General features: G+C 38.9%; 1 protein-coding gene, 1 long non-coding RNA gene and 1 pseudogene across 4 annotated transcripts; 2 read left to right on the top strand and 1 right to left on the bottom strand.

Annotated features, from left to right (window-relative positions):
- Positions 1-11,486: 11,486 nt before the first annotated feature.
- On the bottom strand, positions 11,487-52,742 carry LOC145789361 (vacuolar sorting protein 18-like; annotated as a pseudogene). Its single transcript, XR_014333857.1, has 23 exons — positions 52,559-52,742; positions 50,603-50,815; positions 50,354-50,493; positions 49,815-49,910; positions 48,394-48,461; positions 47,066-47,167; positions 46,711-46,829; positions 46,308-46,451; positions 45,886-46,005; positions 45,731-45,787; positions 45,477-45,536; positions 43,475-43,582; positions 42,553-42,706; positions 41,277-41,344; positions 40,223-40,285; positions 39,839-39,969; positions 38,838-38,942; positions 20,864-21,052; positions 19,423-19,650; positions 18,150-18,305; positions 17,525-17,686; positions 12,534-12,650; positions 11,487-11,660 (listed from the first exon to the last, which is right to left on the bottom strand). The product of XR_014333857.1 is annotated as a vacuolar sorting protein 18-like (transcript).
- LOC145792770 (uncharacterized) lies at positions 21,183-25,333 on the top strand. Its single transcript, XR_014332632.1, has 2 exons — positions 21,183-23,464; positions 23,575-25,333. It is a non-coding gene; the product is annotated as an uncharacterized LOC145792770 (long non-coding RNA).
- On the top strand, positions 25,357-37,058 carry LOC145789353 (uncharacterized). 2 transcript variants are annotated; one of them, XM_082874189.1, is made up of 8 exons: positions 25,357-28,020; positions 28,676-28,958; positions 29,936-30,099; positions 32,340-32,421; positions 33,500-33,582; positions 33,690-33,756; positions 33,975-34,103; positions 36,755-37,058. In XM_082874189.1, exons 2-4 carry the CDS (start codon positions 28,788-28,790, stop codon positions 32,386-32,388), a joined length of 384 nt encoding a protein of 127 aa, XP_082730315.1. In that variant the 5' UTR covers positions 25,357-28,020; positions 28,676-28,787; the 3' UTR covers positions 32,389-32,421; positions 33,500-33,582; positions 33,690-33,756; positions 33,975-34,103; positions 36,755-37,058. The 2 variants fall into 2 exon arrangements, with proteins under 2 accessions (XP_082730315.1, XP_082730316.1); XM_082874190.1 differs by having other exon boundaries at positions 26,972-28,962.
- Positions 52,743-72,089: the final 19,347 nt, after the last annotated feature.

Here is a 72,089-nt window from a genome sequence, read left to right as displayed (position 1 = left end):
ACACCCCTCAATTCACCCATGGAACAAGTCCTCAATCAGATCCAGCGTGACTACCCCCTAAAGTGACCCTAACCATCACGGACTCCTTCCAATCGGAGAGACCAGTCCAAATACTGCCGTTTTTACCAAGACCATGGCCATAACACCGAGGAGTGTGTTAACCTCAAGGACCAGGTCGAGGGCTTAATTCGTCAAGGACGTCTCAGTCGATTCACAGATACTCACCCTTAGCAGAGGCAACGGACTGAACCTACAAAAAACAACCGCCGGCGCACCCCTCCCCGACAACCAGCACAACCTAACCAAGGTCATGATCGCCCTCCACAGCAACCTCGGGCACAGGGCAACCCCGCCCCACCTGTTAGAGAAATCAGAGTTATTTCCGGTGGGCTTGCTTGTGGAGGACCATCTCGCTCGACCCAGTGGGCAGAACTCAAAAAAATAAGGCAAGGCTCAGACAAAGAAGTTGCCACATTGGACCGACCCTCCAAACAACCTAAGCAGTGGACCGAGCCTATCACCTTTACAGACGCCGATTACACAGGCATCCGTTACCCCCATGATGACCCTCTCGTCATCTCCGCCCTCCTCTCTAATTACAAGGTCAGACGGGTTCTCGTCGACAATGGCAGTTCTTCAGACATCATCTTCCTTAATTGCTTCTGCCAGCTCAAGATCGGGAAGAAAGTCTGTCCCCTCTCCAAACCCCTTTGGTCGGTTTCACTTGCAACCGGGTGACCTCCATTGGCTTCATCGATCTTCCCATCACAATCGGCGAATACCCTCGACAGACCACAAAGTTGCTCACCTTCCTTGTGGTCGACTGCCCTTCTGCCTACAACATTATCCTTGGCCGCACCGCTCTAAATACTTTCCAAGCTATCACATCCACTTTCCACCTTGCCATCAAGTTCCCCACCGATCTTAGGGTCGGCACAGTGAGGGGAGAACAGACCGTAACAAGAGAATGTTATGTCGCCTCACTTAAAGAAGTCAAGCTCAGGGAGGCTATGATCATTGAAGGACTTGACGTCAGAGACGAGGACGAGATTGTCAGAGGGGAACCAGTGGAAGAGCTTGTCGAGGTCCTCATCGATCCCACCAACCCGGCCAAAACTGCCAAAATCGGCAGCCAACTATCTCCCCAGGCCAAGGCCGACCTTACCGCCCTCCTGATTGAGCACAACGATGTATTCGCATAGACCCACTCCGATATGCCGGGTATTGACCCCTTTTTCACCACACACTATCTCAGCATTGAGCCCCATTTCCGACCTATCCGCCAGAAACAATGCATCTTTCACCCGGAGCACAATAACCTTATTGCTTCTGAAGTAGATAAGCTCCTTGAAGCACAGTTCATCACAAATGTGGACTACCCCAGATGGCTGTCGAATGTGGTCCTGGTTTGTAAAAATAATGGTAAGTGGCGGCTCTGTGTCGACTACTCCGACCTCAACCGAGCTTGCCCCAAAGACAGCTATCCTCTCCCTCGCATAGATCTGCTGGTTGACGCCACGGCCGGTCATCAAATGCTCAGCTTCATGGGTGCCTTCTCTGCGTACAATCAAATTCTGATGCACCCGTCTGATGGGGAACATACCTCCTTCATCACCGATCGAGGTTCCTACCATTACCGTGTGATGCCGTTTGGGTTGAAAAATGCTGGGGCCACCTACCAACGATTAGTCAATGCTGTCTTTCATCACCAGATAGGCCGAAACATGGAAGTATATGTCGACGACATGCTAGTAAAGAGCAAGCTCTCCACTGATCATCTGGCCGACCTGCGAGAGACCTTCGTCACCCTACAAAAGTACCAAATGAAGCTCAATTCGGAGAAATGTGCCTTCGGCGTAGGATCTGGGAAGTTTTTGGGTTTCATGGTTAGTCAGCGAGGCATTGAAGCTAACCTTGAAAAGATCAAGGCCTTGATTGAAATGCAGTCTCCCAGAACGGTTAAGGAGGTTCAGAGGCTTACAGGCCGAGTGGCCGCCCTCAACCGCTTCAATTTCCGTGCAACGGATAAGTGCCTCCCTTTCTTCAAAGTTCTTCGGCAAACTTTTGAGTGAACGGCCGAATCCGAAGAGGCCTTTCAGCAGTTGAAGCAGTACATGGCCAACCTCCCCTCATTTCTTAGGCAATCACGGGCGAACCACTTTTCCTCTATTTAGCCGTATCAAACACTGCAGTCAGTGCAACTCTTATCAGGGAAGACAGCTCTGTCCAACGGCCAGTCTACTACATCAGTCGGGCTCTTAGAGGAGCGGAATAGAATTACCCACTGTTAGAAAAAATGTCCTTGGCTTTGGTCACCGCCTCTAGACGGCTACGTCCTTACTTCCAAGCCCATTCCATAGTGGTCGTCACCAACCAACCATTGAAGAAGATAATGCAACAACCAGAGCTTTCTGGTAGACTTATGCAGTGGTCGGTCGAACTCAGCCAGTTTGACATCTCCTACCGGCCTTGGACAGCGATTAAGGAGCAGGCTGTCGCCAATTTCATTCTGGAATTCACTAATCCCACTCCAATCACAGCTCCTCCGCCTCCACCAACCCCTACCGAGCCAGAAAACCCCCATTCTTGGACCCTCAGTGTCGACGGATCATCCCGCAAGGAAGACAGTGGGGCTGGCCTCATCCTCACCGCCCCCGATGGTGGATATTTCAAGTGTGCTCTCCGTTTCTTATTTGATGCAAGCAATAATGAGGCTGAATATGAGGCATTTATTGCAGGTCTTCGCTTCGCTAGAGATATTGGTGTCAGCTATATCCAAGTGTTCAGCGATTCCTAGTTAATTGTCAGGCAAATCACAGGGGAATTCGATGCCAAGAAAGATTCCATGCGGGCTTATAGGGATATTGCACTCCCCTTCGCTCGCTTCTTCAATAATTTCCACATCAAGCACATACCTCGAGCGAAAAACTCCAAGGCAGATGAAATGGCTCAGTTGGCTTCGGCAGACCAGTCAGACCTCAGCCACGGTGTCTGCCTCGAGTACCTGGCCCATCCTGCCATTTCCCCAAACCAGCAGCAAGTCTACTTCCTCCAAATGAACCTATCCCCTGGGCGTCCGACATCTTTCTATTTTTGACAACGGGGGAATTGCCAGATGACAAAAAGCAGGCCGACAAAGTCAGGGCCCGGTCGTCTAATTACATTCTTGTCGATGGTCTTTTGTACAAAAGGGGCTTTTCATGCCCATACCTGAGATGCCTTAATCCTGCTCAGGCGACCTATGTGATGAAAGAAGTCCATGAGGGTATATGTGGCAATCATTTGGGTGGCAGGTCCCTAGCCTCCAAAATACTTCGCACTGGTTATTTCTGGCCTACTCTTAATCAAGATGCGACAGACTTCGTGCTCAAATGTGATAAATGCCAACGTTTTGCCAACATCCCCCATGCTCCTCCCACAGAATTGATCACACTCTGCAGCCCTTACCCATTCGCCAAATGGGGGATCGACTCGATTGGCCCATTGCCCACTGGCCGGGGACAAACCAAATTCGCCATTGTCGCCATCGATTACTTCACTAAATGGGTGGAAGTAGAACCCCTTGCAACAATTACCGAGCGGAACACAACCAGATTCATCTGGCAGTCGATCGTCTGCAGATTTGGCATCCCTCAAGCCATCGTCTCCAACAACGGTAAACAATTTGACAATGCCAAATTCAGGACATTTTGTACCGAGCTTCAAATCCAACCATGTTTCTCCTCCCCAAGCCATCACCAAGCCAATGGCCAAGTTGAGATCACCAACCGTTCTCTTCTAAAGATCATCAAAACTAAGCTGGAAGCTGCTAAAAGACTCTAGGCTGAGGAATTACCAAATGTACTTTGGGCCTACCGCACTACCACCCGAACTCCCACTGGGGAGACCCCCTTTCGCTTAACATACGGCGGTGAGGCAGTCATCCTAGTGGAAATCGGTCTGCCTGCCCCAAGGGTTCTACATCCCAATCCAGAACTAAATGAAGAGCTGCGTCGGACAGACCTTGACCTAATTGAAAAGCTCCGAGAAACCACTGCAGTCAGACGCGCCTCATACCAATAGAAAATGAGAGCTCACTACAACCGCAGAGTCTGACCGAGGGAGTTCACCGTGGGGGACCTTGTTTTGCGCGAAGTAACCCTTGCCACCAAGAATCCGACTGTGGGCAAGTTGGCACCCAAATGGGAACGACCTTACATTGTTAAAGCCAGACCTTGTCCAGGCACTTACCAACTTCAGGACATGGAGGGCCAAGATCTCCCCCACCCATGGAACGCCGAGCACTTGAAGCATTATTTTCAATAATTTTTCATTCTTGTATTGATCAGTTATTGTATTTTCTTCTTGGCCATTTACACACTTGAATGTTCTGGTTCTTCTCTCACATGATGTAAATTTCTGATCACATGGGCTACACTTTAATGACAACAAACTTATATCTCGGTTATCTGTGTGGTATTCCAATAACGCTTTGATCGCAGCCTCAACCAGACTGAACATGAAGAGCTCGGCCAGACCGAGTTACTTAAAGCCTTAGCCAGACTGAGCATGAAGAGCTCGGCTAGACCGAGTTACTTAAAGCCTTAGCCAGACTGAGCATGCAAAGCCTCAGCCAGACTGAGCATGAAGAGCTCGGCCAGACCGAGTTACTTAAAGCCTCAGCCGGAATGAGCATGAAGAGCTCGGCCAGACCGAGTTACTTAAAGCCTCAGCCAGATTGAGCATGAAGAGCTCGGCCAGACCGAGTTACTTAAAGCCTCAAGCAGACTGAGCATGAAGAGCTCGGCCAGACTGAATGACTTAAAGCCTCAGCCTGACCGAGTTACTTAAAGCCTCAACCAGACTGAGCACGAAGAGCTCAGCTAGACTGAGTTACTTAAAGCTACTAAATTGCTTGAAGAATCCGTTACTCATAGCTTAACCCAAACTGAGCGCAACCGAGGAGCTTGGTCAAGGCCATCCATGTAAACTTCATGGTTATGGCATAGTGGCCATACTTAGTCAAATTCCATTTTGTGTAAGTCACCATTCTCATTCATTGCAGAATTACACACACACAAAAAATAGTATGCCAAACATAATTCATGATTTTATTCATTCACAAACTTGTACATAAGTTTATTACAGCCATTCAAAAAAAAAAAAAAAAAACTCTGCGTACACATTTTCTCCACACCACTCACTCCTCTTCACTTGAGGAGAGATCTTCTTTTTCAACGCCCTCGTCTAGGCGGGTCTGGGCCATGCCGTCTTCATCAATCTTTACACCACTGAGGTCCAAGTCTGCGAACAGCTCTTCTGCTTTGCGCTTAAACATCTTCCAGCCATTATCCCAGTACTCAGCCATCTCGTGCTTATAGAAGTCCGACCGCTAGAAGCTCTGGATTACTTTTTTTTCACTCCTGCTCCCAGCGGCCGCCCTGGACCAGCCCCCACAGACGTCTCCCTCGCCAAGTTACTGGCGATCGCAGCATCGATAGCCATCTGAAAGTCAGCAGACCCCTTGAACTGCTCTACTGCTACGGTGCACAGATCGGGGTATGCTGCCCTCTCTGAGGCTGACTTGGTTTTCTCCTCTTCCAACTCCTTCTCCAGCGCTGCCTTTTCTGCCACAGCCTTGGCCCGTTCATCCGCAAGATCTCGCTCCAACCTAGCAATCTTCAGGTCTGCTTCATCCTTCTCTTTGATCCACTGGGCACGCAGATCTTCATTGTTGGTCATGGCCTCTTCAAAACGCTCGTTGGCGACCATGCAGGCATTTTAAGCATCTTCCAACTTCTTCTGCTCGCCAGCCAGCTGGAACTCGAGCGACACCACCTTGCGACGTTCGTCCTCCAGCTCCACCTTGGCCGCGCACAGCTCAGCATGGGCACGATCGGCAACATTGCCCTGCACGATCGCCAAAACCTCCATCTTCTTCGTCTTTTGAGCCTCCTCCAACCCCCTAGCGCACACACTTCGCGCGGTCTCCCTCCATCCAGCAGCTTTTCTCCTCAAACTTGCAAGTTGGGCCTTCGCCTTCTCCAACTTTGCCTTCACAGGTTTCACCTCACCTTTTGCAGCCGCCGCCTTTCTCAGCAGAGCCCCTTCTAAGGTGGTCACTTCCATTTGGGCAGAACACAGCCCCCTGAATAGCTCAGCCTCATTGAACCTGGCCACAGAGCGCACGGCTACTTCGTCCACCGCCCTCACAAGAGGATCTCCTGCCGCCCTGGCTGGGCCTTCTTCTCCCTCTAGCCGCCCAGTCTCTGCGCGAGCATGATAGATGGCAGCCGTCAGCCTAACCCCTTCTCCTTGGGGTGCAGGACCCCCCTTAGGCTGCTGCTCCATCCTCTCTTCAGGACCAGCTGACCCACCCTCCACTTGCGTCTTGGGGCCCATGGTCCTCATGGGTTCTCTTTCACTTTGAACTTTGTCCTTTTGCGCCTCTAGGACAACCACCTCTTCTGGAGTAGCCTCCACCATCAACTCCTTCCTCCTCTTCAGGGCTGGCCCCTCCTCCCTCTCCCTTACCCTCCTCTTCTTCTTCGTCACAGCCTCCACCTCCTTGCTGGCTCTTTCCTTCAAAGGATCAATTTGGGGTGGTCGTGGCTCAAATCCACCCAAGTCCTTTTCCCCCAGCGGTTTGGGGCGCGGTCGGATCCTCTCCCTCGCGATCGATTTCGGCGGCCGGTCTGCCTGTGCCTCTTTGAATTTACTGGCCTTCGCAAGAATGGTCTTATCCTCCACCTCTTGCGCCTTCCTTCTCACCTCTAATTCCGCCGGTTCCAGGTCTCCACCGGTCGGCTGGGGGCCCAACCCTGCGGCAAACATGGCAGACGGCTGAACGAGCTCGTCCCATTTGACACCCTCATTCTCCCTCCATGCCTTCACTTCTTCACCCTCTCCTCAGCCGCCACTCCCAGCTTTGGCTCTACAGACTTGGTGGGCACTCTCCACACCGTGCGCACTCCAACTCCTCCGTTTGCAGACACATAGAACCACCGCGGCCTCCACCCCTTTATTGATTATGGCAACCCCACCACCAGGCCCCTCCCCGCCGTCGCTTGCAAAGTGACCCACGTTTCTTGCTGCCCCGAGGCCTTGTAGCATGTAAAAAACACGTCCACCATCATAGCCGCTCCCTCGTTCGCTCTCGGTCACGCGCTTGCACAGGCCAGTACAATCTTCCACACGTTAGGCATTAGTTGACCCGACGCCACTTCCAACAGGTTTAAGACATCCACTACCACCTGCGGGAGTGGCAACCTCAACCCTCCCTTCAACACCTCCTTATAAAGGGCAAATTCCCCCAGTCGGGTGTCAGATGGCCTCTCCTTCGTTGTTGGCAGCTTTAACTCTATTTCTGCGGGAATCTGGTATTTCTCGCGTATACCCACCAACTCCTCCGCGGTCACGATCTACTTATCGGCCTTTGTATGCCAATGATCTGGCTCAACTTGGCTAATTGGCTGCGCAACCACTATCATCGTCGACAAACGAGGTCCCCCCACTGGCTGCCCTTCGCTTTCCACTCGCCTCTCCGTTCGGTATTGTTCTGCCAACTCTACCGCATCATCGTCACCCAACGGATCAACTCTTGCTTCCACTTGGGCCATCTCTCTCGTATGTCTGCGAATCGCTTCGGATGCGGGCGCAAAAAAATTCAAAAAGTGTTGCATGGGTGTTTCGTTAGCAACGAAGGAGTTTACACTTGGAATGTTTTGATTTTTTACAAAAAGGAAGGTAAAACGAATAATACCAAAAGCCCAAGGCTTGCTTGTATTCCAAGGGTCACAATTAATTTTCGCCAGTTTGAAAATTTTCAATAATCCGCCAAAACTGTTTTTTCAAACACCCTATGATGACCTATCGTTTCACTTATTGCCCAACGCCTAATCTCCCCCACTACGAGATTCTGCCACGTGTACGATCACGATCCACTGCCCCTTTCCCCTTCCCTGTCTATTCCACTTCACCTCACCATGTGCCCTGCCGCCTCTGGAGCCTCACGCCGCCCCACCAACACTTCGCGGTCGGCTCTCCTTATGGTCGGTCCCTCTGCTCGGCCACCCTTCGCGGTTGGCCCTCCCCGTAGTCGGTCCCTTCGCTCGGCCACCCTTCGCGGTCGGCCCTCCTCATGGTCGGTCTCTCTATTCGGCCACCCTTCTCAGTCGGCTCTCCTCATGGTCGGTCCCTCTGCTCGACCACCCTTCGCGGTCGACCCTCCCCGTAGTCGGTCCCTCCGCTCGACCACCCTTCACGGTCGGCCCTCCTCATTGTCTGTCTCTCCATTCGGCCACCCTTCGCGGTCGGCCCTTCTCATGGTCGGTCACCTCTCTCGGTCGGCCTTCACCCTACCGGTTTCTCATATCCCTCATTCTCTTCATTATTCCCTTCGTTGGACTAAAGCCGCACTTGGGAATGGGGGACTACTGACATGGGTAGGCCCATAAAGGTTATAGTCCACCATTCAGGGTCCAATACATAACTAAAATATTAAGGCCCAACACTTCCGAAGCCCCATGTAGCAATAAAAACCAATGACATCAAGACACATGGCAAGAGCAGGGCAAGCCACATCAGCAGACAAAGATCTGCAAAGTTATTGCCACGGCACATCACCATTAATGAGGCCCCCTTACAGCATTTATTGCGATAACTCCTCTCTGTCGGGACGGCACGCCCTCACCCTGAACAAGGGAAGCTGCAGCATAGACTTTCGGCCAAGGTGACAGGTCGGAAGGGACAACGAAATGATTACCAGAGGATATAAGCAGACGTTGAAGACAAGAAGAAAGTTAAGCTTTCTATCTCTAATCCATCACTACTCTCCACTTCTCTTTCTAACTTGCTCGTCGGAGGGTTCGCTGGGGGACTCCCCGTTCCCTGTTGAACTCGTGTGTAGGTTTCCCGGTGGGCTTGGTCATTCGGGCATAGGATTGAGGAGCGTGGATCAGTCCAACCCGTTCCGCCTGGAACGAACAGTATCATCAATGTGAAAACACAGAGAAATAAGAATAATACACATTGCAATCAAAGAGGAACCCAATGTAATTATGCTTAAGTGTGAGATATGTTGTATTTTTTTCAAATTTCATTAAAAGTTGATGTGATTTATCTTTATTGTAATCATAATTTACAGATGGTATGCAACTAAAAAGATAACATGTATTTATAGGATGCCTTTTTAATAGTAAAATGTATAATCATTTTAAACATATTAAATAGTATTTTGAAAAATAACCATTGACAATATCCATTAAACTAATCAAGAACTTTCTAATGATGGAATTATTTCAAGAAGTCAAAACATGAGGAGTGCGGAAAAAAAAATAGAAAATAAAACAAAAATAGAAGTTAAATTATTATTTGGAAAAATTTAGATTTAGTTATAGTCATTTGAAAAACTAATGAGTATTGAAGAGAGACCCAATTTGGTTAGAAAAATCAGCACATGCAAGTTTGAAAGAAAGCAGAGCGAGCGGTGAATTTTCTCCACAGATAAGGTTGTGGGAGTCGGCACTTTAATTTGTAATGTTTATAAATTTATATATTTTTGTAAAAGTTTTTTAGGAATTAAATAAATTTAAATTAAATATTTTAAAAACTTAATAAATTCAATTGATAGTTCAAGAACAAAGAATATAACTGGGAGGTGAAGCATTTTATTACAGAAAAAAGTAACAATCTTTGTGGTGTGTAATTTTGAGTATTTTTCTACATAAAAATGGCTTGCTTCCCATGCATTGTAATTAGTTTTGGTCAATTACTTGTAGTTTTTCTTATATAAAATCAGAGTAATTTTAATAACAATAATACAAAAATAATTATATTCATATTTTATTTTTTATCTTATGAGTTATAATTATATTAATAATATATATGAATAGTGAGATTCATTAAATCCATACAATTATATTTTATAAAATAAATAAAATGTAATATACAAGATGATTGTTTAAATAATACAATCAATGACACATTACTTATTGATTTTATTATTATAAAATGAATAATGTTATATGCATTAATTAGTACATTAATTAATGTATTAATTGATGATGTGACATAATTTAAGAAGTTTTGGTATTTGTAATTTGTATAATGAGTAAGGTCAATAATCATATCATAACTAGTGTTGATACACTAATTAGTATATTAATTGATGCATGTAACACCCCCGTCATAAAATGTATAAGACAAGTGTGTGTTGAATAAAGAGAGTGGAGAGAGAAAATGAGAATTATGGTAGAGTGAAGGTGGTGTGATGAGAGAGAGTCAAGTCCATCGACTGCAGCTAGATGCACTTAGTTCCAATTCCGCGCTTTACATGGCTGTTAACACTCCTTTCTATCTTTGCCGCCCCTTTTGTCCCCCCAATTACCATTCCTATCTCTATCTCAATTATTAACCAATATTAATTATTAATAAATATTACTTTAATTTTTTATTTATAAATTTATACATTTTAATAACCTTAACTATAGAAATATATATTTATCATGTTACTCAATATTCATTTGTATTTAGATAAATTACACTCATCTCTCATGGAATTTAATAAAAATAAAATTAACTTCATAAACTTAACACAATTATGCTAATTTATTTTATAGTAGATTTGAGCGATCAAATCTATATGGCGAGTAGAGATATAAACAAGCAAAGATAAATATACAATTTAATAAAAAATACACAATAATATTATTTTTCTCAACTCACAAATTATTAATAAAAAAAATAAATTTTATATGAATTAAAATATCAAAAAAGGTTAGTGAAATTATATCAAAAATATGATACTGTATTTTTTCAAATCACAAGAAAAATAAATGTAATTGATTAATTTTTATTTCACATAATGATTGAGAATATATTGAAATAAGTACAAAAAATGGCTACATCAAAGGAACACAACATTTATGAAAAATATGGAAGAACAACTTTAGGTCTCCTTGACCAAGACGACAACATGGGCGTGGAAAGGCTCAAAAGGGACTCCATTCACAACAATACATGTAGAGGTGTTACACATTGAAGAAATGAGACTGATTTTGGAAGAACTTCAAAAAAAAAAAAAAAAAAACACACAAGACAAGACAAGACAATACAATATAGGCTTTGTAGAAGGAAATCACAATCATATGAACTTCGAATGGAAATCACATTCACTGGGTTCGTAGAAAAGTTTTCTATTGTGAATTCTCGTGATTCAATTCATCAATGCATCCCTGTCAGAATTCCGCAGATGAGCCTACAACAAACTATTAGGAACATACACTCGAGTACAACTGAGATGTAATGGATACCACTCTGATAGCTAAAGGTTAGTAGATATAACCTCTCAAATGTACACAATCAATTACCGAAAGAAAGAATGCATTCTGCGTAACACAAATCATAATTTGTTGAAACCATATACCACCAAGAATAAAGATGATAAAGCAAAACACAAATTAAAAGACCCCCGATAACCTGTACTGCAAATCCATTAAGGCATTCAATCATACAGCCAAAGAAAGGCTCTTATGGGCTCCAATGTTATGTGGCCTTATTTCCCAGGAAGCATCCTCATATGCTTCTCCAGGGAGTATAAAAGGCAAAGAGATCTCTCGAATCATCAAGTCACCGCAAAATGGGCATTCGCAAGCTATGGCATCATCCAATTGTGAGCGTATCTGTACAAGCAAATTAACATTTTTTAGTCCATCCAATTCACTATGTAAGAAGCTACAATTTATGAATCAGTCAGCAGCTGGGTATGAAATTTATTCTAGAGTAAATTGGCACAAGAAAATCAAATGAAATAATGCTATCTCATTTACAAAAGCATTTGAAGCAAAAATCAATCATTTTTATTGAAATAAGAAGAAGAAGAACACCATTATCATCATTTACTTCACCACCAACTGCAACCTGTGAAGCAGAGACACCTCTTCGGAGGTCATGTACCAGTAAACGACACGTGTTGGCCAGGAACACACTAGGGGCATGCTCTATTTTTATCCTTTTTTTTCAACTGAAATAGCATACTCAAGGTTGATAAATTTGATGAGAATAAATATTTGACACAGAATAAATATATAATATTAAAAAATATGACATAACAAATATATAAATTACATGTTTTGCATGTGTCCTCAATGTGTTGTCTCCTATATTTTATGAAAATTTGTGTGTCCGTGTCGTGTCACGTGTCTGTATCCGTGCTTCTTAAACTACAACCATCAACACATAGGTACCACAACTAAAGTCTTTTTATTTTACTTCCAAAGTTTTTGAATGCCAACAAACAACAACAATTAAAAAAGAAAAAAAGAGCAACTGGAGAAAAACCAAGGGCTTGAGAAGGAAGCAACAAAAATGAGTACACGATTTTATGGCAATGTTCCCGACTTTTTACACTGCAATTAAATTGACTCATCTCAAAAGTAGTGAAAAACTAAATAGAGTAGAATAATGCATGTTGAACATGAGAAGATTCGACAGCAGAGACGCATTCAACACCAATTTTGAGTTTCTTAAACACATATGAAAAACATCGTAAGGACCTTATCTGTTGGGGTCATGCTAGTTATGGATCCCTCCTCGGTTAAGGTACCATCAGACTCCTTGGATTCACCTCCCAATAAAGTAAGTTGCTTTTGAAGATCCAGTATATATTCTGCCTGCAACATTCATTTGAAAGAAAAAGTACAGAAGACAAAAATTACGCAAAAGGGACTTTGTTTACGAAATTACACTTCTAACAAAACATAACTCGAAATAGATTCACACAAAATTAATCAAGAGCCACTATAAAAATCTATTATTTATTGGAGGACATACACATGGTGTAGGAGAGGGTTCGAGAAAGGAGTTGGAAAATTCGAAGATCTTCATGATCCTTGAAGAACAACTTCGAATTCTCTAGAATATGATGAGAAGCTTAGATTCTTTAATAATCTCAACTTAGGAACACAAAAACAAAGGAGATGATGGAGATAAGAGATTGGGTGAAGAAGAAGGCAAAATGGCTAGAGAGAGAATAATGGCAAGGCTCTCCCAGGGATCTCCCACTTTCACTCTCAAGGTTGATAATGGAGAGGGAAATTAGTTCTTTCCCAAGAGTTCAAAAATCTCCAAAATCCATCCCTTGTAAAGCTATGGGTGGGTGCTATTTATAGGCACCTCATGATGTAGGATGGAGCCCATGTGCAAGGCACATGGGGGATATTCTCTCTAACCACCTTGTTCGAGGAGGTGACCTCTCCGAGGAGGTGACTTCTCCGAGGATGAGAAAACCCCGAAGAGGAGATCACTCCCTCGGCGAACCCTTCTTCTTAGCCACACCTAACCAATGATCCCCAATCATCCCAAAGGGTCAGGGGTAGTCCCAGAGGACGTCCTGCCGCAAAATATTGCCGAGTCTCATGGACCCCCCGGGGTCGTGCCACCTCGACCCGGGTATAGGCTAGTTTAACCGAAGAGTGAATTTATCTCCACTCACCGTCCTCGGGATCGGGTCCTTTGTTCGAACTCCATTACGCCCATGGTTCTGGTGCGTAGATCCCGGAAAGCTCCGAGCCCGCAAGTGTTCTGGGACTCATTAACGGAGCGACTTCTAGATTGCGTCTGAATCCGTTCGAAGCCAAGTACTTCGGATCTCTAGATTCGTGGATCCGAATCCTTTCGAGTCCGAGTGCCTCGGATCTCTAGGCTTGCTTAATACCCTTTCGAGTCCGGGCCTGAGTAAGTCTCTAGGTTCGTGGATCCGAACCCTTTCGAGGCTTAGAGCGATTCAATCCGTTTGATGGCGATAAATCTGGGCCCACCGATTCTTGGACTTGCGATAAATTCGGGCTCACTAATCTTGGGCTATTGGGCCTAAATAATTTAGTGGGCTCAAATTAGCTCCTCTTACACATGGTTAGAACATTAAAATTTGGTCTGGTCAGCTCAGCTCAGAAATGGAAACAAGCCTACGCAGAATGATTTTGGGATTATTATTATTTTTTTTTTGAACGGCGAAGAAAAAGATCTTTATTGATGAAACATACACAGTATGACAAAAACATCAATAAAGAGGAGCTAAAAGCTAAACACAAGCTTCAAGCTCCAGTTGGCAAGAAACCAACAAGAAAAGAGAACAGATATGAACAAGATGCAAATCCAAAAATACAACAGCAGCTCGGGACTGATATGAACAAAATAGAGCTGATCCAAGAATACAGAACTGATCCAAACCAGCTACTAAAAGCAAAACTGATACGGACAGTAGCAGAATTTGCAGAATTACACTATGGACAGCAGCAGAATTTGCAGAATTACACTATGGAACAGCAGCAGCTCGGAACTGATATGAACAAAATGAACTGAACCAACAATGCAACAGAACTTGCAGAATTACACTATGGACAGGGTAGAACCACCTGAATGAAATGGAACCTGCAGAATAACACTACAGCAGCAAAGCACCAAGCCAACCAAAGCAAGCCAACCAAAGCAACTCAAGCCAACCAAAGCAAAGCACCAAGCCAACCTGCAGAATTACACTACGCAGACACCAAGCCAACCAAAGCAACTCAAGTGCGAATGCAGTGCCTGACACCTGAAGCATTGAATTGGAAATCATTGATGGAGAATGGAAAGTGGTTGGAGGAGGACTTTAACCAGATCGCTAGCCTGAAGATGATGAGTTCCTGCAGCAGCTGGGTGTTAAGATGGGAGGCTTGAAAGAGGCACTCGTTTCTGATCTTCCAAATGGACCAGAGGGTGACCAAAGGAATGGCACGCCAGATTCTCCTCTCCTTTTTCTTGCAGATGAACCCTGCCCACCACTGCAGTAGATCTTCAACAGAAGCAGGAACCACCCAGAGAATACCCCACCATTGTAATAACCCAGTCCAAACTTTCCACACCAAAGGGCAGTGAATCAGAACATGCTGGACAGTTTCCTGCTGCGAGTTACAAAAGAGGCATGAGGTGGCAGCCGATCCATCCAATACGCCAATCCGTTGCAAGAAGACAGAAGTTTTAACCTTGTGTTTCCAAGCGAGCCAACCGAAAAATTGTATTTTAGGTGGTAGATAATTGAGCCAAATCAAATCACTAGAAGGAACAGTGTTACCCAAGGCAAGATTAGAATGATTATAAAGAGTGGAAACAAAAGACTTGCTAGGATGAAGTCCTGCCCACATAGCTTTGTCATCAATTCCTAGATTCAAGGGAGGAGGAGTAGCTAAGGTGGTAATGAGTCTGTGAAGTTCATCATTTTCCCATTCGAAGAGGGCTCTTCTGAAGTTAAACACCCAAATGGAAGATGTGGTTGACACAAAGTCCTTGAGAAGTCCTTCCTTACTATTGGACAATTGAAAGAGCCTAGGGAATGCATCTTTAAGGCAATGAACCCCACACCATTGATCATACCAAAACTTAATACGACAACCATTCCCCACTTTTAGATAAAGATTACTAATATAGAATAACAGAAGGGACTCATGCTTATCTGCTGCTGCCAATATGCCACCCCAGATATTAGAATGATGAATTGTAGAGCAAAGGTTAGGAATCCAAGACCCTCCTAGAAACTTATATTTACTACATAAGACTCGCTTCCATAATGAATCATGCTCTGAGGCAAATCTCCACCACCATTTGAGTAGCAAACACACGTTCACATCCCTGATTTTGGGATTATGATATACTAAAAACTTCTAAATAAGTTCATATATGGGAGTTGTATCTTCGGGTTTCTGAATATGTAACCTGGTCTGTGCAAATAACCGAACCAACCGATCAACCCGTTCAAACCGACCAAACCGATGGAACATTGGATGATTTCGACTGCTGCTACGGTCGGCTATGAGTTGCAAACCTTGTATTTTTCGAATTGGCGGTCGGCCAACGGATTGAAAATCAGAAAATTCGTAAAAACCAAACCAACCATACATCTTATACATTAAATATAAATTTTACAGGTGTCAAACTATATTTGGTTTACAAGATTACACCTTATCAAATTTGTTGGTCTTTAAGACACGTGTTAGCTAACCACAAAATAACTTTATCATTTTAACATTACCCTAACCCTCATTTCTCTCTCTTCAAGTCACCTCACAAATTAATACTCACCAACCCTCATCAATTTGCATAACTCTCTCCCTCTCATCCCTAATGTTCTTCTCTCTCTAAACCTATTCTTTCTCACCCCCATCAGAGATCTCTCTCACTTGGATCTCTCTCAATTCTATAAGCAATGGTTCGCATAGCATATTGTTGAACTGACGGTGGTGAGGAATCGTGGTGGTCGACCGATGATGATGATGAATCATAGTGGTCAGCTGGTAGTGGTGATGAATCATGTTATCAATTCTGATCTCCCTCATACCATCTATCTTTCTTTGGTCTCAAATCTCGCTACCCTATGATCTTCTCCCTCGAAACCCCATCACAAATCTCCCCTAAAACCACTACCGTCGTTGGAATCTTTGTCTACATCTTAACTCCATTTTTTGGGTTGTATGCATGTTGTCGAAACCGACCTTAACCGACCGCTGATTTCGGTTGAGGAAAGATACGATTTCGAATCAGAATGGGTCGAAATCGGTTGAGATAAACATGAACCCGATGCATTCGGTTCGGTTGATGGGTTTAGGGTGAACCCGAGCCAACCCAACCCATGCATACCCCTAATGTAACCACATTTTTCTTTTGATCTAGTTAAGGGCATAGTCATATCAGCTTAATCGGCATATGTAGAACTAAGATTTAAAATTATATCACTGGTGCCAATTTCATACTTATGTTCTGGGTTGTAAGTGGGACGCTATGAGCCCTTCTGGATAAGCTTCTGTTTGGCATTTGTAAGACAACCAAAACTAGCTTATAGGCCATATGATGACCAAATCGGGCATTACCAGAAAAAGCTAGGATCACCTCAATGGATACATGACCTTTGCACTGGTATAATGAGTATTAGTGATACAAAATGCAAGATTTACAGATGCAATACAAATTTATTGTCATTATTTTAAAAGGTAGAATGCATTTCAGACTTTTTGTTCAAGGATTCGCCTACACCTAGGGCAAGGAGGCCACCAGCAAAGAGCTGCACTCCCCCCCCGGGGGAGCAAGGGTTGAACAATGGGTTATATATGCAATTCTATTTCCCATCTGATGGCAAAGTGTTAAATTAGTCACATTTTTTTTAATCAATTTTAATAAAACTGTTTGTTGCCAAGATGATGAAAACATATTAAAACTTTCTAATTTTATTTTTAACAACCACTGCAAACCAAATTTGTTGTAGGCCGCCAATGTTGCTTTAGTATACCCCATCTTTGAGGATATTAACTAAGTTCTAAGTGGTACATCCATGCTGGCAACAGCAAGAGCAAGTACCAAGTGTAGTTAAGCATAAGATTTAATGGATCTTAATACCTCCTATTGTCATGCATTGCCACTTTAAACGTGAAATTACTTAAAGCAACGATATATGGATCAATGCCCAATCAGCTTTACAAATATACATAAATGTATATGAAATCATTCTAGAACTTACTTTATCTCGGTGGGTACACCTTGTGACATGGGCAATCAGGCATTGAGCATGGAAGGCATGTCCACATGGAAAGACATAGAAAGGGGCCATTGCATCTACTGATGTACAATCCCTAGCCATCCGATGGTCCCAACCTGCAGTTAGAATTTTCCTCTGACAAACCTGAAACTCGCAAGTGATAAACAGATGCAACAAGTCAGCTAATGATGAAAGTCAACTAGATATGATGACAAAGGAATTGAAACAATAATCGGGCACGGGGCGCCAGGCCGGGGGGGGGGGATTCCTAAAATACCAATTGTGCGTTAGAAGTTCCTATTGCTCCGTCCGGTATAGTACTATAAAATTACTCAAGCCAAAAATCAACCTACTTGAAAGAGAAAATAAAAAAGAAAAAATATCTCTTTGAACACAAATAAAATAGACAAGTTTTTCTACTGGGAGATTCCTAACAAACTAGTACTTATTGAAATAAAAAATCCCAAGGAACTACTTGGAGCATTTCAAAGGCTAGCCAAATTAAAGTAAAAGATTACATTTCCAATCTCTTGCAAATAATAGTTTATTAGAAGAGAAAAAAAAAGAAAGAAAGATCTATAGCAAATAACATCAGGAATATCGTTACCCCACAGTCCTCGTCACAATCAATGACAGCATATCGTTGAGCAAGTGCACTGATATCATTTCTAATGTTATCAGCACCGTGTGTTGCATCGTTCATCTCCTGTTTCAGTTGTTCAATTTGCTTGTTGTAATCCTCTAATGATGAGCAAATTGCCTCCTGCAAACATATCAAAGAATTTAATTGAATGACAGATGATGAAGACAATTTAGCATATGCCCACAGGAAGCATTGGAAAAACAGTTTGCAGCAGATACATGTGGTTTAGCACATAGCTATTCAAATAAAAAGAGAAATTTTTTTCACAATGCACATACATCATAGCATGTCAAGAAATGCCAAGTGAGAAAAACCAGGGAATCTAGAGTTGACCCTTAAGTTCCCATGGGCAACCTATAGTTGACCCTTACCCATGGGTAATCCATTAGAGAGAGAGAGACAGAGAGAGAGAAGGGAAAATTACAAATAAGTTGGAATTAGGAAATATAATCTCAAATCAGTGGAGAATTTTTAAATTGTAATACTGATGCGAAGAAGGAAAATAATTAACAAGGGGTGGAAACTACTTCTTGAATTGACCAAGCTACTTTCATCTTCCTTCTTCCTCTTCTCTCCTGCTCTTCCCTCTCCAACAATTAACACTGACCATCCCTTGCTGGCCACCACTGTGCGACTCTGCCCTACCACCCCCAAGCCCTCCCGCCAACCCCAGCCCCTCCCTACCCTTCATGCAATTGCCACCACTAGCGCCTCCCCACAACCCCCGGTTGCCACCACTATATGCTATACGAATCAGAACAGAAATATTTGTGATTGTTCTTTTCACAAATTATTCCTACGTTCTCTCGTGATGATTCCAATTGCAGTCCCCCACAAGTGACCTAGAGAAAATGGTAGCCTAATATTGCAGAACACAAACTTGCCTTTTTAATTTATTGAACATAGAAAGGGAATATGAAAGCAACTATTGATGCAGTTACGAAATTGATATTTTTTCATATAATGTATTTCAAAAAATATACAGTTATAAAACTGTTTTTAGACATTGCAACCTCTGAAGTTTATATGAGAAACGAGCACTTGGCACTATTATAAAGAAAGGAAGCCTATGGCATGACTAGAACATCCAGTACTACATTGATTGCGGCACAACAATTTGATGCTGTGATAGCAACAAATATAAAAATAAGAATAAAATCTAACACTCAGTATTTCCTTCCATTAAAACAAATGTTAGCCTAGTTATAAGTGAAAAACTAAGGTAAAAAAGTGCTACCTTGAAGTCGTTAATCAGGGCAAAGTCCGGAAAGAACGACAAAATATCCTCAATTTTTAGCAGCCCGTCAGTTTCCTTGAGAAATGCTACTGCTTTTTGAATGTTTTCCCTTTTAGTTCCCTTTTCTTGTTCAACCACATGTTTGGCAACCATGAGCCAGAGCTTCTCCCTTAAGTCTTCATCATCTTCAACCTTGTCAGCTTCCGCCTTAGCAAGTTCTGGGTCAACCTAGAACACCGAAAGAACTCCATGAAACAACAGCATACAAGATTTCTGAAAAGATTACAGTATTTGAGCACAAATAACCATTAACGTTTTCAAGAACAAGCAAGTGAATAAGAAACTATACCAAAATATTTTAAGCGAAAAAAACAATTAGCCACAAGATACATCTTTAGTACATTGACAGCAAACTAAATTCCAAGCCTTTAGACACAAAGTAAGTTTGTCCATTTCTCATTTTAAAAGTATGTCTCAAGTCTCAACCACCCAATTCCTTCTAACTGTTACATGATCAAATCTTGCAACACTCATAGACAAAAGAATTAAAGAAATATAAGTTTAATAGGCCCATAGCAAAGACACAAGGCAACTGACAACTCATCTCAATTTAACGCTTTTCAGCCAACCAATTTCAATCTAGTTTAAGGACTCCAGAAAGTATATTGGAAACAAGGGGAAATTGGGGAAGGGCACAGATTTGATGGTTATAGAACCCCAATGATCATCCAGCCATTCTGATCGTAACTGATTGTAAAATTGATCCCATTTTGAACATAATCAGTTGCCCCACTGGCACATGAAAATATTTGGAAAAACCCATTAGAAATTTATCTGATTATTTCAAAAAGGTGAATAATAATAATAATAATAATAATAATAATAATAATATTGGAAGGTTAACTGCCAAATCATGTAAAAGATGCTAGACAGTTGGTGATTAACAATTTAACTTCTTTTTTTTTTTTTTTGTGGTGAAGTACAATATAACAGTTATGTAAAGTAGAATAATGGTAACAAAATAAAACTGGTGAAATTTGGTGAATTTAAATTTTATCCACCGTAGAGAGCTAATTTAGTCACATCCATACAACCAATTAAGTGAACTTTGTTTGTATCACTACTTCAACATCTTCAGTTCAATGTCCATTTACAATGGAACCATCGAAAAGCCCCTGCAGGATGTGATTTTTTGCAGGATGTGGTTTTTCCCATGCCCTCTTTATGTACACTAATAAAAACATAAAAGTTCCAGAATGAATCTTTTTCATGTGCCATTATTAAAATTGTATGATTCAAACAATCACATGACCATGTGGTTTTTAGTCAAATAAGGAACAATTGTTATTGCCATAAAGCGTACAGCTTACGTTAGCCAAAAACAAGGTAATGTATGAAGAATGCCACGAACACAACCAACCCAATTGGATAATAATACTACCTGTAGAGCAAGAGCAACTGCTTCTTCATGCATGGACATCATGCTGTATATATGAACACAACCCCGCATCCGCTTTTCCTTGAGGCAAAGGCGCAGGGCATATTTGGGATCATAGAAGAATTCAGGGCCGCTAAGCCGTCCTTTGCCAAACTTGCATTGCAAGAAACGAAGAAGGGCACTGTCATCCTCCTAATTGTGACATGGAAGGAAAACTAATATCGGACTGAGATGCATTTTAAGCATTCATTACTTGTTTTTGTGGAGGGAAAAATCATGCAATAATCTCACTGGTTATATGTAAATAGATAGATCTTCTGAAGAAAAAATGTCTTAAAGAAATTTGTAAGATCAAAGTTCAATGTCACGATGCAATTGTAACTAGAGATTATACGTTCTCCTCAAGTCCCATACAGCCTACAAATATCCCCAAAAAAATACACCAGTTGAACTCAATTTTATTGGAACATGAGCATCTTGAACAAGTGAAATTCCATGACAACACCCATTTTCCTTAAACGAGAACCATTCTGCTAATTAATCTGCATTTATTAAATTTGGTATTGGGCCACCTCAATTTTCAAACTTACTGACAAGTATAAAATTCCATTTGATGTGTGTCTCCATTCGTAACATGAATATTCCAAACATGTACCAAAAGGCCCAAAACATAACAAAGACAATATCAGATATTACAAATGCAACAAAACAAATAGAAAGCATTACTGCATTATTAAGTCAAAACATTCACAGTAATTTCCTTGATCTGGAACAGTGTTGTGAAAGGCGCGCCTAGGCGCCAAGTGCAGCAAGGCGCAGCCGGCGCGACTTAAGGAGGCCAAGGTGAGGCGCAGTAGAATAGTTGCGTGCCTTGAATGCGACTGGGAGAGGCGCAGAGAGGCACAAGGCTCGTGCCTAGGCGGGCTTTTGTGTTTATTTTTTATTCAGATCTAACAGCTCAAAATTGTGTTCCAAAAGCCTCCAACACATACAATTACAACTCATATACAATACAACCCAAATCAGAAGACGACTCAAATCAAATCCCTAATCTGTGTTGACTTCCACTCGGCTCCTTCAGCTCCTTTGACTCCTTCACTCCTTCAACTGGGCTCCTCTATCTCTCGAACCAGGTACTCTTCTTCTTCTTCTTCTTCAAACCTCTGTCGGAAATTTTTTTTTTTTCTTCACAGTTCGAAGCTCTGTCGATTTTTTTTTTTGTTCTTCTTCGCTCGTTGGTTGCTGGGCTGAGTTGGGTGAATTTCTACTTCTTCTTCTTCTCTGTTGCTTCGCTGGGTTTTTTTCCCCCCATTCTTCTTGCTGGTTGTGCTTGTTGCTAGGTGAATTTTTTTCCTCCTCTTTTTCTTCTCCTCTTCCTTTCCCTTCTTCGTTACTGGTTACTGGGTGAAATTTCTCTCTGTTTTTCCTTTTTTTTTTTCCTTCTTATTCTGCTTCTTTTCTTTTTCTCATTCTGCTAGTTAGCTCTCTATTCTTCTTTTTCATTTTTCTTTTTTCCTTTTGTTTTGAGTCTCATCTGTGTTAAAAAAAAAAAAAATACAAATAATTAATTCATCACATACATTACATTGAAATTGTTTTCTTTTATTTATTTTTTGTGTTGTGTATTAAGTACTAAGTAGAAAATGACATCTGAAAGTAATAGAAAAGATCCGGTGTGGCAATATGCCCATTGGGTAGAGGAGAATAATTTAAACAAGTTGGAGTGCAATTTTTGTGGTAAAGTATCAAATGGGGGTGTTTATCGGGTGAAACAACACCTTGCGGGAGGTTATAGGAATGTCACTGCTTGCCCGAAGTGTTCAGCTCATCTAAGAGAAGAGATTAGATAGTTCATGTCAAAAAAGAAGACACAAAAAGAAGAAATGAACATGTTACCTGATTTCGATGACATGGACATGGAAGATGAAGATGAAGATGTTGTTGAGATCAATGTCAATCAATGCCGTAAGTTGACAAGTAGCAGTCAAGGTTCATCCACATCCAAATCCAAATCAAAAATGCAAAAGAGAAAAGGGCCTGTGGATGTTTACTTCACACCCAATCCTGAATCAGTGGTGAAAAATTGAAGAGACCAAGCAAAAGGGAAGCAAACCAAAATTGATGCAAATGACCCTTACAAAAAAAAAAAAATGAGAGCTCGGGCAGTGCAAAGATTTGCAAGGTGGATGTATGATACTGGTATCCCTTTTAATGCAGTAAATTATGAGAGTTTTGGACTAATGATCGAAGCCATTGGGCAATATGGTCCTAGTATGAAGCCACCAACTTACCATGAAGTGCGGGTTACCCAACTAAAAAAAGAAGTGAAATATACTGAAGATTTGGTGAAGAATCATAAAGAGGATTGTGCAAAATACGGGTGTCCCATAATAGCTGATGGCTAGACTGATAAGAGAGGAAGGACATTGATTAACTTTTTAGTTAATTGTCCAAGAGGAACCATTGTTGAGTCGGTTGATGTTTCTAGCTATTCAAATGATGGGCAAAAGCTATTTGAATTACTAGACAAGTTTGTGGAGAAAGTTGGAAAAGAGAATGTGGTGCAAGTTATCACTGATAGTGCTACAACTAATGTGTTGGCAGGTTAGAATATTTCCTCATTCCTCACATCAAAATTGTTTACTTATAGTTTGTTTTGCATTTAAAATTTAAAAACTTAAAAATAATAATTCTTCGTTATTGTTACATTATAGGGAGGTTTTTGGAAGCCAAGTATGAACACTTGTATTGGACACTATGTGCTGCTCATTGCTTCGACTTGATGTTAGAAGACATTTTCAAGATACCTAGGCTGAAAAAGACATTTGAAAGGAGTATTGCAGTACATGGCTACATTTACAACCGGCCTACGTTGCTAAACATGATGAGGCGCTATACAAATCTGAAGAATTTGATCAAGCCTGCAAAAACTAGATTTGCAACCGCCTTTTTGACTTTGTCTAGGATGCATCAACAAAAAAAACAATTTGAGAAAGATGGTCACCTCCGAAGACTAGACCTCAAGCAAATAGGCAAAGGAGCCGCAAGGTAAAAGAATGGCACAAACTTTGTTGATGCCTTCATTTTGGAATATTGTTGTGTTTGCCCGTAAGGTCTTGGGTCCTTTCGTCAAAGTGCTTAGATTGGTTGATACCGAGAAAAAACCTCCCATGGGATACATTTACGAGGCAATGGATAGGGCAAAAGAATGCACTGCAAGTTCATTTGATCATAAAGAGAAGTATAATGAAATCTTCGAAATCATCGACAAAAGATGGGATGTCCAATTGCATCGGCCTTTACATGCACCTGCACACTTTCTTAACCCAAAATTCTTTTACCCAAAAGCATTAGAGGTGCAAAAAAATCATGAAGTGATGAATGGGTTTTATGAATGCATGTAAAGGTTGGTCCCGGATGTCACTGTTCAAGATTTGATCACTAATGAAATGAGTATTTATATGAAGGCTGAGAGTCTTTTTGGCAAGTCTGTTGCGAATAGGCAAAGAAATACAAGGGCACCAGGGAGTTTATTTTTAGAAATACTTTAGTAAAACTCAATACTTGGTAACAATTATTTCTAACTAGGGATTATTGCAGCTGATTGGTGGGCATCATATGGTTCTAAAACTCCAAACTTGCAAACTTTTTCCATAAAAGTCCTTAGCCTAACACGTAGTTCATCGGGTTGTAAACGAAATTGGAGTGTATTTGAACAAGTGAGTATTTAACATTCTAACTAATTTTTGTTCAATTCAAATATTTTATTCTCATTATATAGAATTTAATATCTTTTTAATACTTGCAGCTTCATAGCAAGAAAAGAAATAGATTGGAACAACGTTTCAATGATTTAGTGTTTGTCAAATATAATAGAACATTGAGATTTAGGTATGACATGCGCAATACTCTTGATCTCATATCTTTGCAAAATATTGATGAAAATAATGAGTGGTTGCTTGGAAGGGTGGATGGAGAATCAGATGAAGATAATGAGCCTGTGTTTGATGATCATGATGGCTTGACGTGGGCCACTGTTGTTAGAGCTTCTGGAGTAGAAAAAAGTAGCCATGCAAGTAGAGCAACAAGTTCACGCTCAAAGGCACAGCCGATGATATCTAAATTATCAAAATTAACTTCACTTCAATTAATAGATGAAGAGGAAGCGGGCTCAGATGACACAGAGGAGGAAGATGTTGAGGGATATAAATCAACTGATGGAGAAGAAGATGATAGTTTGCTTGCCATTGATGTTGAGGATGATGATTGACTGACCGACCTAACTTACCCTTTCTTTTGATATTGATGTTTTTAAGTGTTAAGACATATATTAGTAGTTGTTGGATATTTATGTTTTGGATGTTTAGTGTTTATGTTTTTATTTTTATTTTATTGAATGTAGATTATTTTATCTTTGAAAATTGGAATGTTATGTAATATGCACTTTTATGGCTTTGAGAATTATTCTATATTTTGTCTTGAACCTTGATTACTTTTTATTTTTAAAAAAATTGTCTTAGTACTATGAATGATTAGTCTATGTTAATTTTTTTATTTTTTACTAAGACTATGCGCCTTACTTCAATAAAGCCCGCGCCTCGCCTTGCGCCTAAGCCCCGAGAGACCTTCAGCGCCTTAGTGCGTCTTGAGCCTTTAAAAACACTGATCTTGAATATATATATATATATATATATATTTAACCTATTCTCCCTCTTAAATACTAGAAACATGCTCCAAACTGGCAATCCTACAGTATTTAAACAAAAATATACTTGGACACAATGGTAATCCTAAAATAAAAGATAAAAACATAAAATAAAAAAAATATGTTTCAATAATAGCAATATGAGGAGATTAAATGAGTTATAAAGAGAGACAACTTTATCATCCTTGTATATACAATAGCAACAAGGAGCTACCCATATTGCCTATCAAGCATTCAGGTGACATGCTCCGTTTGAGGCTCAACAAGGAGTAAAATCAAAGAAATTGACTTTAAAATTAGCATCAGAACCACACACACTTATGATTGTTTAGGTCAGGCATGAATTTAGCCAATTTTTTTCAAAGGTCGAATTTGACTGCAAGATGTGCTGAAGTGGGCTGAAGTCATCACCATATGGTATTACACCAAATTAAGCTGTTGGGTCTTTGTATATGGTTTTTAGTTGATTCAAATGGTGCCAAATTCTTTAGCTTCTGTATGTGAATTCATTACCCAATTCAACATAGCTATGCAATGCTTTTAGTTCAGTAGAGAATAAGTTAAAAGTAAATTTAGTAGTTATGCTATTTGAGGATCGTGTGACGCAATTCTAGCCCCAAATCTGTATATTCCTATTGGAATCTACATATGACATCTAGCATTTTTTTTCCTACTACTTTCCTTTTACTTTCTACACTTCAGTAGCCTTTTAAAGCCCACAGCCAGACATGATCGCCCTTTTGCTTTACCTTTAAAATATCAATGGACATCCCTAGTCCATCTTTCCTTTAGTCCCACTGCAATCCACATAAAAGTAGCCAAAATCAGCAAAGAGTACAGCTCATGGTACTGTTCAAAGCACCAAGAACAGCCCTCAATTCTCGTTCATCCTTCTTTAACAAGACCCAAACTTTTATTCCTTCCATATAATATTATAATCCTTAAAAAGCTCAAAATTTTACAATTATCTAACCATAAAATCAGCACATAATACCACTTCTGCCACTGCCCAATATCACCTTGGAAATTAGAGCTTGTGAGAGTGTCCCATCTGCACTCATCATAAATCACCATGGAAGTGAGAGAACCAAAAAAAAAAAGAACCTCAATAGAGCATATTGAGTTCAGATTATATTTTCATTAGCTTACTCATTTATATATATAGCTTCATGACACTGTAAAGATCTACAGAAGCAGTCCAGGTAGCTAAGGCAAATCAAATATATCCAAAAGTCACTCCAGTTATAAAAATCAATGGACTTTCAGTTTCGGTGAAGTACCCATGTCAACATGACAGGACATAGGTACAGGATACAAATCCGATCCTTCTATTTTGAAACAGGTACTTCTTAGTTTTTTTTTTTATTTTTTATTTTAATTTTTTGTGAAATCATTGTATTTTGTATTTTGCATTGCTGATAAATAAAATTATAGTAAAATCATTGTATCTAATATGATTTATCAAGAATAAATTTTACTTTGCATATCTAAATTTATTTATTTTTCCAATTATAGGACACATCCCCCGTACCTGTATCTAATTTTTAGATCCTTTTTCACAGATGGTTTTAGGATGCTAGAGTTGTGCCGGCTGTTATTGCAAGACCATAAACATTTCCATCAACACAGCAGTAATTTTTCACTTTAATTTCCGACCACAAATTTTCAAACTTCTCACCATAAATGTCTATAAACCTCATTCCATATGTATACTTACAGCAGGCAAGGATATAAACATGTATTCAACCAATCAATTATCAACATCACTATGGATTCAATGTAGTTATAAAGTAGTATTGAAACCAAACATATTGTAAACATATTGTAAAATCCAAATTTTTATGTGTAGAATTATTTTTGGATAAATTAGTAATTAAATTAATTTATATGGGTCATTTTAGTAACATCAAGGAATTAGTTATGAGGTGGTTTTTTTTTTTAATTTTTATTACTTAGATGGTTAAGTTTGTAATTTTGGGAGATTGGGTTATAGGCCCACTTGGGCTTTAGGTCTTGGAAACATAGAATCACAAACAAATAGAGGTAGTGATGTTGTTGTGGCTGCTGCGGCAGATCTAGCAATATAGAAAAAAAAAAAAAAAAAAAAAAAAAAGGAGAGAAAAGAAGAAGAAGTAAAGAAAAGAAAGAAGATTCATAGGTTGGTGACTTTGATCTAATCATCTCTTGGAGGTAAGATTTGTTTTTATGGTACTCCTAACTATTTCTTTAGACATAGTATCGTGTATGTTGATTGGGTGTATGTATTTTGGGGTTTTGGAATTTATTTGTAGACTATAGGATTAGATTAGTACATTATAAAGAAAAGAATGATAGATGCATCATGGTGATCAATAATAATTGTTTATGTGGTATAATATTTTATTAGGTTTGTGAGATTGAGATGGATCTTGGTAATTTGAGATTAGCTTGGGAAATATTATTTTAGCTGTTTGAGGTAAGTAACCCTCTATCACTGTTGGTTTATTTTTAATCCTATCGAATCGTTTAAAATCATAAATATTTATTCGTAGCTTTCCTGTTCTCTTAAAATAAAATATGGGTCAAGTATAAAACAACATCGAATATTATTATGAAAATTATTTGAATCACTACAAGGATTTACACATTTGGCGACCACTTTTGCCGACCAAAAAAATTTTGGTCGCAAAAAAATGGCATTTGGCGACCAAATATTAATTAGTCGCGAATGATCATTATTTTTGGCGACCAAATATTATTGGTCGCAAAAGAATATATTTTGGCGACCAAAAAATAAGTTGGTTGCAGAAAGTGGTATGCTTTTGCCGACCAACTATAAATTTGGTCGCGAAAGGTCACATTTTTTTTGGCGACCAAAATTTTGGTCGCCAAAAACTTATTTTCAGCAACCAAAAAAAATTAGTCGCCAAATTAGCACTTTTAGCGACTAATATTTTAGTCGCCGTTGATTGAGATTTGGCAACTAAAAAAATTTGTCGGCAAAGGGTACATTTTCTGCGACTAATCTGATATTTTAGTCGCCAAAAATTTGGGAGGGAATTTTGAAACGTGGGGCGGGTATTTTGGTCACACTTTCTCATTTTCTCCTCTTTCATCTCTCTTTGAAATAGGTGCGAGACAAGCGAACAAACAACACCGAACCACTCTCTCTCTCTCGTCTTTGCGTTCGATTCGAACCCTAGGCACATTGAATCAATCATTCGGAGTCTCTCTTGGATCTACATGGTGATCACCTCCCCCTTTCTCTCTCTCACGCCTCACGCCTCACGCCTCACGCCTCTGTGTCTCTTCTCTCTCACGCCTCACGCTGCCCTCCTCTCTGTTACTGGAGCATCACCGCAAGGGTTAGACGAGCACACCGTAAGGGTTAGCACTACCATCGCTTTGTCTCGGGTAGGTATGTCCTTTATTTCACCCTCTCTCTCTTTCTCTCTGTGTGTGTGGGTGTGTGTCTCTGTCTTCCTCTCTATGTCTCCTTCGATTTGGGGCTAATTATTTTCTTCATTTTGCTCACTATTTGAAGAAAATTAAAGAAAATTAAAGAAAATCAGAGAAGAACTTGAATGTATTTGCAATCTGATGCTTGAATGGATAATGATGCTTGACCGAAGCATGAACTCTTAGATATTGCATCTCATCTGTAGCATATAGTTAGTTATATTCAGTAATGGCAATGTAGAGATTTGGAACAATACAGGCCAAACCCGCTGGTTTTCCCCTTCTGTTCCAATCCAATACCAATTTAGGTTTAAATATTTCCCCAAAATGATGCATTGGCATGGGGTGGGATTGGATGAGATAATGAAATAAGTATTGTTCTGTACCTAATATGGAGACAAACATATATAATTAATATCAGGCAAATAAATGAGGATAAAATAAACTTGCACCTGGTTATGTAAGGCTCAAACATATCCCAAGGTCTGGAGCATGAAACAATTGACTCATTCTGTTGCCGTCTCTACTCATACAACCATTTTTTCTATTACTCTCAAGATTTCTCAGGTAAGGACTGCTGTCTTTTTTAATTTTTTAATTTTTATTATTGAATTGCCCCCCAGTGCCAAAGTTGTGTGGTATAAACTGGATTACTATGTCTGAGTTGGAATATTAATTGAGAACATATAAGTTTGATAGTAATCCAGCAAAACAGAATATTTCATTCTAGGTAATTTGTGTTAACAACATGGTTTCTTTCACATGCTCTAACCTTTAAACTGTAATTTGCGTGAGCCTGTGGAAAGCCTTCGACCAGATATGTCTTCATTCCTAAATGGTTTAATTTTAGTCTGTACTGTGATTACGTAATTATTCCTTTAATTTGATTCTCATTACCTGCTTTGTCTTCTCTGTTTTTTAATCTTTGGCAGTTTATATTTGATGCTGCTGCAAAGTTCTGTGTTGATATTGCAACTCATCAGCATGGATGTTGTGTTCTGAATCGATGCATTGATAAGTCAGTTGGGAAATATCAGGAAAAGTTGGTTGCAGCAATTGCTGCTTATGGGCTTCTTCTTGCTCAAGATGCTTTTGGGTAATTTTTTTTGAAAAGTTTGGATGATATCTTTGATTGAATATTTTTTATGTACTATGTATGCATGCTTATGGCTGTATTTTGATAGAATGATCCACATAGAAATATATCCAACAAATGAGTATTTTTGCTCACTAAAAAGTAATCATTTTCATGCTGTGATACGGTTTGTTTGCATTCTTGTTAGGAATTATTGATTTCTCTGTAATTCTATTATTTGTTACTCAAAATCTTGCTTTTGAATATCACTGCATTTAGTAATATGGTAACGGAAAAAAAAAAAAAAAAAACAAAGCACTGCCTTAACATCTTTGTCTCCTTCAAGTTGATCATTAATGTGAGAGGTTCCTTCTGGTTAGAGAATCATGCTAAAGTGGCTCTCCCATCAATAGCTTGCTCAACCTACCAATCACTAGATACATAAATTGTTGACTGTTGTGTTTTATCATCAGATGTGGAGATTATTCTTCGTAATTGTTCTTTATACTGTAATTGCTAAACAATGCTTCATCTTGAAAACCCTGGGCAGACTTTTCGTGCTCCACTGGCCTTCTTACTTAGCATTAGCTCATTTCATTGTGACTAGTTCACCTTTTGTAGTTTGTACTTAGCTAGGCCATGATTTATGTTACATTGCTAAAAAAGTATTGAGCATTGAGATCTGACACACTAATGTAACGGATAGAGTTCGCAATTTATTGACCTGGCCTGTGGAATCTTCCATTGATTTTAATGGTTGTTTTGATCAGACAGTGATTTTAAGGGTTTGAGTTTGGTTGGGTTTCTTTTTCATGTTATAAATGGGTTTGTTTGATTAAGCCCATTCCAACTCATTTCTAAGTAGGCAGGAAATGCTACAATGTGCACTTGCACATTGTAAGAAAAATTACGATTTTGTGATAGAAGTCATGAATTTTTGTGATGGAAGTTATGATTTTTGTAATGAAAGCTATAAATGGTGAAGTTATGATGTGCACCCTAAAAGTTAAAGTTATGTTTTTATGATTTAAGTTCTACTTTTTGCGAGAAGCAAAAAGTTACAATTTTTGTGAAGAAAAAAGTTATACTTTTTGTGATAAAAGTTATACATTTTATGATAAAAGTTGCACTTTTTACATCAGGCGCATACCATATGCACCCTTTCTGGGGTGCACATGGTAGCCTTTCCCGTATGGGTTTTGGCCGCGGTGATCCATTTATTGAAGGGCTTTAGACTAGGTTCAGAGTATGAGCAATATTACAGGTGGTTTTCCCAACTTAAACCGGCCCCACTTTCCCTAGTTTCAGACTGGAGAATTGAAATATATAAGATCTAGCAACAAGGTTGATTGAGTTGGAGGCCAAACGATTTTATTGATGGTTTGATGGGAGGCTCTGGGTTAAACAGCATAACTGACAGCTTCTTACTGCCTCCATTCAATTTGCTCTCTCCTCCTAGTTAGCTCTATATTAATTGAATTCACACTAATTGGTATAATGGTCATAAAACAAATTATACAGTCAACTCTAATTGAAGTCCTCTCTTCTGTTGTCTTCCTTTCTCACAGCCATAACCCATGTTTGTTTAGCATCCTGTTCCCTCCTTTCTCCTTTCATTTTTGTCGTCATCATCATCATCATCATCAAATCATCATAATGATCATCTTTTTCACATTTCTTAAAGTGGTGAAATGCCATGTGTTAATGCATTTATCTTTGATTATGATCCAAACGACCTTTTGACTTACAGCAATTAACTGCAGCTTTTCCAAGTTACACTGGCTGATCTCAGTTGATGTGTTGTTATTTGTCCATATCTCGACTTACAGCAATCATAATACTTGAAGTCACTAGAAGATGCATGGAAGTTCCAAGCTTCCTTGCTTATTACACACTAATATTTCCTAGTTATATACCAAAACACAGAAAAAAAATCTAGACTACACATTAATTTTTTTTCTGCCTCATTATCTAATTGCATTGAAATCTATTAATTGGGCAGTTTTTGCAGTCTTGGCTTCTTTTACCTTTGGGTAATTTTGCATACTAGGTATTTTACAGTGTTCCACATGCATGCTTAAGCTTCTCACACGTGGTTATGTAATGCATTCTATTTTTAAAATGTTGACTTACATATGATCGAAACTCATTAAAATTTTCTGCAAAATAAATTAATGGAAGTCCATCAGCCTTTATTTTAGAGTTGAATATGGTTGGATCTCTTCTAGTTTTTTTCTCTGATTTTAAGAGACTTCTTGTAGGATACTTTTCGCGGAAGAGTGTGTGAATGTCCTATTGTGCAAGGTTTAAACTTTGTTGGTGATGGTTATACTCATTGTGAAGGTATGTGTTTAGTCAAATTATGAGTGTAAGTTTTGCTCCTTTTGGTATATTGCTCAAGAGACAATAGACCAACAAATCTAGCTAGGAAAATCATTTCTTGAAAAGTTGTGGCAGTAGTTTCCCCCTTTTTTTAGTTAAATCAAGTAAAAATGCCCCCTTTTTAGTTTCACCCTTTTTTTTTTCAGTGCCATCAGCATAAAAAAATTATCACCATGCCTGATATCTCACAGGATACTCCATTAAGGAATTTTGATTTTCATGTCTTCTCACTTTTGATGAAACAAGAGAATATTTGGCTGAAAATTTCTAGCAAAATAGATTTGATTGTTAAGTTGCTGATTTTTGTGATTGTGCTGTTACAAACACATCTCGTAACATCAGTTTGATTCATTGTGGTTCTGATGTCATTAATAACAATGTAACTCTTAAATTTTTGTGGCAACCTTTTTTTTTTTTTTTTCCTTTTTTGATTGAATTGAAATCTCAACTTACACTTACAGCCAGTAAATAGTATGCTGGCTGCAGGGGTGTACCCATAGGATATTGAAATCATAAGATACAAGGACTTGGTCGAATTCTTTAAATGCGTAGTTTTTCTATTTTTATATCTAAAATAAGTATCAAATAGATAAGATACCGTCTCCAGCGTGATTCATAGTCTTACTTTGAAATATTGTAACTAGGTGTTCATCTTCCTTTATTGTATTGGAACCTTAAGGCTGTGTTTGGATTATGGATTTGAATAGGGATTTGGAAAGGGAAAGGAAGAAGGTGAAGGAAATGTGAATGGAAATATAAGCTAAATTTGTTCTCCATTTCCCCCGCCTTTTCCTTTTCCTTTTCCTTTCCCTTTCCAAATTCTTACCCATTCCATGATCCTAACACAACCTAATGGTCTCTTCCAATAGACATGTTTAACTAATATCCTGCAGCCGCACACAAAGTGCCATTAGCTTAGAAAGATGATGTTAACTCTGATCAAGCGGGCATCTTACACTTTGAACAAGCTGTTGAACTTACACACACAGTATTCAGAAATTTATATTTACATCATATTTTGGCATATTTGGTTTAACAGCTTCAGGTGCTTTAAGGTGTGAATTAAATAATGGAGGCAGTTGGAAGAAGACCCAGGAAGGCAGGACCTATTCTGCTTGCATTGTAAGTGGTTCAAACTCAACTCATCTGTTAGAGTTGATTATTATGACACTTTCTCAGTTCTTTTTAACTGCCCACTGACTATTGAGCGGTTCTTGACGAACTTTTAGGATAACCATACAAAAGGCTGCAAGTGTCCACCAGGATTCGAGGGTGATGGAGTGCACACTTGTGAAGGTAATGTATTTCCACTTCTTGGTTTTACTGATTAATGTCGTGGAACATTACAAAGATGACTGGGATTTACAAGGCTTGTTGGGCCCATTATTTTGCTATGGCTATATCAAATTAGGCGATGACTCTTTTCAAGCATACTGTCTTTAAACATTTAGTAGGTTTGTAGGCTGATACCCTGTAGATTTCAGTCTCTTTCTATTGACCATTCTGTCTTCCAGATATTGACGAATGCAAAGAAAGGTCAGCCTGCCAATGCCCGCAGTGCAAATGCAAGAATACCTGGGGTAGTTATGAGTGCCGCTGCGGCAGCAATTTATTATACATGCGAGAACATGACACGTGCATAAGTGAGTATGAGCATGTCTATGACTATTTGCTGAAATGAAAGAACTAGTAATTAATTTATTTTCATTGTGTTGGCCCATAGTTATACAGCTGACCATATTAAATTTAGTTGAACATGGACTGTTTGGTTGTTTTGTGTTGCTGAAGTTGTTTCTGTTCTGCTTTGAAGTTGTTCTGTTTGGCCTACTGTTCGAAGCTATTTTTGCTGTGATGATGTAATTTTCAAATTTAGCTGCTGAATTCAAATGGGTGCTCATCAAGTGCTCGAAAAACAAAATCAAATGGGGTAATGATTTCCACAATAGTAGGTTGTTTGGCACAAAAAAGTTATCTCATATTAAAAAATATTACACAGAGAGAGAGAGAGAGAGAGCATCATTTAGGGTTGTCCCAGTGCTGGGATCTAAGACTCCAAAGGCAATCTAGTTGATAGGTTAGACTTTTTTTTTAGTGTTTCCCCCATTCAAACTGTCATCTCTATGTCCACTTCCCTACCCTTCCTCTGAGCCTCTTTCCCACACAAAACCTAACCCTCCCAGGCCCCTACAGACCCCAATACCATTACCAACAGAAGATACTATCAAAAAATCATAATACTTAAAGTCACCAGAAGATGCATGGAAGTTCCAAGCTTCCTTGCTTATTACACACTAATATTTCCTATAATATGCTACACATGTTATCTCGACCTAGATTTGATTTATCACTGGATAATTTTTTTATTTTTTTGCCTATTATGCAGATCGGCACAACAAACACCATGTACACACCATATTTAAAAAAATGTATGCTAATGATCACCCAATGATTAGTATTAGTATTGATATACGTGCTAAATATGTATCAAAATATGTAAAAAGTGCTTAGTATTCTAACTATTTTGGTATTACCTCCCCTTAAAGACAGACTAGAAGTTGTCATTAGCATGATCCGTTGAAAAATAATAGTGGATCTTATTATTTTATAGATATGATAGGTCCTATATTTATACATATGGTTCATACGTAGGAGGTAAAAAGAAAGGGGGGTAAATATTCATGTATCATTTTCTTAGTCATCAAACCAAGACATACTCTCTGAGGATGAACTGTCTAGTACAAATCTAGTACAAAATCTGACTCCATTTTCATTTGGCAGACTTATCTCGAACAGCATTACACTCTGGTAGGGGCCTCCCCATCAGCCATAACTCAGTTGTACCAAATTTGCAGTCATGTGTGAAGAAATTGTTTCTCTAGTCGATGATAAACGTACCTAATTGCCTTAAAATAGCAAGAAATTGTTAGCAAGTTCTAAAATTCCTAATTTTTACTTAGTGTCTTATGGATATCAAAGATCTGAATTAGCTCCAACACTTTTTATTCATTCAGTTGTCATGTACCAGTTGATTATTTTACAAAATTTTCAATCATGAGAAGTTGATCATTTCACAATCTCTCCTTTTACACTAGTGTGTGCATTTTTCCATATAGGGTAGCAACTTTGATGGTGGTTTTTTTCTTTTTTTTTTTTCAATTGGCAGGTGATTTTTTATATTTATGAAGATAATTATATTAAATTGAACAATCATAATTTATAAATAATAGACCAAAAAATGTTTTGCAATGAGTGCTTGGTTGATGTGGAATATCGTTAGTAGCATGTGAAGATAAACATTTAGTGTTCTTGACATTGGGCCTTGGAACTGTTTTGCAATGAGTGCAAGACAGGTGTTTACTCACCTACCTTCTATAGAAATACCCCCTCTTCTCATTCTTTAGGGCTTATCGTGCACTTCGTCTTGGGCTCTCAAACTAAGCTTATGTGGATTAAATACTCTAAAATAGTGCAGCAGACTGGGTTGTTTGAGGTTGACCACCAATTTTATATTTGGACTTTGGCATGCATTTCAGGTATGGATTTGAATCAAGATGTCCCATAATTTGAGGCAATGCTTGGTAAAGACATTCATATTTTCTCTTATTTATATTCTAAGGTAGAACAAAGTTTCTACATAAGCAGGAAGTCTAACACAGCAGTTCATTGATATGGTTGTAACATAGAAATAGAGAAGAAATACTTCAGCATGCTTGGCAATTATTGTCACTCAAGCATCAAACCTGAATAAGTGTGGGCTATTGTTCTGTATGGTTGAAAATCCTTCCTTGCCACAGGATTAGTTATTGATTGAGTTGCTTCTAGGACAATAATGCATTTGGTAATGAAAGTTGCTTGTATCTCTGTCAAGGGAAAACCAGCTCAAAAAAAAATGTAATTCATCCAGCGAGAGAGATTACATCTTTGCATGGGGGATCAAGCAAGTTTGATCCTGTGAGACATTTAATTGTCGAGCTTTGCCTTCTGATGAGAAGTGCAAGAATCAATTTTGATTTTCGAGCGCCGGATGAGAAATATAATTCTCTCAAGTATATTTTGTTATGACAAGATGGATCAATTTCAGTTGCCATGTTTGGTTTCTGCTGTGTGGCATCATATTGGATCTGGAATTGTGGCTCATCCAATTTATTCTATAGACATAAGAATGCTATTGTTTTATTTACAATTTGATAATGGTAGTCATTTTAATTTGCTAATGTGACCTTTGCTTTTCATGGACATTTTTCATTATTTGTCCAATTTTAACTGACATTATTTCTCTTTTTCTTTGGTACAGATGGATGAACTCATGCACAAAGCTAAATTGTACAGGACAAATTGGCACTTTTTGTATTTTTGGAAGGATTATATATTTTTGTATAGATGTATATGGAAAATATTAGGGTAGACTAGTAGTTATATTTTTGGATACACTACTAGTTATATTTTTGGATGGGTGTGTATAGAAAATATTTGGTAGACTACTAGTTATATTTTTGGGTTGATGTACATGGATAAAAATTTAAAACATAATAACAAGTACTTGTTATGTGTTTAATTTTTATGCTAGATGAAATATGTAGTTTCGAATTATTTGCGGATGTAAATTTATAGTAGTTGCTGATTTTAATTAAACAGGTTCAGAAATTGTTGATGTATGTATTTTGTTGAATGTTGATGATTCAATTTATTTGTTGGTTTGAATGATTTCTTATTTTTACAGATTATATTGAATAAATTGGATGAATTATTATAAATTACAGGTTTATTTTGTTGGGTATTGGCGACCAAAATTTGGTTTTGTTTTTATAGTTTTGGCGACCAATTGATTGGTCGCAAAATGTCACAATTGGCGACCAAAAAAATTTTGGTCGCAGAATGTCACAATTGGCGACCATAATTTTTTGGTCGCGAAATGTTCCAATTGGCGACCAAACAAATTTTCGTCGCAGAATGTTACAATTGGCGACCAATTGATTAGTCGCGAAATGTCACAATTGGCGACCAAAAAAATATTGGTCGCAGAATGTTACAATTGGCGACCAAACAAATTTTGGTCGCGGAATGTCACAATTGGCGATCAAATTTTTTGGTCGCAGAATGTCACGATTGGCGACCAAACTTTTTGGTCGGGAAAATATCACTTTTCGCGACCAAAGTGTTTTGGCGACAAAATAAATTAGTCGCGGTAATTAAACATTTAGCGACTAAAAATTTAGTCGCGAAATTCAACTTTTGCCAACCAACCACAATTTTGGTCGCGAATTACTTTTGCCGACCATCAATTGGCGACCAAAGTAGCGACCAAAAAAATTGGTCGCGGATAACTTTTGCCGACCAAAAATTGACTTTTAGCGACCAATTTTTTTGTTGCCAAAAGTGTTAATTTTTGTAGTGAATATTCAGTGAAACTATTCTGAAAATTATACTAAACGTTTATTCTGAAAATATCGAATGTTTTATTTAAAATTTGTGTATGGTGTGAATTTTGAACACCACTCTAGTCTGACTATGATTTGGACCCTAGCCAATGGGGGTTATTTATTGGCACAGAAACTAGTTTCTTTTGGGGCTTTACCACCGGCCTATGTGTGGTTCTGGGCCTTGTCACGGGCTATGTGACCGTAGTCAATAAGACTTGGGTTTTGTGAATCAAATCATTGAACCATCTGAATATCGAACCATCGATTTGAACAATGAATTATCTTGTTGGCTTTTCATTTAAAATGTATTGTACATTGTTTATTTTTAGCTATGAAACCATCTTACAAAATAATTGTTCATTTATTGAACTGTAGAAAAATTTATATTTATTGATTATCGATTTATTTATTTATTTTTTTTAATACTTGATCCAGCTGGCAGTGATGGTTGGTTATTTACTAGGCTGTCTAGCTTACCCTTATTTTATTTTTTTCAGATTCTGAAGAGTAGAGCTGCGCGGGATTTTTTTTACATATGGGAGTGCCGAGAGTAGGACTATGATTTAAGTACTTGGATTATTTGTTTTGTTAATGGATTTTATTAGTGGACTTGGTGGATAATTTCATATGATAAGAATAATCAATTTTTTTTTTATGGATTTTAGAATTATGATAATTAAGGATTTGATTGGTATATTTTACATTGTTAGTTATGTGTTGGACTCTTAGCCTTGCATGCTCACTTAAATGAGTGTGCGGCGTTGTCACGGAGCTTGGGACGTGACAATAAACATGTATTCAACCAATCAATTATCAACATCACTATGGATTCAATGTAGTTATAAAGTAGTATTGAAACCAAACATATTGTAAAGGTTGTGAACCACTATATGAAACTATAAGATAAAGAAAACTGTTTGCAGAAACTTTGTTTAGCTTTTGAGTGAGAAAAACAACCTGCTTCGTATACAGAGAGAGCAACAAGTTGTGAACTCCGGATCCTCATTTTGCAAACGGTGAACGCAAAACTCCAGATATTTTATTACTTCATGGGTTTCATTCCTGTTTTATGGTATATGGTAACAAGAAAACTGATCACATGACTTCTACCAGAATGAAAGACATGTAAAATGTATAATCCAATCAACAAAAAGGAAATAGGTCCAATACAGATCCTACTAACTTATTAGCAGAAGGTATCCATCAATCATAAGTCCTGCCTGATGATGTAAAAGATGTAGCTGTCCTTGGCACATAAATATTAGTGTTTTATTGTGACTTATGCAAATATTTCATTCTCTTCTATTCGTTCATACTATATATATATGCATATAAGAAAAAGAAAGAACAGGTAATTTAATAGAGTAAATGGTTCCAACATGTTTAAATCATAGCACAGATTACATCCAAACATTAATGTAATATTCACCAAATGAACTCACTGGAAATTAAAATTGTTTATGCTAGGTTTGGTGCCCTTCATGTTTGGGTGAACAAACAAGTATCTTGCACTGACTGAACCCCACTCTCTGGACCACAAAAGCAAATTATGTTCTGCATATATCCTTGAAAAGTACCACAATTGTAGAAAACAAGAAATAAAATCCTTAAAAAATCTAGTTTTTACCAAATGATCAACAATAGAAACTATCATCACAGCAGCAGATCAACTGTGCTGAATCCATGGGACAAGAAACCAAATGCATGGCAAAATGGTTTAAAACTTTAACTGCCAGTAATTGTAGCACAACATATTGTATGTGCAACTGCGTTTAGACTAACCATTGAAATGAACTAAGTATGATATCATTCAACAATCAAATGATCATATCCACCTTTAACTAAATTCCCTAAATAGCTGGAGTATTGTAATGATTAAAGAAACACTTATGCTTTCAGTCTGATTTATAAAAAAACAACAATCTTTTGCCATAATTTCAAACTGGGGAGAACTTTACTTTGCATGAGGTTCACTTGAATAACGCATCATTGCAGGAATTAACTTCCTTGGGTTCAGGTTTTTTGTTGTCATCCATGACTCCACAGTTTCATATGCATCAAGCATGATGAGGTCTGGAGCAAACTTGTACTGCATGGTAAACACAATTTGTTAACTTTTTCAACAATATAATGGTTTAACAGATTGTAGATGAGCAGCTGTTTGCCTATTGCAATATCATGTACACAAATAGCAGCTTTGGTAGTAAATGAAATAATAATAATAATAATAATAATAATAATAAAAGATGGCAAGTGAAGCTGTGGTCAGTCATTATTATACAAAATAAATAAATAAACAAAATTGCCCAGCCTTGACTCAAATAATCGAGATTAGCCCTTACCTGAAGATCTATGGGCACAGCAGGTTTTTGAAGCACTTCCAATGCTTTCTTTGCTTCTCCTTGCTAAGCTCAGTACAAAAAAAGGGGGTAACAAAATGGAAGCTCAAATTAATAAAAAGAAGCAAATGGAGATTTTTGTGAAATTAGTAAACGAACTGTGTAAAAGCCATATGAATCATTTCCCATTTACTTTTCTTCATTTTGACCAAAAATTTAATATTAAAACAAGGTTATCTCCATATCATATGAATTTATGATAGCAAGAATTGAGTTGCACCTAGAGCATGTCATTTTTGAATCACATGGAAAGTGGGGTTAACTTGGGGTAAAGTATGAAATTGGAACACACTTGAATTGAATTAGACATGGTTTCTCAAAAGTTACGATTTTATAAGAGCTTTTACAAAATTCATTGCCTTATTTTGTGTGTGTGGCTTATGAAGGCTCTTGAAAACCAAACTTATTAATATGTTAGGCTTGTACGTAAAACTAGGGGTAAAATGGTAATTTGAACGCATGGGGTAAAATGGTAAATTTAGACTTGAGGGTTTTTCGTAATTATGTACATGGTAAAGTAGTTGAATGCATATAATTGGGCAGTTGGCGGGTATGTGAAACTTCACTGTGTTAAGGAACTTTAATTTTGAGTATGGACCTTACTAAAATTATAATGTTGGTTTGAGAAATTCAATTTTGATTATGGACCTTACTAAAATGTTAATTCTTGAGTATGGACCTCACCAAAATATATGAACACACATTGGCCCCGTTTGGTAGAGCTGTGGGAAAGTCATTATAACTTATAGTCTAACAGCTTATACCTTATAGCTGTGAACATAAGCTGATTTTTGACTTATAAAATTCTCATCTCCCACTCAAAGAATAAGTTGTTTTTTGACTTACAAAAAGCTATAAGCTGTATTGTTAAGCTGAACTAAACACATCAAAATAGCTTAAATTAAGCTAAAAGCCGAAATAAGCTGAAAATAAACCCTACCAAACAGGGCCATTATAACATACTCCCAAATAAAAACAAAATGGAATACCAAAGCACCTGGATATAATGATGAACCACAATCTCATATTGCTCCTTGAGACTCGCAAAATATACCAACTCATCAACTCAATAAATTGGAAAACAAAATAACTTTAAAAAAGATTAAAGTAAAACCATTTTAGAATACTTTGACGGAAGAATATTGAGAAACAGTTAGACATTTAAGTAATAAGCACTAGTCTTATGCAATCACAATAATGCATCATAGACAGCAAGTCTTAGGAAACAATGATTAAAATGGTGGAGACAAGAACTATAACATAATGCTAAATTCCACATGTATGTCTTACATGTAATTAGCTCAATAGGCAATAGACATCCCAAGTAAAAAGGTTGGAAGCAATTACTCATTTAATTAAAAATAACTCCATCTATGTTAACTAAAAAAATAAGATCAAAAAGGGATAAATGAAAAGCATCATTCCAACTAGTTCAGAAATTTATTACTCATGAAAGTAGGAAAACAAAATTGGGAAGTGAAGCATGCCAAAGTCCAATTGCAAAAAACATTTTTCATCCATAAATTTCAAATGTCAAAAGAAAGTTTTCTTCTTCGTAATGGATAGTGGAACCATACTAATGAAACAATGAAGAAAAGCATGACATTCAAATTTATGAATCCCAATTAACAAGGAAGATTCCTATTCATGGATAAATTAACTAAACACATTCAGGATGATGTCCCATAGTAAATGAAATTAAGGAATTAACACTAAATTAGAAATATGAAGAGAAGATAATGGTGCTGTCCGTAATTGGATAGAAAATTATTATCCACTTTGTAAGCCTCAGGTGAAGCCCACAAGCCCATTGCATGGAAAGAAGACATTTTGGTCCAACAAATGATCACATTCGTGAAATGATAGGAGTAGCACTGTTGAAGATAAATTAAAAACAACACACTAAGATAGTTCAGTCATGTATAATAAGATGGTTTGACCGGTAGATGCAATGATCAGAAAGAATGATATAATCATTGTAAACACATAGCTGACCCAATTAACTGGGAGAGAAGCTTTGGTTTTATCTGGTTTATTTCAATGTATAGATGTGGGTTGTGCCAAGGTTACATGCCCTAGCATTTTGTGACTAAGGTATTGTGTTGTACACATCAGTTTTTGTTTTATATCAGTGGTACGTTTTATCTTTATTCAGTTTAATTATAGTTTAGTGATAAATTAAAGATAACAGGTGTTTGTCATGTCAAGTTATAGGGAAGGTGCTATCAAACCTCCAGGGATGGGACCTGACAAGGATATCTCAACATTACAACACAAAATTTACCTTTCTAAGAGGTTCATTGTAGTCGCCTCATCCAATGCATCCTTGCAGTCACTAAGAAAAGCTCTAAACTCTTTAATGATTGAGTGGTACTCCGAACTACGATTCTCCAAAGCAATGTCATCTTCAAGGAGAAGTCAATTGATCTAAAATAAAAATGTACAAACTAAAATTATATTAAAATGGCTAATTGTCATGTAGCTCTGAAGCACGGGTACTCCAAAAATAGTGTCGTACGAGTACAGAGTGCTGATACGCGTACTGGGTACGACGAATACATGCTGGGTACAACAAATACGTTTGGGTATGGCGAGGTTTTTTTTTTTTTTTTTTTTTTTTTTTTTTTTTTTTTTGTAGCTACTAGAATTTGTTGTAGCCTTTATTATTCTTCTTTCAACTTCGAAAATCATCAAGTAACTTATTTCCAACACCCTTTACCCATAAGTCATGGTTTTGTTCTCTTTTGCATCATGTTTTAGACAATCAAAAAAGAAAAATAAAAAGAAAGAATTATATAATTTTTTAGACAAGCTGTTCTCCTTTTAGTTTTGATATTGAAACTTTGATTTATATGTTGGATGTTTAGCTATAAATTAAATTTCAAAAAAATAAAAATAAAACAATTGGCGTACCTCACCCGTACCCGTACCCGTACCTTATTTTTTTAAGAATTTGCCGTATCGGTGTACCAATATTGTACCTGTACCTGTACCCGTGCTTCATAGTCATGTAGTTTATGATAAACATGTTAAAAACACTCCAATAGATGTACAACTCGAGCACAATAATCACCAAAATTATTGCAACCACTGGCTTTGTTACACCCATGTGAGAAGAAGTCTTGTAGTGTAAGACATCAAATTAAAACAAAGCAGCAAAATAATAAGATAGATAAGTTATCTCGTAAGCAAAACCTTGTCCAGGTATAATTCAGTTGCCCATGTGGAAATCATAGTTATTTGGCATTTATCATCTTTTGCAAGATTATCAAGCTTCCGCAATAAAAAAGTTCTCAAAGCATCCTGCAAGGAAGTATATATATATATATATATATAAATTCAAAAACCACAAACCATATGAGCACATGGGTGCATAACTATTTAAAGTAAAAAATAATGGTAATCATGTTGACTTCAAAGTCTTTATTTGATAATAAAAAGAAGTTCCGCTTAAACCATAACACTATCAACCTGAACTTCAGGTAAGCAATGAAACAATTGACACTCCACATGTAGCCTCCTTTACCATGTTGGACACTGTAATGTGCATGATAGTCAGACATGGATCTACATAGTAAAAGCTAGATATGGTAGTTGTAGCTATTTGAGGTCGCCACATCAGACTTTTGCGAACATACGAGTCACTAACACCCACGATTATGAGTCACTACATAATGACGCAATTTAAAAAGGCCAAACCAGCTAATTAACGAGAAGTATAGACTTGGCTTTTTCAAGCATATACGTGGCTATCCAAAAGGGAGCAACACTAATCTAGTAAAGGCCGGGCCAACCAACAAAGATAATCATCACGCTTGTTTTGTTTGAGGAAAAGTATAGATGTGAACAAGGAGGAACTGCTATTGTGAAAAGAAATAGACAACACTATTTATGTATGTGTATATATTCAACGAACTTAACATAGTGTAGATCAAAACCTTACCTGAATAGGAACTTAGGGTTCGTTTGGGAGGTGGCTTTTTGGCTAAAATATGAGATGAAAGTAAAGAAATTGTTTGGGAATGGCCTTTTGGCTTTTTACAAAAAAAGGAGCAAAAAGTATAGAGAAGGAAAGGAATCTTTGACCTTTTTCATATGGCTTTTTGGCTAATTCAGCCAATTGCCAAACGAGGCCTAATGTGGATTATGTATCAATATTAACAGCTCAAACAGAAAAACAATATTCCATGCTGTATGTTCTTTGCACATTACATAGAAAAATAAATACTCTTCAGACGTGATCTTAGCAGATAATAAACACTTGAAGAGGCTATAAGATGACATGATGAAAAGAAAGACCATCCAGAAGTGAAAAAACTCCACAAATTAAACTCAAGTAGTTATGCAACAAAATCACATGAAACTCTTGGGCTCCTAATTTAGTGACATAGTTGTTGAACTCAACCGAAAGCTTTAGCTGTTAGAAAGAGGTCATTTTATTATATAATATATATGTATGACTGGACTCTACTCCATATAGATGCCAAACACATGCAAGTATTATATTTATTTGGTAGACAATGAAGTTTGAATACAATATCTATTGTATGCTCTGTGATACCATGTTGAATTGTTAACCACCAAATCATCTGAAAACCTAAGTTGTTAGAGAGAGAGAGAGAGAGAGAGAGGGGGGGGGGATTTTATTATTTATATCCTCAATAGTAGTATAAATAAATTCAAACAATAGTTTTAATACATATTTGTAGTTCATCAAGTGTGTAATTGCAACAAAATTTAACAGCCTTTTGGCATGTCTATTTTTAGTCATAGTTAAATATAAGCATTATGCACATAATTCTCAAAAGATGCTTACACTGAGCATCAATTGAAGTAAAGCATCACATATAACAAGGTCAAGAAGATTAAATCAAAAGATTTTAGTTGAGAACAAAATGATCTCATACACAAAAAAACAAAATATATAGTCCATTTTACTTCTAAGCGCAGTATTGTTTTTTTCTAACTAAATTTTATCTAAAGGCAGCACCAAGAGTGGCGCAACCTCTGCATACAGGATGTATACAAAGAAGCCTAAAACCCATAACTAAAACAGAGCTCTCATATACTAAGCACAGTATTATCACTGAAAACAAGATGCACCTAAAACTATACATGCAGCTGCCTATCAATCGTTTGTATGAACCTGCAATAACACATCTCTAGAAGGGTGAAAACAGAGGGTAACATAACTTACCTGTTCATTTATGCTAATAAACTTCAAAGTGATCTCTTCAAATGATAATATGTAATAAATCTGCAAAATGCATTCACTTTAGTTAAAAAACTAGTCATCCTCCATTACATGAACAATAGTACTCACTCAGATATTTACTTCAAATATGTATGATAGTGACTTTCCAATGTGTATTTAAGTTCAAAAAGAAACACGTGCACTAAGAAAATCCTTAAATACAAGCATAATAAAACCAAAACAAAATGGTAATTCACCTTTGCATAGAAAGATGCTGCCCGGGGGAAATCCTTGGCAGAAAATGCAGCTTCAGCCTGCATCATAAATAGGTCAGTGATGAACTAAAATAAATTCAAGTTGCATACAATTGTATGTGGTCATAATCTAACCAACAAAGTCAATAAGCCCAGACCTGTGCGAGATATACTTGATCTCTCTGGAATGGATCCCAACAATTTGCCAAAGCTGCCGCATACTCCTTCAAGTCCAGGTACACCTTCCACATATCTCGGCCTTCATCATTTACAGACACCTGCTTTACAATCTCAAATTCATCATATGGAAATTTATTGGCACAAGATAAGGCTGCTACTATTTAAACATCCTGGTCATTGCATGTAGTATACAAAATTAGGCAAGAAGTTAAACATCCTACACCATGTAGGGGGCCATTTAGCTGTTTCATTTTGTTGATCTGTGTATATCACTTGCTGTAGGGTATGCCCTAAATGACCCTCTTGAATATGCCTTTTAAGATTTTTCTTACCTTGGACACTGACAGCACGTAGTGCACAGTTATATCACAAAACAATGAAATCATCCCAGCATACAAACCTGAAAAATGGAGTTCTGGTCATATGCATAGAACAATCCAGCAGAGGCATCACTGCATAATCCAATAATACCCCTTGACATTGATTCTGGTGTTTCATCAAACTGAAGTTCCTCTATGATCTGTTCACTGATTCTATTTACAACCTAAAACACATAACACAAACACAGCAAACATCTCTATAATGTTAGTGAGCAGGGGAACTGATGAACAAATATTGAAGTCAGTTCCCAACTTGTCCATCATCGTGTACAAAGAAAATGGAATGCTCTCTAGGATCCATCTGCTAAAACTTTATTTCCAGCAAATAATGAAGTTCATAGTCACAAAATTGACAAGAAAATTCAAAATCATGTATGTGTAATTAAATATATGTCTGTGCGTGCGCTGCACAGAAAGACGTACCTTAACCTTGTTTCCTAGGAGAAGCAGAAAATGAAATTCAGACACTGCCAACATCAACTAATTTTGAATAGTCCAAAAGACCCTCGTTCTCCACAAAATTTTCATTTCCTTCTGGTGAACTGCCCAAGAGGTTTCCCAAAAGATTTAATAAGAAAAGTCCTTCATAAGAGAACTATACTATTACCACATAAAGAATCAATACACTACAAGACGGAGGATGGACATAAAATGAACATTTTTTCAAGAGAGAACCAAAGAAGTAGAGCCTAGTAAACAATAAATTCCGGAATTTATGCGTATTGTTCTGTTCACAAAAGGAAGCAAAAGTGATAAAGACTTGAGAGTCATCTCCTACCTATGCTGTGCTCCAAAATTTAGGCCACCGTGATAGATACCGGCTCCAGAAAGCCATTCAAAATGTACAGCTCTTCTTTGCTTGATAAAGAAATGCAGTTCACTGCAGGACAGGAAAAAATGGACTTCATTTTCAAAAAACAAGAATATGATTATGAGAACAATATATCCACCCAATATGTGTAAAATCATAATTAATTTGATTACACAAAAGAGAATAAACCCATGCAACCTGTCTTCTTACCAGTCAAATACCATACATGACACCAATTAAGATTCTATTTATTAGTAAGAATAGTGTATATCAATTATACAAACATGGTAAAAAAGATATGAGTCAATCCAAGTTTCACATAATAAATTAAAAGGGCACCAACTTCATCAGGAAAATTCCCCAACCCACCCACCCACCAACCCCAAAAAATTAAGTGATCCCCCTCCATTAATCAAATGGTGAAATGATATTCTGAGATGACTTCGAAGGAATGAAAAGCAAACCCTATTTTCCTGATTATTTGAAATTTAACAATATTCTCTATGTAACAGGTTGACTGAATTAACAGAACAAACCAACTGATACAATGAACAAGGCATGGTTTAGTGCACCACATTAAAACAACTGAAATAATCATACCAAGTTTCGCAACAACAATAAACTCTTTGGTTTAGTAACTACATCCGATAGATCATAAAAGTACTATGGACAGCCTAAATAAGGTGAAGCTACATGTAGTTCAACAAACTAGAGGCCCCATGCAATGTCTTGCAGCCAACAGTGCAGTGAGCTTTTTGTCAAAACTCAAAAGTAACTTATTAGTTCATGAATATTTGTAGATTTTAAACATCTGTATTTTGTACTCGATGCATATTACCAATTTTCATGCATGCATATGAATATATGGGATAGTAGTTGTCAATGCACCTAATCTTAACATTTTTCTTGTTTCAAAAATGTATTATCTAGTTCTACAAGTTTCATGTGTCATAAATCTTCACTCCTTACGTTTCCAATAGCACGAACATTTATGTGTGACAATTATGCCAAATGGATTACTTCTCATCAAGCTCCAAATGAAAAGACGAACTAGATTAATTTACAGTTCTCAATGTGTACAGTATATGTTTCATATCATTATCCAAGGCACTGCCGTCATTAACTAATTTTATTTATGTACTTTTTAGCGTTTAAAACATGAACGAGCACAATGAGTTCATGGCAAAATAGGTGAAATGTAAATCCAAAGAAAATACAACAACAATAAAAGAAGCATCTAAAATTTATTATGTGTGTCCCAATAAATTGAACTTCATTATATCAAAAGCACTTGCCTATTGGGTATTTCACCAGGAAGTTCCATAAAACGCACTGGACGATCAACATAACTAGCAAAAACAGTCTAGAAAATGCATTAAAATCAATAAGCATGAAATTTCAAATAAAAAGTATTAATCACAAAGAGCTATAAGACAAATAAAACATCATCTACAAAATAGGGACAAATGCATGGAAGGATGCATTCCCGAGAACCACGAATATAACCACCTAAATAGGTGAGCTACTGCAAAATTATGAGTTTAAAGCAACAATTAAATAAATTACTTAATGCAGCCTTACAGACCTGATAGATGGAGAAATGGATGCTTGGGAAGTGAGCTTAAAAAATCCAAAGAGAATATATTAGTGTACCTCCCTATCAACTCTAAGCCTAACTGGGATGGGAGATTAAAGAACCTCAGAGCAAACACCTCACTTCTTTCAATAAGTGAAATAGACACTTGACCTTCTGATTACAAATTAGCGAAACATTGTTGAGGTATCAGGGCAAGATCTCAGATAGACAAGCACCTAAGAGGAAGAGGGCTACAGGGTCTGGAAGCCTTGGTCAAGCCAAAGCCCCTTGATCAGCAGTCTCAACTACTTTGCCACAAATTTTCAATTCTTAACATATAAAATAAGATCACAGAAACAGGATTTTTCTTTGTGAAGTTCGAAGACTCCCAATATTTAATATGTGGTCCAAGAGGGAATAACCTTGCATAATCATTTATAAAGCAATAAAAGGTTGAAGGTTGACAAAAACATAAACCCTACAAGGTTGAGCATAATCATAATCATTTCTTAGCATTTATAGAGCACTAGAAGTTGAAGGTTGTCAAAAATATAACCTCTAAGAAAATGTTAAAGAAAATAGAAAAGTTCTAACAAATCTATGCAGTGGTAAGAGAGAAAAATATATATTATTTAGCTCAATTAGAAATTGCTTCTCAAATTGATGTAGGACACATAAATAAACAACATACACTGCAAGAGGTTTAGAATGGCCAAACCTAAGGGACGCAGGCAAAAGATCTAAGCTAATGAAATAGTATCAACACTAGGTCAAGAAGAAAGGAATTGGCAAGGTCAATTTCTTGTTAACATGAATCATTCAAAGAAGACACTCGTGAGTTACTTATATGGGCTACCGGGTGCACCACCTAGCGGTTTTAAGAACATAAAAAACTATGAACCAACTATACAGAGCTCTAAAAGTCAACATCATGACCTTCAGCACTAACTAAACCACCGGGAGTCCATACAAAGGCCAAATTCTATGGTAAAGAAGGCTGTAATAAATTAATAATAATCGGGCCATGAGAGACTTTATGAAGTAACTTTAATTGCAGCTATAAAGGGCCCCAGAAGAAATTTGTAAGTATTGCAGATTTGACAGGCCTCTGCAGGAATACACGAACCTAATTAAACTCACATCCAGTGACCCAATGCCGCTGAAAGAATAAAGCCGCGTAGGAGTAACGGCCATCATGTAATATTTAGTTCCATTGCTTGTGCTAGCTGTCTCCATCTGGAAAAAAATACAAAAAAATAAAATAAATAAAGACAAAGGTAAGAAAAAGACATTACAGGCAAAACCCAGGTAAAACTCTAGCTAAGCCAGAGAGGGTAAAATAGTTAGTGAAGGTTAGTTTCTCAACAGCCACTTCACTAATCTAGTGATCATCCACATGCATGCTTATTTTTTCAAATGACCAATTCCATCAATCAGAAAATTTAACATTTTGTAGGAGCATTAAAATACTCAAAGAAATCCACATATCTGATGGAGAAACACCATCTATAAACTGTATGGCTTTTAGCACCAACCATGTACATACTAAATCTTTAAGCAATTTTGAATATTGCTAAAAGTAAGCAAGCCTCCCCTAATACAGAGGAAAGCCCCAAGTGGCAGATTGGTATGTATCCCCAATGGAAAAGGACCAGAAGAGGTGAAATGAAGTGGAGGACCTGCAAACCCATGAATGCTTCTGGAAGTTATTTAAGTTCAAATAGAAAATTTATGTGCTTCTCCTTCTTATCTTTCTCATCTACAGCAATTTCATGGAGTTGTCCATTATCTGTACCAAGAATGACTTCTCTTGTAGAAGCTGCGAAGACATCAGATACAACAGAAGAAATAAATTAATATGAAAAAATCCCTCTGAAATATTAGCTGGTGTATGAAAGAGAGGGATGGCTGAGAAACCAAACACGAACCTTCTGTTATTTGTTGTCTATTCCAGGCAACAGCATTCACGACAAGACCCTTCAGTTTGCTTAAAACATGTGGCCTAGTCCACTTAGCATGTGTATAAAATGTATCTGCACCTCCACCGCCAACAATGGTAGCAATACAGTGGCTCCCCCTAGGATCAACAAAAACTCTATGGATAGATTGCTCCCCAGCTCGACCCGTAGAGAGATCAATATCTATGAGTGAAATGATCAAGAAAATAAAAGTTAAGTGTTGGATGCAGCCCAAGGTCTAGATCCCAACAGTTGCACAAAGTGACCACATAAATTGCAATGTTGCATGTGATTATGGCAATCCCAACATGTAATGGCAATAAAATCAAGAGGAATTAACAAATAGTATGTATTATAGAATAAGATATATCAAAGAAATATAGGGCATAACTTGCCACCTCAAAAATCATCACTAGTTTTACCCTGTTAACGAGAATGAAACAATGGTGCAAAGAGTTCCATTTACAAATATTATCCCTAAAATTGAACCGCACTGAATCCATCAGTGTGGCAGCATCCCATTTCCATCTATGAAAATTTTGGTTAAGTAAATAGTACTAGCTGAACTTGGGAGAAGACATGATACTCCAATTTCCAGCATACCATGTGAAGAATCTAGAAATCCCCTAGATGTTGATTTGTGATTATGTATCAATTTTAAGTAGAATATAACAATCCCAATCAAACAATCAAACAATCAAGACAAAGAGACACAGCGATTTAACGTGGAAAAAACCACAATTGGACACCTCCAACTGTGATCAAAAAACCACGGGCAACAGCCACAAGAACAATCCACTAAGAAGATTTAAAGGAATTACACAGGTATACTCTCAATTACCTAGCGAATCCACAACGCCTAATTGAACCAACCTCTATGTGCCTCTTCCAACCCCATCTTCACCACGGAATTGTCTTTCTGATGAGCCACTCTGGATTCCACCACAGCTTCAGGCTCGAATTCTTCAGAATCCACAACTGAAGAACAACACTCTCTTTTGTAGAACAAAACACAACCTTTGATAGAACAAAACACAACCTTTGATGTACTCTCTTTAGAACATGAGTTGAAGACTCAATCAAACATCAAAGAAAACTCACAAAGTATCCCCAGATATAAACCCTAGAAACCAAAAAGAAGATCTGGAGAAGTAATCCTAAAATCTGATCCAACACGCGAATTTATAAAATCTGTCCCGCGATCTCCGCTCGAGCGCCCAACAGCCCGCTCGAGCGGGCTTCAACAAAATATGCGCGAAATATCACAGAGGTCCGCTCGAGCGCCCGAAAGCCCGCTCGAGCGCAAAATCACACATCTCAGTATTTTTGCAGGCGACCAAAACTGCTGGAACCAGGGATTCTCCGCTCGAGCGCGGGTATGTCCGCTCGAGCGGACAGGCAATTTTGAATGCATTTTTGCATTTTGCTTCGGGGGCGCTGCCCCTCGACCCCGCCGTGGCGCTGCCCCGGACCCGCCAAGGGGCGCTGCCCCCTGGACCCCCGCGAGCTGACCGGGCAGCTCGATCCCCGTCATAATCAGCGAAGTGGCAATCTTGAAAGTATTAGCATCACAAACTTCTCTGAAAAGCACAATTCGGGTTGGATTCGCATCTAAACACTCATAGCCTCACTGAAATAAAAAATGCGAATAAAATTACAACTCAAAGGAGTTTTGTCAAACGGGATTGCCAAGAAATAAAACCTAACACCATGTCATGGTTGATTGTTAACCTAAGAGTTACATTGGCAAATCGGATCTGTAATTTATAATATGACAACTATGAGCATAAGGTAGAAGTTATATACAGTCATATGATATCACATCTCATTTTTAACAGGTCCCATCTCTAATGATTTTTACAGTTGAAACACAAAAGAGAATCAATAAGGAAGAATCCAGTAAAGTAAATGAGTATAAGAGCATACCATAAGAATCTCCAACTTCGAAATCATGTCTAATGATCCACCCTTTACTAGTTCCTAATACAATAACATCATTGCCAGCAGCCATGCATGTGATAACTCCATGCCCCTTCGCTGCATATCTCTCCAGAAGATCCACAGAAAAAACCTGCCTTCCTGTTTCCATCTTTAGAACCAAAAACTTTAACCTAACAAGTGGTAACATCTTTTTCACTTGGAACTAGAATATTCTAAAAAATCAAAATAATGGAAAAAGTACAAGACACTTAAAAAAAATGAGTCACAAAGAAAAAAACTACAAAAAATGAAATGAGTTACCAAATTTATTCACTTCCTCTATAACCTCTCATTATACTTCCAATGAGAAAGACGCAAGTCCATAAAGAAGCGGAATACCTTAATGCTCTATTCGGTTTATTGAAATAAGATGGACTGGAGGGGAATGGCCATTCCTTAGGCTCCCCTATGGATTGATCATTCCCTTACAATAATGAATGACAATTTCATTTGCAATGCATTTTTCATCATTTTTTTCGTCAACCAAACATGGGAATGACATTTTGATGGAATGAACAATCCATTCCAATGAACCAAACACTACCTAAGGCTTTGTTGGTTTGTGGTATAACTCACATAAGTATAAGTAATACCACCTCCCCCGCGGTATTACTTGTACAAGACCATGAGATTATATCCATCCCCAATCCAATGGTCATAAATAATCTTTCCATCTTATCTCACCATTTATCCCACCCTAACCAAACATAATACAACTAATTCTATGGTGTATATAATCCATGGCATTACTTATCCCCACTAATCCCAACCACAATCCATGGTATCCAATCTCCTCCTAAATTAATCGGCAATCAAACATGGCCTAAATTCAACAAGCAGAAATCAAAATACTCCCTTAGTACACTTTTTATGTGTCCAAATTTCCATTTTTGGAAGTCACATTCTACGTGTTCTAGTTTGTAAAGTCAAAAGTTTTAACCATTACTTACCTTAATACTCTTCATTAATTTATATGTTAAAAATGACCGTAGATATGCTTATCACAGAAGAAAAAAGAAGTTTAGAAGCGATTGAGAAGAAGAATCACAAGAATCATGGCTTGCAATGTTGACATTGAAACTGGCCTACCTGATTGAAAAATGTACTCATTTATGATAGTTTTAGAAAGAGAAGGGATACTAAAGAAGGTGGTGAGATGAGATCTGAATAGTAAATACAGTTATAGACAAGGGAAGTTATTGGCAAACAGAGCCTTGCTTATAACCCAATGGAGCCATTTTCTTATACTTGTTGTAAGTTGTAAACACAGTTATAAACAAGGGAAGTAACTGGCAAACAGAGCCTTATTTATGGTCCAATGTAGCCATTTTCTTATACTTGTTGTAAGTTGTAAACAATGCCATATTACATCACAAGTAACAAGGTAGATTTATATTTTATATACATAATATGAATGAAAATGCATTGTGTATGCAAAATCAAGCACACAAGGAATATTTAATATTAATGGATGAATCCCAAATTTTTCCCTGACAAAGTTTAATATTTAATATGTTATAGGCCTTCCCTCAATCTGCTCTTCATGAATTTTATGTGAGTAGTCAATTGCATTTTATTATCAATCCATTACTTGCATGAATCCTTTTTAAAAAGAACTGAGTGAGGAAAGAAAAGGGGCAATTTTTATTTTTATTTTTTATCACTAAATTTAAGGAATTAGAATACAAATCTACCATGTTTCAAAATGTGCATTCCCAACTGAAAATCACAACGAACTTTTCAGTACCTTTCATCATCACTATAACAGTTTAGGCCTTTGCTCATAACCAATGTGTTGTAATAATGATGTGATGAATTATTCAACAATAATGATGTAATCACAAAAGATTAATTAATAAAGATAAAAACACATCAGCGTCAGCATCAGCATCTATTGTAGACCAAAAGAGAAAAAGCAGTATAACCTAATCAACATAATCTCTTGAAACACCATGGCAAGAAGGGGACGAAAATTTTTGAAGGTACGAAACCATATTATAAAAATTCAGGTAACTTCCGTGATCAAAATGTTGGAACAATCTTCTGTATAAATAAAATAAATTAAAACAAAGTCAAATAAAATAAAATAAATAACTTACCAAATTTATTTATCGAACCGAATTAAAAATAAAAGACCAAGTCGAGTGTGTGACACTCTGTTCTTAAGACAGATTCGCCCCGCTACAGTGCTTACAATTAAGTGGCGTCTATCTCCCAAGATACAATGATCTTCACAAATTGTAATAGCACTCCAAACAATTTATTCGGCGAACCAAACCTGTGTTCTAACTCTCTGAAAATTACCCTAAAATAATATGAAGAATAAAGGATGCAAGAGAGCAAAATGAAGGCAAGGAAAATGAATTTTCGGAATCAATCAAAATTGGAATGGGGCTGCCTTTATATAGGCTTTGTTGGCACCTATTCAATTTGAATAGAAAAGGTATGAAGAAGGGACATACCCCTTCCTTTAAAATAAAGAGACACCGTGAAAGGTTTGCACCCTTTCATTCAAATGGAGGTTTGACCCTTCCTTTAAAACAAAAAGACACCATGAAAGGTTACACCCTTTCATTCAAAATGGAGTCTATTTCAATTCACAACTACCTCTTTATAAATTTTCCAACAATCCCCCACATGAATGAAATTGACAGAGAGAAAATGCAACAACATGATGTAAATACAGAGAGTACAGAAATTGGAAATATTCTGCAAAGGATATGTAGCTTTTGGCTTTGAACCTTCCCTTATGAAATACTATCGGATTTACTAGCTAACTAGTGAACATGATGTCTTGAACTGTTCAGCCGTTTGTGTAAACCAAGACAATAGAACTCACACAGTATATCTCCAGACACAGTTTAGTTCTCACTATTGTGTTCATTTTGGCCCTGAACAACCTGGTCTTTCATGAGTGCTCTAGAGAATTGTAGCCCTTCACAAATCTCATAGAACCGGCCCAGTTCACACTCATATAGGTGATTCTTATGAAGAGTATCATGCCATACTCCACTAGGTATACCTAGATATAAGAATCATTAAAAGTATTACTTAACCTAAAACGCTGCAGACATCACTATTTCATCATAGAAATGGGTAGGAGTTAGACTCCCCAGTGATCCTTCTGAGTCATTCACAACTCGGTTGTCCCTTTGAACCTAGATCTTGGGATCTCCAGTCAACTAGGTTGGGTTGCCGTTGTGGTAACTCTTATTAAATAGGCTTAAGTCTCATTCCCCTCGATGAATTCTCAACTAACTCTCTTGCTAACCCTTTGGTTAGTGGATCCGCTATGTTGTCTTTAAATTTCACATATTCAATGGAAATAATTCCATTAGAGAGTAGTTGTCTCACGGTGTTATGTCGACGACGAATGTGTCGTGACTTACCGTTATACATATGACTCTGTGCTCTACCTATAGCTAATTGACTATCGCAATATATGTATATAGCAGGCATCGGTTTTGGCCAAATTGAAATATCTTCAAGGAAGTGGCGAAGCCATTTTGCCTCTTCCCCTGCTTTGTCTAAAGCTATGAATTTTGATTCCATAGTAGGCCTAGCAATGCAAGTCTGTTTGGAAGATTTCCATGATACAGTCGCCCCACCAAGAATAAAGACATACCCACTGGTGGACTTTGAGTCTCTAGTATCCGATATCCAGTTTGCATCACAGTAACCTTCAAGTACTGCTGGATATCTAGTATAATTTAACCCAATGTTACGAGTAAATCGGAGATATCTTAGAGCCCTTATAATTGTTTTCCAGTGTTCTACTCTTGGATTACTCGTATATCTACTTAATTTACTTACTGCATAAGCTATATCTGGGCGAGTGCAGTTTATCAAGTACATTAAGCTTCCAATAATTTGGGCATACTCTAATTGAGAAATACTTTCCTGTATATTCTTAGAAAGATACAAATTAACATCTACAGGTGTTCTAGCAAGATGATCATCATCTTTGCTGAATTTGTCAAGTATTTTCTCAATGTAATGAGATTGTGACAAAGCATATCCTTCTGATGTTTTGGTAATTTTCATACCAAGAATTACATCAGCAATGCCCATGTCTTCCATGTCAAAATGTTTATTCAACATTTTCTTAGTAGTTTTAATCATGTCATTATTACTACCTATAATGAGCATATCATCTACATAAAGACATACAATGACATAACCTTTGTTTGTGTTTTTAATATAAACACATTTGTCACACTCATTAATTTTGAATCCATTTGACATCATTTCCTTGTCAAATTTCTCATGCCATTGCTTTGGCGCTTGTTTTAAACCATATAATGATTTAACCAATTTACACACTTTCTTTTCTTTTTCTGGAACAGAAAAACCTTCTGGTTGTTCCATGTAAATTTCTTCCTCTAACTCACCATTTAAGAAAGCGGTTTTCATATCCATTTGATGAATTTCTAAATTGTATAAAGATGCAATGGCAATTAACATTCTAATGGATGTTATTCTAGTAACCGGTGAGTATGTGTCAAAGTAATCAAGACCTTCTTTTTGTCTAAAACCTTTGACCACAAGTCTTGCCTTGTATATGTCAATTGATCCATCCGCTTTCATTTTCCTTTTAAAAATCCACTTGTACCCAAGAGGTTTACAACCTGGTGGCAAGTCCACTAATTCCCAAGTGTGATTTTGCAAGATGGATTCAACTTCACTGTTGACAGCTTCTTTCCATAAAGGAGCCTCAGGATTGGACATAGCCTCTTTAAAAGTTAAAGGCTCATTTTCTAACAAATATGTTAGAAAATCTAGACCAAAAGATTTTGAGGTTCTAGCACGTTTACTACGCCTAGGTTCCTCTTCCTCATTTTGATCTAACTCTTGTTCTTGATCATGTTCTTGATCCTGACTAGTAATAGCATCATGAGATCTTTTACGGTTACTAATCTCTTGTTCAGTCTTATTTGGAAATACATGTTCAAAGAAAAATGCATTCTGAGATTCAATAATAGTATTTACATGCATTTCGGAATGTTCTGATTTATGAATCAAAAATCGATAAGCACTACTATTCTTGGCATAACCAATGAAAATGCAATCAATGGTCTTAGGACCTATCTTAGTCTTTTTAAGACTAGGAATAGCCACTTTAGCCAAACACCCCCACACTTTTAAGTATTTGTAGGATGGTAATCTTTCATGCCACAATTTATAAGGTGTTTGATTCACTTTCTTTTGGGATACTTTATTAAGTATATAATTGGCAGAAAGTATTGCTTCCCCCCATAAGTTCTGAGGTAATCCAGAACTTATTAACATGGCATTCATCATTTCTTTTAAAGTCTTATTTTTCCTTTCAGCAATTCCATTTTGCTGAGGTGAGTAAGGAGCAATGGTTTGATGAATTATTCCATGTTCTTTACAAAATTCACCAAAAGGTGATTCATATTCACCACCTCTATCACTTCTAAGTTTCTTGATTTTCTTACCAAGTTGATTTTCAACTTCATTCTTATATTGAATGAAAATTTCCAAAGCTTCATCCTTGGTTTGAATTAAATAAACATAACTATATCTAGTATAGTCATCTATAAAAGTGATAAAATATTTTTTCCCACCTCTTGTTTGAATTGACTTAAAATCACAAATGTCACTATGAATTAATTCAAGTGGTTCCGTACTTCTTTCAATTGAATGAAAAGGAGTTTTAGATAATTTTGCTTCAACACAAATTTCACATTTATGATTTGAATAAATTGCAAATTTAGGTAAACATTCCATATTAATTAATCTACGCAAAGATCCATAATTAACATGTCTTAGTCTACCATGCCATAAATTTGAAGACTCAAGCAAGTAAGAAGAAGATGCATTATTATTAATAACTGAGGGTACAACGGTCATTACATTTAACTTGAAAAGGCCATCAGACATGTAACCTTTTCCTACATACATCACATTCTTAGTAAGTACAAATTTATCACTCTCAAATACTAGCCTAAACCCATTCTTACTCACCAAAGATCCGGAAACAAGATTCTTGCGAATGTCCGGTACATGCAGCACATTGTTGAGAGTGAGTTCCTTTCCTGATGTCATCTTTAGTACAATCTTTCCTTGTCCTTCAACTTTGGAAGTTGAGGAGTTGCCCATAAAAAGTTGTTCACCATTGTCCACTATAGAATAAGATGTGAACATCTTTTTGTCGGCACAGATATGACGAGTAGCACTAGTGTCCACCCACCATTCTTTAGGATTTCCAACAAGATTTACTTCAGAAACAACTGCAGAAAGATTTATGACATCTACACCATTGGAAATTTTATCCATTTCGGTCATTTTGGCTTTAGCAACCTTCTTACTTGATCTTCCTTTGCTTTTACGTTCGTAACGGCGATCTTTGGCACGATGTCCCTCTTTGTTACAAATGTAACAAATGCCATTAAACTTGTATTTCTTAGTTTCCCCTCCTTTAGATAGCATTCTCTTCTGCCATTTTTTAAAAATAGTTCCGAAGAACTTTTCTGGTTTTTCACCATGATTCATTGGCACAGTCCCAACATAAGGAGAGGTTGGCGTAATGGCAATCACCATACCAGTATTGGTTAGAACATTAGTTTGACCAGTTTTAGTATCTATAAATTCTAAATTATAAAATAAAATTATAATTATAATTTTATACTACACAGAAAATTTAAACTAAAAAACACAGAATTTTAAATTCTGTAAAAATAAAAGAAACAAGAATTGTAACTTTTATTTCCAATTAATTTGAAAATAAAATAAAATTTTATTTAAACAAATTAAACCAAAACTACATAAATAAATTCTGTTAAAATAAAAGAAACAAACCAAAATGTAACTTTTATTTTCAATTAATTTGGAAATAAAATAAAATAAAATTTTATTTGTAACGCCCTCAAAAAAACCCATAATAACCATAACATTAACATGCATTTATAAAAGAACACGAATCATTTGAGTTAGTCATCAGAGTATTCTTATTGAAAGACATCACATGTAACATCCTGCAACATCAAAATAAATGCCCTAAGGGCTTACATCTTTCCAAGCTAACACTTGGACACAAAAGGATGAGTACTAACTCATTTACAAGTTAAGCCCTAGGCTTGAATGTTTACATGAAATCTCAAAAATAACAAAATAAAACATATAACTAAAGACAAGTCTTCAAAATCCCAAACATCAAATCCTTCCAGGCTAAGTCCGTGGAGGTAGCTTATCACCTGAACCTGAAAATGATGTTCCCATGAAGGGTGAGCCACAGCCCAGTAGAAAAATACTAAACCAAATATAAGCATTGAATAAAGCTATAGCATTCAATAGATGGTTAACCAAGATAATCAATTTTATCATTAAACAGTCTCATGACACTAATGTCTAAGACACATTTCACTTTCCATTATTATCAACATGGCTCAGAACCTGGCCAAACTCACAACAGTGAATTATATATCATATTCACATTACTTCCAATATCAACAAAACAAATGAGACTCATGCTCATATCAAAACACTTCATACTTCCCATTTGATACACATTTTAGTGCTGTATCAATAATCATGTAAAAACACTTCAATATAATAAGCACACATAAAAATGGTGCTAATGGAGTCCATCCCCTATCTCCTCCCAAACGAAAATCCGGTTTAGAGGTCCATCCCCTATCTTCCCCTAAACCGTGGAGTACATCCCCTATCTCCTCCCAAACAATATGCATATGCAATGCTCAATCAATACATGTAATTTCTGTATTAATTCAATAGTCTAAAATTATGACTTAACAAATCGATTAGTTTCAATTTTCCCTAATCCGCATGCAATGTCTACAACAAGCACGACTATCCTCCACCGATAGCCCAAAATAGTTATTTCTAGACTCGAAAAATAAATATACCAACAATTCAATAGGCGAGTGATTTATATTATCCAACTACACCATTTAATCAATAAATTCCCCAATTTCATGGATTTAACCAAATTCCCCAATTTCCTTAAGTTAATTACTCAAATCAATATAGCAATTCAACTAGGTTTCTTTTTCCCAAAATTTTCAAAGTGTCCCCAACCTATCAAAATACCAAACTTAGAACAAAGCATATAAAATGGAGTAGGAAAATCCCTACCTTGAAGCGAAGAACTCGAATGGAGAAGATGACGAAAACCAAAGTGCTCCAAACCCAAGATTGTTCTGATTAAACGGAAGCCCTCGACCCACTCTATCTTTTTAACAAAGGGCTTAGGGTAGAAATACACTCTAAGTAGATCAAACCTAAGAGAGAAGGTGTGTAGGGAGAGGGAGAAGACGGTTCTAGGGTTTTAAAATCAAAAAGGAGATGAAAAATGATCCTGAAAGTCGGATCTCGGATTTTTATACCAGTCGCTCCGCTCGAGCGTGGAAACCCCCGCTCGAGCGCCACTCACAGACTCCCGCTCGAGTGGCCAAACTCACGCTCGAGCGGCGAATGCACTCTTCCAGAAGATTTTGCAGACAGGTCCCCGCTCGAGCGCCCAACTCCCCGCTCGAGCGTCACTCACGACTTCCCGCTCGAGCGTCCAATCCCCCGCTCAAGCTGCCAACACTACACAGGACATACTGGATAGGTGTATTCCCCGCTCGAGTGTCCAAACCCCCGCTCGAGCGGACAAGCCAAAATCTGGGCAACTAGACTTGGTTCCTAAGCTCAACCAACCTGCTCCAAATCTTCCCAACACAACCCAAGACTCAAAATAAGAAAATAAAGAATGATAACAACAATTATACAATGACGGAATCTACGGAACCTAAGTCCGGATACAATAATCAAATGGGAAAAGACCGGGGTCGCTATATTATTTAACCAAATTAATTCCACACAGAAAATTAATCCAAATTCACAGAATTAAATTCTGCAAAAATAAAAGAAACAAGAATGTAACTTTTATTTTCCAATTAATTTAGAAATAAAATAAAATTTTATTTAACCAAATTAATTCCACACAGAAAATTAAATTTCTGTAACACTTCAATAATTAAAATATTGAAACAGAATTTTAATTAATGAAAACTCAGAAAATAATTTCTAAAAACCAAAATTAATTTTCTGACAAAATTTCACAAAAATATATTCTGAATTGTTAATGACACCAGTATCGTACTACTAGTTGTCAAAGAAAATAGACAGTATATTACTACTATCTGTCAAATAGCATATAATCACTATTTGTTTTTCCAACCAGAATATTATTTTGTAAATCCACAAAAAATAATTTTCTTAAAAGAAGAAAGAGAAAAGGAAACAAACGAAAAATTCTGTAAACAGAATAATTCGAATCTGTCTTAAGATTGTTGGAACAATCTTTTGTGTAAATAAAATAAATTAAAACAAAGTCAAATAAAATAAAATAAATAACTTACCGAATTTATTTATCGAACCGAATTAAAAATAAAAGACCAAGTCGAGTGTGTGACACTCTGTTCTTAAGACAGATTCGCCCAGCTACGGTGCTTATGGTTGAGTGGCGTCTATCTCCCAAGATACAATGATCTTCATAAATTGTAGTAGCACTCCAAATAATTTATTCGGCGAACCAAACCTGTGTTCTAACCCTTTGAAAATTACCCTAAAATAATATGAAGAATAAAGGATGCAAGAGAGCAAAATGAAGGCAAGGAAAACGAATTTTCAGAATCAATCAAAATTGGAATGAGGCTGCCTTTATATAGGCTTTGTTGGCACCTATTCAATTTGAATAGAAAAGGTATGAAGAAGGGACATACCCCTTCCTTTAAAATAAAGAGACACCATGAAAGGTTTGCACCCTTTCATTCAAATGAAGGTTTGACCATTCCTTTAAAACAAAAAGACACCATGAAAGGTTACACCTTTTTATTCAAAATGGAGTCTATTTCAATTCACAACTACCTCTTTATAAATTTTCCAACACAAAAAGAGTTCCATATTATTCACAAACCTAAAACAAAAAAATTCTAATCCAATACCCAAACTGAAGGAAACAAAAATCTCTAAGCTTTAGGGGTATGAAAAATTAGGGATTTTTGCTGTATGAGAACAATAGTTTTTCTATGAATTTGGAGATTCAATCATAGATGACAAATTAGGTAAAATCATGCGGTTCTCATTCCATACAAAGACAAATTTTTATCAAAGCTTTCCAAATAGTTTAACTCTTGAAAACTGAAGCATATATATATATAAATGTTTTCACCTTCGCAAAGTTGCTGCTGTGGTCATGGTGGAGGAAATAGTAGGAAGTTTCCTGAGTGGTATCACCCATTAATCTATGATGGATTGATCTTGACGGTTGCAACCAATTATAAATATATACACTTTTAAAAATAGTATTGTTTTATTATAGAGATATAAAAATAAAATTAAAAAAATATATTCAATCACATTTATATAGAAATTGTGATTAAAAAAGGGATTTTTATTTATAAATCCATCTTAGAGTTGTTATAACTCATTAAGTCTACAAAGGAATATTATAACATGATTAGTCTCATATACTTTTCTTTTTATTCCATAAAGTCCTTTTTTCTAATTTTATATTTTTACATGGACTATTATGCCCTTATATATATATATATATATACACTGCCTTAATACATAACACGTTCCTGTGATTTCGTGATTCAGTTTTGGCAGTTTTTATCATTCTAATTCAAATGGATACGTTTCTATCTTGCATGCTATCGTTCTATCGTTCTGAGGCTTTGATGTGCTAGGGTTTCATTGTTGCTCTGGTTCGGTGATTTTCAAGTGAAGACGACGAATTTCATATTGTTCGGTTCTCACATTTTATGGAGTATAACTACTTCAAAGCGGTTGTTTTCGAGTTTTTGGACAATTGTAGGATTGCATTATTAAGGTTAGTATCATTTTGGTTATGAATACATGTTCACTTTATGTTTTGATTTCTAGGATGGATCAGATGCTCTGTTTTTTTATTGCTATGGATCGGATGCTCTGGTTTTTCAATTACATGCATCATACGTGGTACTGTGGAGGGGAGGTCATTCAGATTATGTGAAGAATGTTATAATATTCTTTTTACTTTGATGTATCCATAATGAGGCTCTGTGTGAGTGATATAATTCAGAGTTTATGAATCAATGTGAATGTTTACATCGCGGTCATGTAGAGGGGAGGTCATCAGATTAGTGTTGAATGTGGATCTGCTATAATTTAGAGTTTGTGGAACAATGTGAATGTTTATATCATATTAGTGTTACGTGAAGAATGTGGATGTTTGCATTTTACTTTGATGTTTGCTTAATAAGACTCTGTGTGGGTGATATAATTCAGAGTATATGTGGCAATGTAAATGTTTACATCGTGGTAATATTATGTAAATAATGTGGATGTTCTCATTTTACTTTGATGTTTGCTTAATGAGGCTTTGTGTGAGTGATATAATTCAGAGTATATGTATCAATGTGAATATTCACATCTTGTTAATGTGAATTATGGATATAACACTTGAACTGTACACGTATTCATCTAATTTTTGCACAATGTGAATTTTCATATCAGTTTGGATTATTGTTGATTGTTGTGTTGTTGTGTTTTTACAGGAGATGGATACTGAGAGGGAGATTTATGAGCCGGAAGTGGGCCGAGATAAAAGCTGAGCAAGTTGACGGCCCAAGGGCGTGTTGGGCCGAGATAGCTTAGGACTTGCCCGGAGTTGGGGCCGCTCGGCTCGTGGCCGAACTACTCGCACCTATGGTGACCGTTCAACTTGCGTTGCTCGGCCAGAAGGCATACACCTTTGGCTCGGCAGGGAAGCTCGTGCTAGAAACTCGGCAGGAAAGCCTTTGGTTAATCGGCGTGACCTTTCCAGAGCTCAACTTCGCCGGAATGCAGTCGAGCACGATAGGGACGGAGCTCGGCTATTGCTACACTTGGGCATAGAGTGCAGCCTGGATGTCCGCGGCCGTGATGCTGCACCCTGATTGCCGAGCTCCCAACAGAGTGGGCTGGCAGTTGGGTTAGGTAATGTATAGCAAGATTTATGTTGACGGATGGAATAGCAGCACCACGTGTCGAGAGCCGAATGGGAGTAGATTTGGGGCGTAGAAAGTATATAAGCAGGTCTGCGCTCCCCATGCCTAGACAGATGACAATTTGGTGAGACATACACTAAACACTCAACACCCTCCTCTCACCCTCTCTCTATCCCTGTGTGTGTGTCTAACTTGATCGTCGGAGGGGTTTTCCGGCCACACACCGCCGGGTAGCTCACCGCCATTGTGCTCGCAGGTCGATCGGACAAAGAGGAGCTTGGAAGAAAGGAGTGTGGGCTTGCCTGAATATTTGCTCCCCGCACAATTGGCGCCGTTTGTAGGAACTTGACAGACAAAACCTTGTCTTCCAGGCTCATCTGATCGCCGTCCATGGCGAACAACGACGAGATTCCATTGTCTGCCATCGACGGAATTACCCCGGAGTCAGGCAGACGGAGAGAAGGGCATCCCACCATCGTTCCTCCGATGGCGGATCTGGAGACTTCTCCAGGAGGACATTCAAGAGATGCGCGGGATAAGCACGGAAGAAGTTATGGTCATTCACGGAGTCCAGACGGTCATCGGCGGCGGAGAGAATCACATGCCAGACACCTGCAACACAAGTTAAGGGACCAGGACGCCGTCATCTGGCTAATGGCGGCGGAGATGGAGGAGCTGAAGCAGCATGTTAAAGGGAAGGGTGTAGCTGGAGTGGGAGACCACAGTGAGCGCACCTAACCCCGCCGTTCAGGCAGTCAAAGTCAGCGACACACTGCGTCCATTTCCATCACCAGAAGTTACAAGGTTGGAGATTCCGACCTGCACGAAAAGAAGTCCAACGCGCAAGACAGCACCTATCGACCCTCACGTTCGGCGACGACGTCGAGGTATTCTTATTCCGCTCGTTCAGAGGATTTGCGGGCAATTTTAAAGGAACGAGCTCACCGGCGGGAGCTCAGAGGGTGCCGGCGTTCCAGCGGCTATCCTATAGGGTTCACGCCAGCGAGGAGGTCGAGATGCCTCTACCCCGCCAAGCAGCGCCACTCCTTCTAGATACAGACTTGGCAAGGCTGAGCGCTACCCCTTTCTCCTTGGAGATAGAAACGACACCGCTTCTGGTAGACTTCTACCAGCCTAAATTCACACTCTATGACGGGAAAACCGATCCCTACATGCATGTGAGTCACTTCCGACACGTCATGGCCAGGCATAGGCGGAATGACGCACTTATATGCCTCATCTTCCCGTCAAGTTTAGGCGAACTAGGCTTGAAATGGTTCGAGAGGTTGCCGGAGGGGAGCATAGAAAGGTGGCATCAGTTGGCTGAGGCCTTCGTGACGCGCTTCAAAACCAACACGAAAACACCAAAGGAAGTTGACCACCTGGTGAGTGTCAAAATGGAACCGAGCGACACATTGAAGGCATACAACTCCAGATATTGGGAGACCTTCAATGAGATTTTGGATTGCCCGGTCAACCTTGCAATCACACAATACAAGCGAGGTCTCCCGGTCGGACATAGACTGCGGGACTCGCTTACCATGCACCAGCCGACCTCCATGGGCCAGCTAATGCAACGCATCAATGAGCACATCCGTGTGGAGGATGATGCGTCGGCATCTAGCGCGAAAACAACTCCGGTAGTAGCGGACAAGAGGTCATCTGGCAAAGTGCACGCGGTCGGGCAGGAGTCCGCCCGATCCAGCGACCGCGCTGAGGAATCGGACTGTGGCACTAATCGCAAAAACTGAGGTAGGGGACGTCGGAATGACCGAGATGACTACCCCCGGGATGATGTAGCCGATGCAAACAGAAGGTTGAAAGAAAGGACAGGCATCACCACGGTCTTTAAGATTCCAATCTATCGCATACTTAGTGAAATCCGTGACGAGGATTATGTCCGGTTTCTTGCAAAGTTAGGCGACGGACAGAAGGGCTTCAATTCGAGGTACCGTTGCACGTTTCACCGAGAGCGAGGCCACCGGATAGAGGACTGTTTGCCTTTGAGGCAACACTTGGAAGAGTTAGTCGCAGCCGGACACCTGGACCTTTACATTGATGGGGGCGTGAAGGCCAATCAAGCTCCGGTTGACCCGCGGGGACCGGATGACCGAGATGCGCCTCCACAAGGGGTTGTTAATGTCATCCATGGCATAGTGGAACCGACGTGTGTATGTGAGCTCCGAGGTATGATCAAGAAGGCAAAACACATGAGGGAAGTTTTGTCGGTTCAGCCTGCGATCAAGAAGGGGAAGACCGAAAAGAAAGATATGATCAATTTCTCCTCAAGAGACCTGGAGCGCATTCAGACGCCGCACAACGATGCCCTAGTGGTTACACTCCGCGTCAAAGAATTTGATGTCAAACGGATCTTGATCGATCAGGGAAGCTCGGTCGAGATCATGTACTACAACGCTTTCAAACAGCTCAAGCTCCAGGATACAGATTTGGTCCCGGCAACTTCGCCACTGGTTGGTTTCAACTCACAACTGGAGTGGCCTTTGGGAAAGATTATCCTGCCGGTCAAAGCGGGATCTGTGGTCAAACAAGTGGAGTTCTGGGTGTTGCAGGTGCCATCCACTTATAATTTGATCCTTGGAAGGGGATGGCTTCACGCTATGCAAGCCGTAGCGTCGACCTATCATCAGGTGATGAGATTTCCCTTGGTTATGGGGGCAATCGAGGAGATTTGGGGCGATCAAGTCATGTCGAAGTAATGCTTCGTGGCGGTCAACGGGAGCCGAGCTGCCAAAGGCTTCGTTCAAATGATTGAAGGACCGGAAGACCGGGGAGTCCTTGACGATATGGACACCAAGGCCGAGGACAAAGCTATCGAGGAATTGGTGGAAGTGCGCATTGATACAGAGCATCCGGACAAGTTCTTCTTGCTCGGCTCAAGCCTTACAGCCCAAGAAAGGACCGACATGGTTGAATTTTTGATGGCCAACATCGAAGTCTTCGCATGGTCACCTTACGATATGCCCGGTCTCGATTCGATTTTTATATGCCATCATCTCAATGTCTTCCCCGGAGCAAAGCCGGTCATTCAGCGCACAAGGAGATCGGCGCTGCATCACGCCGAGGTAGTTACGGAGGAAATGAAGAACTTGCTTGAGGCGCGAGCAATTCAGGAAGTGCACTACCCTCGGTGGATTTCAAACACGGTCGTGGTGCCCAAGAAGAATGGGAAGTGGCGAGTTTGAGTTGACTACAAGACCGTCAACCGAGTTTTTCCGAAAGACAGCTTCCCTCTGCCTAGAATAGACCAGCTTGTGGACTTAACGGCAGGACATAACAGGCTCAGTTTCTTGGACGCCTACCGCAGCTACCATCAGATTGCCATGCATGGGCCCGACCGAGAGATCACCTCGTTTACTACACCAAGGGGACTCTTCTGCTACCGAGTTATGCCTTTTGGTTTGAAGAACGCCGGGGCAACTTTTCAAAGGATGGTGACCAAGATGTTCGCTCCTCTGCTAGGCCGGACAATGGAGGCTTATATTGATGATATGGTGGTTAAGAGCCGGCATCAAGCAGACCATTTGTCCGATTTGGCCGAAATGTTCGCCATTCTTAAAAAGCACAAGCTACGCCTGAATGCGTCTAAGTGTGCCTTCGGCGTGGGATCCAGAAAATTTTTGGGTTTCCTAGTCACAAACCGAGGTATCGAAACAGACCCTACACAAATCTGAGCCGTCCAAGAGTTAAAACAGCCTAGCTCGGCTAAGGATGTGCAGCATCTGACCTGAATGGCCGCCGCGCTTAACTGAAGCCGGTCATCATATCACTGCCGTCCTTTTTTCAAGCCTTCAATCAAAGTTCTCATGGGATGAAGAGTGTGACCGGGCTTTGGCCGAGCTCAAGGAGTATTTGTCTTCAGCGCCGTTGTTGGTCACACCGGAGCCTGGAGAAGAACTCTACCTTTATCTGGCCGTATCGCAGCATGCAGTCAGTGCAGTGCTTGTCCGGTCGGAAGGAATCAAACATCTACCCATCTTCTACGTCAGCAAAACCTTGCTACCGGCAAAGTCGAGGTACTTGCCGCTGGAAAAACTTGCGTTAGCTTTGATGATGGCTTCAAGGAAGTTGGCACACTATTTCCATGCCCATACCATCATCGTCTTGATCGAGTTCCCTCTCAAAGCTTTGTTCGAACGGGTAGACTTCTCCGGTCGGATTCTTAAGTGGGAGGTCGAATTAGGACAGTTTGATGTGAAGTTCCAGCCGTGCACAACCATAAAAGCCCAGACTTTGGCCGACTTCGTTGCTGAATTCTCACCTGGAACTCATCCGGTATGCCCAGTCGATATTGCCGTGGCAGATGAAGAGGTGAATGCAAGCTTGACCGAAATACCACAGCTTGGCGGCATTGGCGACGCGGAACTTGCGCGCCCCGCTGAAGCCCCTTCAGTTAATACGATACTATAGCCCGATGATGTGATGACGGAGTTGGGTATCACTGACCAACCCGCTTTGTTCGACACCACATCACCGAGGAGGGAAGAAATGGAACCGCTCAGCACAGAGCCTGCGGTCGGCATAATACCGTAACCTGGCGATTCACCTACAGACTTAGGCATTATGGATCAACTTGCTGAGTCCGGCGCCGAATCACCAAGGGGGGCTGAAGTGGAACCGCTCAGCACGGGACCGGAAGCCGAACAGCCGAGCAACCGTGATCTCATCAACCTTCAAGCTTCTCAGGACCCCTCAGGGTGTTGGAAGCTCTTTGTCGGTGAAATGTGGAAACTTTTTGTTGATGGAGCCTCGAACCGTCACGGTGCCGGGCTGGGTATAGTTCTGATTTCGCCAGACGGACTGACTATTGAACATTCTATCACTCTTGGCTTCCCAGCATCCAACAATGAGGCCGAGTATTCCGCTCTCAAGAGCGCGCTTCAGATGCAAGCATCCGAGCAAATGGTTTACAGTGATTCCCAGCTTGTGGTTAACCAAGTTTCTGGGGTTTACGAGACAAAGGATGACAGAATGATGAAGTACCAAGCTCTGGTCAGAGACCACATCAAGCGATTTCAGGCGATCAAGGTCCAACAGATTGGCCGAGAAGAAAATGGCCGAGCAGATGAGTTAGTCGGCCTTGTTTCTATGGTCGACAGCACATCTGCCAACCCTCTTTTGATTGAATTCCTTTCGAGGCCCAGCATTGAGGAAACCGGGCAGACAGAAGTACTCTGCGCCGAGCTAGGTCCTTCTTGGATGGACCCTATAATCCTCTTTCTCAGAGAACGAACCCTTCCAGCTGACAAGAAGGAAGCGCATAAAGTGTGGGTGAAGTCCGAGCAGTTTTGGCTCTCTCCATCAGGCGCTTTATACAAGAAGTCTTTCACCGGTCCCTACCTGAAGTGTGTGCACCCTAGCAGCATGGAAGCCTCCTTTACGAAATTCGCGAAGGCATCTATGGCAGTCATATAGGGGGCAGGTCCTTGGCCTACCGAGCTATTTTGCAAGGTTACTGGTGGCCGTGCATGCAAGCCGACACCCAGAAATATGTTCGCAAGTGTGAGAAATGCCAAACGTTTGCCCACCAGATCCACCAGCCGGCCAAGGAACTTCTTCCCCTCGCTAGCCCTTGGCCCTTTGCGATGTGGGGGCTAGATATAGTGGGGCCGCTCCCAACAGCACCAGGCAACCGGAAGTTCTTCATCGCGGCCACAGACTACTTCACCAAATGGGTTGAAGCGGAGCCTTTGGCAATAATCAAGGAGAAAGACGTGAAACGGTTTGTCTGGCAGAACGTGGTCACGCGGTTTGGCGTCCCCAAATTTTGATCTCTGATAATGGCACCCAGTTTGACGGTCGCCTATTCAGAGGGTTTTGTGAAGATTTAAAGATTGAATTCTACAACTCTACTCCGGCTTACCCACAGTCCAATGGCCAAGCCGAGGCGTCAAACAAGATCATACTTGATGGGTTGAAGAAGCGGCTGGAGAAGGCCAAGGAAAAGTGGGCTGAGGAACTCCCCAGCGTCCTTTGGGCATACCGAACAACCCCGCTGCGGTCTACCGGGGAAACTCCATTTGCTTTGGCTTATGGCATGGAGGTAGTCATACCTTTGGAAGTCGGCGTGCCCACCCTCAGACGTGAAAGTTTTACACCCGAGCTGAACGTCGAAGCCATTGCCCTCGAACTAGATCTAGTGGAAGAGCGTCGGGAAAAGGCTCTCATCCATGTGGCTGCCTACCAACAAGAGCTCTCAAGGAAATACAACAAAATGGTGCACCCCAGACCGTTCAAAGTAGGTGATTGAGTCTTGAGGAAAGTCATGGGCAATACCCTGGTGCCAGGTGAAGGCAAGCTAGGGGCAAATTGGGAAGGACCCTACAAGGTAACCGGTCTGGCGGGCAAGGGGGCATATCACCTGGAAGACTTGGATGGTAGAGGAATACCCCGGCCATCGAATGTAGCCAACTTCAAGCTGTATTATTTCTAGCTTTAGTTTTCTTTTTGTGTAAAGGAATTTTTTGCCTTACACTTCATGTAATATTCATTTTTGTCAATATATAGAAGTGACTCATCTTTGCCTTAGCATTTTTAATGTTGCTTTGAGTCTTGAGATTCCTAACCGAGATGATTTACTCCGGTTGAAAGAGTTGATGTTTTGCTCAACTTGGGTATTCTCAACCGAGATGATTTACTCCGGTTGAAAGAGTTGATGTTTTGCTCAACTTGGGTATTCTCAACCGAGACGATTTACTCCGGTTGAAAGTGTTGATATTTTGCTCAACTTGGGTATTCTCAACCGAGATGATTCACTCCAGCTGAAAGAATTGATGTGCTAAGCTCTATATCTACTACCGAGATAATTCATCTCGGTTGACTATGATAACCGAGATGTATTGTTACGGATGAAACAGTTGGTGATTTATTCAACTATATGCCTGCAACCGAGATGCCTTTGCCGATTAGTCAAGTTAAGCGAGATGGTTAATGTTGCCAAAGTATTTTGTCCGGTTAACGTTACTTAGCTTTAGGATCGTGCCAACACTTCAAGAAAATTGAGCTTTTTCATTAATTATAAAAATATGTACAAGAGGCGGGGCAGACAGCCTGGTTACATGTGCAGAGCAAAAAGAAAGAAAAGCTAAGAAAACTACACTAGGGGGGAAAGGTTAGTGAATTCGTTGCCAACTTCCTCCAGGTTGATCGGTGGGCTTTGATCTTGGACGCCGGTCGCAGTTTGGCCGGGCTGCTCCTGCTCTTGGCGGTCCTCTCCCTCAGCATCTGCCTCGGTTGCTCCTTCAAGTCCTTCCTCGGCCTCAGCCTCCAACGCACTGAAGACGTCGTTGGCATATGGCACGAGATAGGTCGGCAGGAAGACAGTTGGCGGAGAGGCAAACACGTCGGTATCAGGACCTTGACCGAGCTGTTCGCAGGCAGACTTCCAACCCGCTTTGAAATAGATGTCTTGGGTGGCGAAGACCTGCTTCTAATAGCTTTCCTCGGCCTCCTTAAAG

Source organism: Camellia sinensis, chromosome 6 (assembly GCF_055761805.1).
Source record: "Camellia sinensis isolate YWXY chromosome 6, ASM5576180v1, whole genome shotgun sequence".
Taxonomy (NCBI): domain Eukaryota; kingdom Viridiplantae; phylum Streptophyta; class Magnoliopsida; order Ericales; family Theaceae; genus Camellia; species Camellia sinensis.
The sequence above is the reverse complement of the archived record's forward strand: the minus strand, read 5'-3'. Positions and strand labels throughout refer to the sequence as shown.

Bases quoted from the DNA above. Each gene is read 5' to 3' on its own strand.
- LOC145789353 (XM_082874189.1), top strand. From the start codon at position 28,788: ATGGTGATCACCTCCCCCTTTCTCTCTCTCACGCCTCACGCCTCACGC. The intron at 28,959-29,935 runs GTAGGTATGTCC...AATCTTTGGCAG, and splicing joins CTACCATCGCTTTGTCTCGG to TTTATATTTGATGCTGCTGC. The intron at 30,100-32,339 runs GTAATTTTTTTT...GACTTCTTGTAG, and splicing joins CTTGCTCAAGATGCTTTTGG to GATACTTTTCGCGGAAGAGT.